Source organism: Lathyrus oleraceus, chromosome 2, assembly GCF_024323335.1.
Source record: "Lathyrus oleraceus cultivar Zhongwan6 chromosome 2, CAAS_Psat_ZW6_1.0, whole genome shotgun sequence".
Taxonomy (NCBI): domain Eukaryota; kingdom Viridiplantae; phylum Streptophyta; class Magnoliopsida; order Fabales; family Fabaceae; genus Lathyrus; species Lathyrus oleraceus.
In genome coordinates this window covers 426,848,957-426,921,045 of record NC_066580.1, presented here as the reverse complement: position 1 = coordinate 426,921,045, position 72,089 = coordinate 426,848,957, and the positions used below count along the sequence as shown (strand labels likewise).

The window sequence follows — 72,089 nt, the reverse complement described above, 5'->3', positions numbered from 1 at the left end:
GTGGTTTCCTAGGTAGATTGGACTACCTGTCATGGTTCACATCTCATCTAACAGCCACGTGGGAACCCATTCAAGAAAAGAAAGATCAAACGGTCAGGTGAAATGATGATTGCCAAGGGGCATTAAAAAATAAAAGGATAAGTTGCAGGAACCTCTGATTCCGATGCCTTCCGTGGAAGGAGCAATTGTTAATCTGGTACTTGACAGCCTTCGAGGGGTCTACGAGGTGAAGTGGGTCAGCATGACGAGTCTTGTCGAAAAGAGCATGCAATTTACCTTAGCAAAAAGTTTACCGACTGTGAAACAATACATTCACTGTTCGAGAAAACTTGATGCACTTTGGCATAGGCTGCTCGCCGACTGAGACAGTATATGCTGATTCATGCCACTTTGTGGATTTCCGAGATGGATCCGATCGAGTATGTGTTTGAGAATCCAGCATTGACCAGACGGGTTGTGAAAGAGCAAAAGAATGTTGACTGATTTGGGATACTCTCAGAAAGCAATCAAGGAGTGTATTGTCTGATTACCTCGCCCAGCAATCCGGGGAGGATTATCAACCGAGGAAGTTTGAATTCCCTGATGAGGACATCTCGAGGTGCTCTAATCGAAAGATTGAGAGTAACCGATCCCGGAGGAGGGGCCTGACCCTGAATCCGAACGGATTCTGATGTCTGATGGGGAGGTTAAGGTGAATAAGCTTTTGTTGCCCGGATAACGTTTGAATGCACCGACGGTGTGATTGGGTAGGAAACTGGTATCCTGGGTATCGAACGTCGGTGCGTACATCTACTGGGGCAACTCCTTTCTCATTGGTATATGGAATGGAGGCGGTGTTACCGGTTGAGGTTCAGATTCCCTCTTTGAGAGTCTTGATGGACGTGAAGTTGCAAGAGGCTGAATGGGTAAGGACCCGGTACGAAGAGCTGAGCCTAATTGAAGAAAAGAGGCTGGCAGCCATCTGTCATGGGCAGTTGTATCAGCAGAGGATGAAGCGGGCTTTTGACAAGAAGGTGCGACCTCGGGTGTATCACGTGGGTGATATGGTGCTGAAGAGGATCCTTCCTCCTCAAAACGATCGTAGGGGCAAATGGACACCGAATTATGAAGGTCCATTCGTGGTCAAGAAGGTTTTCTCTGGCGGAGCCTTGTTGTTAACGACTATGGATGGCGGAGATTTTCCATCCCCTGTGAATGCGGACGCAGTTAAAAAATACTTCGTATAAATTGACCCGCTGGACGAAAAGAATAAAATAGTCCAGGCAAAAAAGGGCATCCCGGCGAACCAAAAACAGAAAGAAAGGTTCGGGCAAAAATTAGGGATAAAAAAGGAAAAAATGTACACCCGGCAAGTCGAAAACCTGAACAGGCGACTTGGGCAAAAAAGGGTATCCCGGTGGACTGAAAACCCGAAAGGGCGGTCCAGGCAAAAGAGGGATTGAAACGAATGACTGCGTCTGGCATGATCGTTTACGCTTTGGTTAAAGCATCATGGATAATACCCGGTTGGGATCAGTCAGAAACGTCTTGTTCAGAAGGCAGAAAGCATGGAGAGTCTGAGGACATATGGGGTGTAACTGAGTTGGAACTCGATGAGATCACGGGTTTCACATTGCCATTAGAATAGATTTTTCCTTTTGTGCAATTACCTCTTTTCAGGAATTGCTTCCTTTGTATTGCTCAATTTGAGCCACACTTTTCCAATCAATAAAATGCATATTCAGTCAAATAATTTTGTTTTTGTTTTTTCATTACCGCTTTGATTGCAAAAACATCCAGATATTTTTGATAAAGAATTTTGCATTTTAAGACATACAGGTTCCTTCCAATGCATGTTTATAAGATTGAAGGCTTGAAATCTTATTTGGAAGGTCAAGTGACCCAAGTGTTGAAATCTTGACACGCCTGGGGCACGGTTTTATCTGACGATCTGTTTTGCAGGAACTGTTAGGTATTTTCACTCACTTGCAGGTTGTGGTGTGGAAGCTTTGTAATAGATCCCCAGAGAGTTCGCTCAGGAACGAAAATGGCGAAAACGTTGCGGCGTACGACGATCCTTGATGATAATCAAGAAGACTCTTCAAAATCGGAAGATTTGAAAGTTTGTAGAAATTCCCCAGAGGAGGACGGTAGAGGACGACGAGAGACGTCCGACGACTTGTGGAATTAATCAAGAAGACTCTTCAAAGTCGGAAAATCGAATTTCTGTGTAAATCCCAGGAGTACGTCTCTCGTCGAGCGCGGAGCGACTTGGAATATAAGATGATGGAGCAGAAAAGGTCCAGACGAGTCTGGGAATTCTCAAAAGTGGAAAGCTGATATGAGTATTGGAGGTAGATACCGTGGTTCGACGAGTCGACGGGTGTTCTGTGCCAATTATTCTCGTTTCCCAGCTAAGTCCCCAAGCAGAATCATAGGACTAGCTCCCCAGCAGATCCAAGGTCTGTAAACTTCTCCAGCCGAGTCAGGATGGTTATCCCGGCAGGTTAAAACGATGTTTCCTCAGTAGCCAGGTCTGAAGGTTGTTACTCCCCGAGTGGAGCGGGTTTTTTTTTTCAATGAAATATATCTCCAGCAGTGTTCATCCTACCTGTGGATTGAACAAGTTCCCGTAGTGGACAGATATCGGCATCCCCAGCTGAGCTGATTCTACCTATGGATTGCATGGGTTGTCCCCAGCGGAATAGTATGCAGTTCCCTAGCATGGTCAGGATGGTTATCCCCAGCAGGTGATAGAGGGATGTTTCCCCAGATGAGTCTGGAGATTGCTATTCCCCTAGCAGAGTCTCTGTGAGTGTTTCCCCAGTGAAGTCAACAGGTATCTGTGGGGGTTTTCCTGAAGCAGAGTCAGGATTAATATCCTCAGCAAGTCAAAGATTGGTGTATCCCCACAGAGTGTTGGTGGTGCTTATCCCCAGCAGTTTCTCGAGTGGATTGGGTGCGAAGGAGGTTCTTCCCAGCAAGGGTTGCCTATTCCCCAGCAGCAGTTATTCCCCAGCCGGGCGGAATCGGAATATTGACGAGTTCCTCAGCAGAGTATCTCGTGCTCCCCAGAAGAGTCCCTTGAGGGGGATACTTTTTATGCATTCATCATGTAGAGTAAGCATAGCATGTTGCATAGAAAAATAATAAAGCGCGTAGCATTTCCATAATTATGGAGCATTACGCAGAAAAAGTCATGCATCATTGTTGCAAGCATAGAGCTAGTCTCAAGCCGTGGTTACCGTTTGAGAGGTGGTTGTGCCAGAAAGCGAAGATGTTACTCTGTGGAGTTTAGCATCATGACGTCAGATCAGCAATGTTCCCCAGTAGTGCGATATTGGAGGAAATGTTTCCGTCGGGCCGAGATGGGAATGAAGATTGGAGAATGTTACGCGATCAGCGCGATTCGAGCCGTGGTTACCGCTTGAGGATTGGTTTTGCCGGACAATGAAGACGATACTCCGAGGAGTTCAGCATTGTGAGTTTGGAACAACAGTATTTCCCAGTCATCAGTAAGTGTCTGGTCGAGCTTTCTTTGGTGTCAGTAAACATCATCATTCGATGTCCAGTAAACGTCGAGTTATTTCCCAGTCATTGTTTAATGTCTGGTCAGTCATTGTTTAATGTTTGGTCGAGTTTTCTTTGGTGTCCTGTAAAACATCATAGTTCGATGTCCTGTCAACATCCTTGTTTGGTGTCCTGTCAACATCATTGTTTGATGTCCTGTCAACATCCTTGTTTGATGTCCTGTCAACATCCTTGTTTGATGTCCTGTCAACATCATTGTTTGATGTCCTGTCAACATCCTTGTTTGATGTCCTGTCAACATCATTGTTTGATGTCCTGTCAACATCATTGTTTGATGTCCTGTCAACATCCTTGTTTGATGTCCTGTCAACATCCTTGTTTGATGTCCTGTCAACATCATTGTTTGATGTCCTGTCAACATCGTTGTTCGATGTCCTGTCAACATCATTGTTCGATGTCCTGTCAACATCATTGTTCGATGTCCAGTAAACGTCGAGTTTTCTCCCAGTCATCAGTCAGTGTCTGGTTGAAAGTGTTACTCTGAGGAGTGTGGTACCATGACGTCAGATCAGCAGTGTTCCCCGGTAGTGCGATATTGGAGGAAATGTTTCCGTCGGACAGAGATGGAAATGATATCAGAAGACGTTACGCGATCAGCGCGATTCCGGGGTTCAAATGGAGAAAAGGAGATGTTGCGACATTTTCTGGAGATCGGGGTTCAATCAGAGAAGAGTATATGCTGAGGCATTTTCTGGGGTTCAAATGGAGATAGAGTTGAAGATTATATCCAGGATGAGGTCCTTGGGATTATCTTCTGTTCATGTGTCACCTTAGACTTTGGCGGATGCCAGTGGAGGTCGTTACGGGTGTCTTCGGAAGAAGAGATGCACATGTTACCTTCCTTTTGTGAAGGTGTACCCTTTGATATGTCGCCCTCAGAGTGGTGTTTGGTGTTATTTCCGGCGTTGCCAGCGGAATTATCACGAGAGATTGGAGAGCGGGGATCAAATGGAGAAAAGAAATGCTGAGGCATGTTCTGGGGTTCAAACGGAGAAAGGGTATGCTGAGGCATTTTCCGGGGTTCAAATGGAGAAAAGGAGATGTTGCGACATTTTCTGGAGAATGGGGTTCATATTGGCGATCGCGAGTTATCGTCAGGCGACTGGGGTTCAAACTGGAGATGGGGTTCATTATTTTGGCAAAGAAGGAGTGCTGAGGCATTTTCCGGGGTTCAAATGCAGAGATCTGAGGATCGTTTGCGCAAAAGAAAGGTGCGGGGTTCAAGAAAACGAATAAAAGAGGAGTGCTGAGGCATTTTCCGGGTTCAAATGCAGAGATCCGAGGATCGTTTGCGCAAAGAAAATTTCGGGGTTCAAGAAAATGGAAAAAATAGAGAAAATTTCGGGGTTCAAGAAAAGAATAAAAAACAAAGGAAGAGATGATAATCCCGCGTGGATGTGTGGTGATCAGACCATGGTTGTCCCTGTGTTACCATTTATTTTGGTATCCAGGTCGACGTTGTTCAGAGTTTGTTTCTTCGCCGATGCTGACAGGCGTTATTAATTATTATCCCATCAGAGTGCAAATTGTTCGTCTGTTTCTTGGTATTCAATCACTCTTCATCCTGATCATCCGAAAGCCGAGGCTATTCGTATCGACAGGTTCACAGTGGATTGAATAGGGGCAGCTGTAACACCTCAAAATTTGCCCTCCTCTCTTGGGATTAGCATTATCATTTTGCATATCATTTTTAGGTCATTAGGAATTGCATATTGCATATCATGTGGTTACATTGTGCAAGCTATCCTCCCAAGTCTTGATCAGAAGATGAGGAAGTCAAAGTGCAAGCCTAGGGTTTATTGACTGGTCATTGATCATCTGAGGATGGGGCAGTTCAAATTAGGGTTTCATGGTTCTCAAAGGATGTTGGTCTTCATCTTGATTGCAATGATACATCATCATCATCATGGTTGGATATCATCAGGAGATTGAAGTTCATTCCTTGAGATTAGGGTTTTGACCACTGGTCAACCCTAATCAGTTGTATTGGGCCAGTCAGGGCATGATTAGGAGATGAGGTTTATGATGGTTGTGGGGTTCATTCTATGATTATATTGTGTTAATGGAGGCTAGGGTGTCACCCTTGAGCTATTTCAGTTGGAGATTGGAGCTTAATTTGATCTATGCATTGCCAGATTCATCTGTCAGATGGAAAAGTCAACTGTGGTCAACTGTACATGATCTGATGGATGTGGAGGTGGAAATGAGTTGGATACACTTCATCCATGTTGGAACAAGTGTTATTTGACATCTCAAAGCTTAAGAATGGAGAAAATCAAGTCAGAACAAAAACTGCCAAAAATAGAAAGTGACTTGTAATTGAAGTTTCCAAAAATGGAAAGTTTTTGACCTCAAAGCCACGTGTCCAAGGAAGCTTCAAATGAAAATTTGTTCAACATGAAAGTTGTAGATCTTGTTCTCACCTTTCCAAAAAGTCCAAGAACTTGAAAATCCAATGTATGGTTGGAAAGTTATGGCTCAGTGAATTTCAGAAATGACCCATAATCAGGAGACCATAACTTCCACATGGTTTGTCCAAATTGCAAGTTCTTTATATGCACAAACTCCATTTGACATGTACTTTCATGGTGCATAATTGGATTTTCCCAAAAGTGGTCAATGCAAAAAGTCAAATTTCAACTGGACAGTTAAAATGGACCAAGGGCAAAATTGTCCAACTTGTGAAATAATTGGAATTTTTGAGTGGGGATTTTTGCTACACCTCACAAATGGTATTTGAAACTTGTTGGAATCATCATTTCATGGCAAAGGCTTATGGTTTGAGAATTGGCTTGAAAAATGAAAGTGCAAAATTGGACAAAGTGGCATTACATGGTGAATTTCAAAAATATGTATCCAATGAGAGTGAAACAAGTTGCAATAGTTCATGACAGGTATTTAGAAGTTGTACAGCTGTCCATGAGGTGGCAATGAGCTGGCTGTGGAAAGTACCATTTTGTCCCTTACTTGAAATTAAGCATTTTCACTAATCAAAGGCATTTGGTTAATGACATGATTAAACTTGGTTTAAGGTCACATATATAAGCCTAATCACTTTCTAATCCTAACAGAATTTGACATTTCCCAAAATTGGATCAAGAACTCATCAAATTCTCTCAATTCTTCAAGAACACCAACACCTTCAATCTCATAAAACTTCATCAAATCTCAACCAATCTTCGAGATTCCTCTTGCATTCAACTCCTATCATCATCATCTCCAACTGTTTGTGGAGTTTGGAGTGGAAAAAGCTTTGCATCGTGACTGTTCCAATAAGCATCATCCATGGTAAATTCGGATTTCATGCTCTAGAGACCATTACAATTGAAACTGGATGCATCACTCACCTTCCTGAGGAGTAGGTTGTACCTGTTTGAAGTCAAAACGCGTGAATTCATTCAATTTCCACACTGCCATTCCAGGTATGTGATTTTTCGAATGTCACGGTTCTTCAAATGTTTAGATGCGTTTTGAAGAGTGATGAACGTAGATTATCATGATGTATTTGTTTTTAGAAACGGATGAACCTAGGGAGAGATATTCGGATTCGAAGCTTAGATTCAAAACCCTAACCTCTTCGATTCGCATGATATAGGAATTGTTAGGTTGCAATAGGTTGATATTCGTATTCCACGTGCTTAGACGGTTAGAACGGCTATCCATTTGTGAATTTCTGTGATGCTTTGATGTTCTTCGATTTTTGAGAGTTCTGGAAAAATGTTGAAGGAAAACGATGATGAATGTTCATTTGATCTTCAAAAACTGTTTGAATTTTCAAATCATGTGTTTCCCGCTCCCGCCATTAAGTATTTACAAAACTGCCACTGAATATTCTATTTAATTTTAAATAATTCATAAAAAATTACCATGACCTTAAATAATTCATAAAAATTGTATAAAATTCAGAAAAATGTGAGAATTTTTGTGTTGACTTTGTTGTTGAGTGTAGAATTTTTTTGACCTATTGGTCAAAGTTGTGCATGGTATATTTTTGGATTGATTTAGGTTTGTTTCACATGTGTTCACATTTGATACATCTTACCATTTGGTTCATGAAATGCTCATAGTGTTAGATAAATTCTTGACAATTTTTGTGATGATTGTTGACTGGCTGATGTTCATTTATATGTAAATTTCATGAGTTTTTGATACCTGATCATTGAGTTATGAATTTTTGAACTTAGGTGTGACAATTTGTGTCACACCTCTTGATGTCAACTGGCTGGATTTAATTGAGTGGTCTATACTTGTTAGAATGAAATGAAATTTTGCATGATGGTTGATTAACATGTTAGGATGCTATGTGATTTTTTTTGGAATTTTACATTGCATTTTCAAATTGATTGTGATTTTTCATTTCTGTTGGTCAAATATGCAAGTCCATGTGGTACATGTTTGTAATTTGGATGTGAAATGCTCATATGGTATTGAATAATCATGAAATTTGATATGCTTGTAATAGACACATTGTGTGACATTCCTGTTTTGGTCTCATCCATTTCTTTTTGTTTTCATTGAGTTATGAATTTTGAAGTGAGTGTATGTATTGATGTTGTGATTTGGAGCATGTTATTGTGTCTGTTTTTGTTGATTTTCATTGACATGGTTCCATTTGCCCAATTAAGCTGAAATTTGGTGTGCCATACCTGGATTAGGCCCTGTTTAGGTGTAATTTATTTGAGAGTTTTTGGAAGTGTTTTGGTGTGGATTTGAATGCAATAGTTCTGTTTGCATGTTTGGTGCTTCACTTGAACCAATGTGGATTGTTTTGTGCATAACATGAGCATGATGAATGATATAAACATGAGACCAATGGTGTTTGCTCTTGTTTGACTTTAATTTGAGATTGGTTGGTGAATACCTTGCTGTTTAGGAATTTTTCTTGCCTTTGGACCCTAGGTTTAGCCTAGTGGTCTTGTTGCTAATGTTTGCTTGATTTTTCAGGATCAAAAGCATAATGCACATGGAGAATGAATCAAGTTAAATGCAATTGATGTTGTTTGATGTTTGTACACTAACATAACATTGTTTTGTAGGTTGTGAAGTTTGGGATTGAGCTTTGAGCTTGCTTTGTTGTGCATTGATCTGTATAGATTAACTGATTGAACTTTTGCTGTTTAGTTTTGTCTGTCTGAGTACTAACTGTGTTTGACTGTTTCCAGGTACTTTTAGTTGCTCAGTTCCTTGTGAACATTTGCTTTGCTTTGCTTAAGCAACTTGCATTGAGGTATAACTTCCTAACTTCATGTAGTCTGGAGACCCGGCTGTTACCGGGCCGGGCAAATAAATGTCTGAAGTCCTCCTTAAGAGGCAATGATTGTGATTGTTTAATTTCGTGCCAAGCAGGTGAAAGTCCTTTAAATAAGGCAATTGGTGGAAGGTAGGGATAAGCAATCTATCCCCCACTATTCAGTTGAGTCTTCTCCTTGCTCCCATTACATGGTTGTAGCATTGAGATCCAAGCCCAAGATCATGTGCAGTGCACATTGTGTCAGAGTCATCGAGTATAGAAGGGTCCCCCCATTCTGGACCCATGCTCATTTGTCAGAAGCTCTCCCTGGTTAGGGATAAGAGCTGTGAGGTCTGATCCTCACTTCACCTATCATCTGCTTCACCTTAGCCTCGTAATGGCAAGGTTAAGAGCAAACACAGCCCGTACAGACGACTTGCTGAGGCAGTCAAACCTATTGTGTGAGCCCCTTGTTTGGCTATAGTGCGTGCTATGTGGATATCTGATTGACATGATTGTTCTCATTTGATATATGATTGTATGCTTGTGTGCTAGCTTCTTCCTGGTTAGGATAGTTTGCTTATGCAAGTAGGATAGAAAACTGAACTTAGGGTAAACGATGCATGACAACATTAGGCTCGAGTCTCAGCTCCCTAGTCGTGTGTCTTTTCCCGGTTTCTGGTTAGCAATTTAGTCCCTTTCAGGGGAACTACATCGCCCTGATCCTCATTCCAGACGAGGTATGTAGGCAGGGGGTCGTGCGAGACCTCTCCGGGCAACCTTTTTCTTTTTTGCGTGTGTTTGTTTGTTATCTGATTGTGTGTTTGGCTCGGATGCCGACGTAAGTCCAGTGATTGGCTGTCGGGCTCCATGTTTGCCCTTTTGAGTGTGTTTTGGTTCGGATGCCGACATAATTCCATCCAGTGGTTGTCGGGCTCCATGTTTGCCACCCTTGCTTGTTTGTATGTTTTGTGTTGTTTGGCGTGCGTAAGCCGAACTACAGTGGCTCTGATTCTTGTAGCAGACAAGATATGTAGGCATAAGGTGCGATACCTTATCGAGCTCCCTTCTCCTAACCCCACCTGTGTTCCCCTGTGTGTGTGTGTGATGTTTAGCAACCTATTCTTTATTCTAGAACATGGATCCCGTCGAGTACGACGGACGTGAGGGGTGCTAATACCTTCCCCTTGTGTAACCGACTCCCTTACCCTTTCTCTCTGGTCGCGAGACCATGTTCTTTCCAGGTTTCTCTGAGCGTTTCCTTTCCCTATTTTGGGATAAATAACGCGCAGTGGCGGCTCTGTGTTGTGTTTTTTATTTGAGCTTCGCCGGTTGATTTTTCGCAGGATGCGACACTACTCACTCCCCCTCAATCACCTCAGTGATTACTACCTTTAATCAATATTAAAGATAATTTTGAAGTCACACTTCAAACAACTCTTGATTGTGCTTAACAGCTTTAATCAAGATACACAGCACTCACGCTTAAAAGCTTAGAGTGACACAACACTTACAACTCAATGAACACCCTATACCAATGCAATCATCTACGTGATAATAGCTTGGCTTACAAGATATGTCTAATACAAGACTCACAAAAATACAGCAGTGAAGTATGATGGACACACTAAATCTTCACGCCTCAAAATCCCCAGTTCTGAATGAAGGAATGACTTCCTTTTATATTGCAGTACTTGGGCCTTGTACTTGTATTCTCCTGAATTTAAGGACACGCGAGTTCCCCTAAATTCCATATCTAGGTTACTAACAAATAGGCTATTTGTTAGGTTCATTAAATGTAGCTTGGTTGTTGATTTCCTGGATTTTCTCTCAGCTGTTGAATCCCTGAAGAATAGCCTGAGAAAAAGCTGAAACAGAAAAACTAAACAACCTACAATCTAGCATATGCTGTCAGGAATGAATGTCACAACATTCAGCTTGACGTCAAGGTCCATATGCTAAGTCTGTTTTTCCTGAAAACAGACTGTACAAATTTGCTGAACTGTACAGGACCAATCTGTCCATTCTACAGTAACAACTTACATTAATAAATGTCAAAGCATCCAATTTGACATTTACACATTTAGCCTTAAGTCAGTTCTGTTATCCTCTTGAAGAACAGACTGATAAACATACTGAAGTGTAGCAGAACACCACTCTGTCTATTGTTCAGTATATGCTATCAATGATGAATGTCATAACATCCAGTTTGACATTCAGACAGTAGGCCTTATGCCAGATCTGGTATTTCCTTGATAACCAGACTGAAAATAAATACTGAGTTCTAACATAGCACCAACTGTTCTATTCCTCAGTATCTGCTGACAGGGATGAATGTCACCATATCCAATATGACATTCAATAAATCCTGTATTAGCTAATCCTGCAGTAAACTACTCAAATGTGTCATGACATCAGTCAAGACATCAGAGTACAGCTAGATATTCTAACCTACAATGCAGTCACACAAACACCTTCACAGCATGTCATGACATCAGTCAAGACATTAGAATCCAGCTAGTGTTTTACCATACAATGCAGCCAATTAAACACCTACAAACTCCCCCTTTGTCAAATTTTTGGCTAAAACACTTTGATCCCACAACAGAGTTCATAGCAGCGGAAATCACACATCTAGCAGGAAATAGACCTAGCTAATACACTCAGAGTGGCAGCACACTCACACACATGGAAGTTAAATAAAAACTTCACACACATCAGCACACAAACAGAAGTTGAATAAAAACTTCTAGTTGCAGCGCACATAAACAAACTCACACTCATAGAAGTGGAACATCTGCTGCAGCACAACCTCTGGATAAGAGGATCTTGAATATCTGTCCTGAATATCTGTTTAGAAAAACAATTTGTTGTCCTGGGGTATCACCTGTTACTCCCCCTTTTTGGCAAAAATGTTGCCAAAGCAACACTCTAAACTACAGACCAACATAACTTAAATAGAATTACACATAAATGACAGAATTACAGACTTGGTTTTACTTCACGGTTTCAACCAAGTTAACACCCACTTGATCTTGCTTCACAACTTTGATCAAGTTGTCACACACTTTTGCTTTACAGTAGGTACCACCATATCATATTCCATGACTTTGTGTCTGACATCCAGAACCACTCCTACATGAACAGTGTCCTTGAACTCCTACAGGTGCATAGGCTGCCTCAAGTTAGGATATCTCCTTAACCTCTTGTTGCCACACTTGTTGCAAGTGGCATAGCTATGATCTTTTGACCAATCAGAGCACACTTCCAATTGTTTAATAGGCAGAGATATTAAACAATACATCCCAAACATCATTGGTTTCTATAAGTTCTCAGAGAGACATATTCCCAGTTTGCCCCTTAAGTTTTCAAACTGAGTAGCATCCAGAGCCTTTGTAAATATGTCAGCCAGTTGGAGTTCAGTGGCTACATGTTCCAGGGTAATCACTTTGTCTTCCACCAGATCTCTGATGAAGTGATTTCTAATGTCAATATGTTTGGTCCTACTGTGTTGGATGGGATTCTTTGAGATATTGATGGCACTGAGATTATCACAGAACAATGTCATGACATTTTGAGAGACATTGTACTCAGTGAGCATCTGTTTCATCCAAACCAGTTGGGAACAACTGCTTCCAGCAGCTATGTATTCAGCCTCTGCAGTGGACAGAGATACACAATTCTGCTTCTTGCTGAACCAAGATATGAGATTGTCTCCCAAGAAGAAACATCCTCCTGATGTGCTTTTTCTGTCATCAGCACTCCCAGCCCAGTCAGCATCACAGTACCCAGATAGGACAGGCTCAGAACCATGTGAGTACAGCATCCCATAGTCACAAGTTCCATTGATGTACTTGAGAATCCTTTGACTTGATTCAAGTGGCTCACTTTGGGCTCTGCTTGGTATCTAGCACACACTCCAACTGCATAGGAAATGTCAGGTCTACTTGCAGTTAGGTATAGAAGACTGCCTATCATGCTTCTATACAAGCATTGATCAACACTAGGCCCTCCATCATCTTTGGTTAACTTTAGATGAGTAGGGGCAGGAGTTCTCTTGTGCCTAGCATTATCTGTAACACCCCGAATAAAATAAGAGAATTATTTAAATTAAGTTAATAATATAGTTATTAATTTAATTAAATAAATTGAATTATTGGATTATTATTATTATTATTATTTGGAATAATAATTAGTGGAAAATATATAAGTTGGAATAAGAGAAAAGGGTTTTCAATTTTTGGTAAAGAGTTTTCACGTGAAACAGAGAAGCGGCTGAAAAGTGAAAAGTGGAGAAAGGGCAAAGAGGAAGAGCTAGAGAGCAAAGGTTGAAGAACGGAAAAGCTTGAAGCTTAGAGATTGCCGGATTATCTCAGGTAAGGGGGGTTTATCGTCGTTTACTGGGTATTATAGATTAACATGTCATGGGTAGTGATAAACCGTTGAAATGACCCTAATTGGGATGTTGAATGCTGAAATATTATGATGAATAAGTTGTATTAAAGCTGTAATTGAGTCCGTAATTGTGTGAGTCGTGTTCCCCCGAACGTATAGCTTTTTACGGAAATTGAATCGGAGGTCCGGAAGTCCTCCAACGGCGGAAAATGCGGAGAACTCTGCATTCTGCCTTGTGTTAGCGCAGGAACTGCTGTTTTGTCTGCGTTAACCGGTTAACCCAGGGCGTTAACCGGTTAACACTGTTATATTTTGTGGAAATGTGATGTTTTGCCTGCGTTAACCGGTTAACCCAGGGCGTTAACCGGTTAACACTGTTGCGTTTTGCCAGAAAATGTGTTTTGTCCTGCGTTAACCGGTTAACCCAGGGCGTTAACCGGTTAACACTGTTGGAAAAGTGAAAAATTGATATTTTAATGTTGTGAACATAATTGGTGATTTGCCTAGGTTGGTATGTGACATAGTAGGGATTGAGTTATGTTATGAAGTAATATTGTAGTCAATTTTGATGAGTAAAATTTGTTGGGTTTGTGTTATAAAGTGTTGATGCAAGTATGACTGAGTTGTTAAGTTGTTCCGTGTACGGAAAGTTGTTAAAAATACTGAGTTGTAGGCTTGATGAGCCAAAGTTGATTATAAGTTGATTATGTTGAAAACCTTGTTGTGTTGCTATTATTATTATGTTGTCGGAATTGTAAAGTCGTGTATGCCATGTACATTCATATGCATTAAGTCGGAGCTTTGCTCACACCACGTTGGCCTGGATTGGCAAATTTTAAGTTGAAAGTTGAAGGCTTATGCCTTGATGCCCAATAAAATGGCAATGATTTTAAGTTGGGAGTTTTACTCCGAATGGTACCACATGCATGACGAGTCGAGTCTCATTAGAGTTGCATTTTGTTGGCTGGTTGTATGGATATTTAATTTAATTGAGGAGTGGAATTGTGTTGATATTAAGTATGACGTTTGAGTTGATGTGCCGTTACTGGATGTATGTTACTATTAGGGTGATGAAATGTGTGAATTTACTTAGCATTACATGATGATTTATAATGCTTATTATATCGATTGAGGAACTCACCCTTACAACTATTTTTCAGGTAACGAACAAATGAGTTGAGTGGAAGCTAATGCTTGGAGTCTAGTGTAGTCTCCTAAGTGGGTCATGCTCTGATAGATGTAACATCGGGAGGGAACATTTTTAATATTGTTGTTGATGATTGTTGAATCAGTTTACATGTAGTATGTTGCATGTTTTGAATGATCGATTTGATCTCTATCCGCTGCGTATTGTGCAAATGTTTTATGTTTTGAGTTAATGAAAGAGCATGACAGTTATTATGGTGTGAAATGTGGTGTGACACCCTTGATTGCATATTTACTCTGATTGATATGTGTTATTTTAATTATATATTTGGGGTATTTTAGAAGGGTGTTACATTAGTGGTATCAGAGCAGGTCGGTCTGTCCGGCCAGTTGTCGTGTCGTTACTGTCTGACAATTGTGTATTGTTACTAATCTAACTTTTAAGTTGTGTTGTATTGATAAGTTGAAATGGCTGGAAGGAATGACTCTGCAATGGCTGCCGCAATGCAAGCGATGGCACAAGCTGTGCAGAACTTGCCAAATGCTGGTGGTGATGCTGGATCACGTAGCTTGGCGACTTTTCAAAGAGAGAATCCGCCGGTGTTTAAAGGGAAGCATGATCCAGATGCAGCCTTAGGATGGTTGAAAGAGATCGAGAGAATCTTCCGTGTTATGGATTGCACTCCAGCTCAGAAGGTTCGGTATGGTACTCACATGCTAGCAGTCGAAGCTGATGAATGGTGGCTAGAGACTCACGAGAGGTTGACCGTGGCAGGTGAAGTCATTACTTGGGATGTATTCCGCAGGGAATTCATGAGAAAGTATTATCCGGAAGATGTCCGTGGTAAGAAGGAAATTGAGTTCCTTGAGCTGAAGCAAGGAAACATGTCTGTCACTGATTATGCTGCGAAATTTGTGGAGCTGTCCAAATTTTATCCTCATTACACTGGTGCTGGTGCTGAATTTTCAAAGTGCATCAAGTTTGAAAATGGACTGCGCTCTGAAATTAAGAAGGTTGTTGGGTATCAGAAGATACGCATTTTTACTGAATTGGTTGATAGTTGCAGGATATTTGAAGAAGACAATAATGCTCATTACAAGATTGTCAGTGACCGCAGGGGCAAGCAACATCAAAATCGTGGCAAGCCGTATGATGCCCCAGTGGGAAAAGGGAAACAAGGAGCTGCTCCGGCTCAGAGGACTAGTAGGGGAGGTGCTCCTGCTGGTATAGTTTGCTTCAAATGTGGTCAGGCTGATCATAAGAGTAATGTATGCACTGCTGAAGTAAAGAGATGTTTTCGTTGTGGTAAGACTGGTCATGCAATAGCTGATTGCAAGCACAAGGAAATGATTTGTTTTAATTGTGGCGAAGAAGGGCATATTGGAAGTCAGTGTCAGAAGCCAAAGAAATCTCAGACGGGGAAGGTGTTCGCATTGACTGGAACTCAAACCTCCAGTGAGGACAGACTTATCCGAGGTACGTGTTATATTAATGGCTTTCCTCTTGTAGCTATTATTGACACAGGTGCGACTCATTCCTTTATATCTTTGGATTGTGCTGTGAAACTTAAGTTAGAGATATCTGAGATGTTTGGTAGTATGGTAATTGATACTCCTGCGAAGGGTTCAGTGACTACTACTTCGGTTTGTTTAAATTGTCCTTTGAGTATTTTTGGTAGAGACTTTGGGATGGACCTAGTGTGTCTTCCACTAGTGCAGATTGATGTTATTCTGGGTATGAACTGGTTGGTGTTTAACCGAGTTTCTATCAACTGTTTTGATAAGACGGTGGTCTTTCCTGAGATTGAGGAGGGAAAGAGTTTGTTTCTATCAGCAAGGCAAGTGAATGAAGAAGTAGCTGATGGGGCAGAGTTGTTTATGCTGTTAGCGACTTTGGAGGCTAAAGATAAACTGGTGATTGGCGATCTAGCCGTGGTGTGTGATTTTCCTGATGTGTTTCCGGAAGAGGTGAATGAATTACCGCCAGAGCGGGAAGTGGAGTTCTCGATTGATTTGGTACCTGGTACTAGGCCGATATCGATGGCTCCGTACCGTATGTCTGCTGTTGAGTTAACTGAATTGAAGAGTCAGTTGGAAGATCTGTTGGATAAGAAATTTATTCGTCCGAGTGTGTCACCGTGGGGTGCACCAGTGCTATTGGTTAAGAAGAAAGAAGGTACTATGAGGTTGTGTGTGGACTACAGGCAACTGAATAAAGTGACGATCAAGAATCGGTATCCTTTGCCGAGGATTGATGATTTGATGGATCAGTTGGTTGGTGCAAGTGTGTTCAGCAAAATAGATTTGAGATCTGGGTATCATCAGATCCGTGTGAAAACCGAGGATATTCAGAAGACTGCTTTCAGAACAAGGTATGGACATTATGAGTATTCTGTAATGCCTTTTGGTGTGACTAATGCGCCTGGAGTATTTATGGAGTATATGAATAGGATTTTCCATCCGTACCTAGACAAGTTTGTTGTGGTGTTTATTGATGATATTTTGGTGTATTCGAAATCTGAAGAAGAGCATGCTGAACATTTGAGAGTGGTTTTGGGAGTTCTACGAGAAAAGAAGTTATTTGCTAAATTGTCCAAGTGTGAATTTTGGTTAGGAGAGGTGAGTTTTCTTGGTCATGTGATTTCAAGAGGTGGCGTTGCTGTTGATCCTTCTAAGATAGAAGCGGTATCTAAGTGGGAAGCTCCGAAGTCTGTTGCTGAGATTCGAAGTTTCCTTGGTTTGGCTGGGTATTATAGGAAGTTCATTGAGGGATTTTCTAAGTTGGCGTTACCATTGACGATGTTGACTAGGAAGGGGCAAGCGTTTGTTTGGGACTCAAAATGCGAAGAAGGTTTCCAAGAGTTAAAGAGAAGGTTAACTACTGCTCCTATTCTGATATTACCGAGTTCGTCGGAATCATTTGAAGTTTACTGTGATGCTTCATTGTTGGGTTTGGGTGGCGTGTTGATGCAGAATAAGCAGGTTATAGCTTATGCTTCAAGACAGCTGAGGGTTCATGAGAGGAACTACCCGACGCACAATTTAGAGTTGGCGGCTGCGGTGTTTGTTCTGAAGTTATGGAGACATTACTTGTACGGGTCAAGATTTGAGGTTTTCAGTGACCATAAAAGTTTAAAGTATTTGTTTGATCAGAAAGAGCTGAATATGAGACAGAGAAGATGGTTAGAGTTTCTGAAGGATTATGACTTTGGTTTGAATTACCATCCGGGTAAAGTAAACGTAGTGGCTGATGCATTGAGTCGGAAATCATTACATATGTCTATGCTAATGGTTAAGGAATTGGATTTAATTGAGCAGTTTAGAGACTTGAGTTTGGTGTGTGAGAGTACTCACAATAGTGTTAAATTGGGAATGTTGAAGTTAACAAGTGGTATTCTGGATGAGATCAGAGAGGGTCAGAAATCCGATGTGCTTTTGGTTGATAAGTTGACTCTAGTGAATCAAGGTCAAAGTGGCGAATTCAGAGTTGATGAGAATGATGTTTTGAAATTTGGTAATCGGGTGTGTATTCCGAATGTTATCGAACTTAAGAAGAGTATTCTTGAAGAAGGACATCGTAGTGGCCTGAGTATTCATCCTGGAGCTACAAAGATGTATCATGATTTGAAAAAGTTATTTTGGTGGCCGGGAATGAAAAGAGAAATTGCGAGTTTTGTTTATTCCTGTTTGACTTGTCAGAAGTCAAAGATTGAGCATCAGAAGCCGTCTGGGCTAATGCAACCGTTGGCTATTCCAGAGTGGAAGTGGGATAGTATCAGTATGGATTTTGTTTCTGGTTTACCGAGGACCATTAAGAATTTTGAAGCTATTTGGGTGATTGTTGACAGATTGACAAAGTCGGCTCATTTCATTCTGATCAGAATGGATTATCCGTTAGAGAGATTAGCCGAGTTGTATATTGAGAAGATTGTAAGTTTGCATGGTATTCCGTCGAGTATTGTTTCGGACAGAGATCCTAGATTTACATCGAAATTCTGGGAAGGTTTGCAGAAGGCTTTGGGAACTAAAATGAGATTGAGCTCTGCATATCACCCGCAGACTGATGGTCAGACTGAGAGGACGATTCAGTCACTAGAGGATCTGTTGAGGGCTTGTGTTTTGGAAAAGGGAGGTGCTTGGGATTGTTATTTACCTTTGATTGAGTTTACCTACAACAATAGTTTTCATTCGAGCATTGGTATGACGCCGTTTGAAGCTTTGTATGGTAGGAGATGTCGGACACCGTTATGTTGGTATGAGTCCGGTGAGAGTGTTGTGGTTGGACCGGAGATTGTTCAACAGACTACAGAAAAGATTAAGATGATTCAGGAGAAGATGAGAATTGCTCAGAGTCGTCAGAAGAGTTATCATGACAAGAGGAGGAAATCACTTGAGTTCCGAGAGGGAGATCACGTGTTTCTTCGTGTTACTCCGATAACTGGGGTTGGTCGAGCTTTGAAGTCAAAGAAGTTGACACCTCGATTTATTGGTCCTTATCAGATTTTGGAGAGGATAGGAGAGGTAGCCTATCGTATCGCTTTACCGCCGTCACTTGCGAATTTGCATGAGGTTTTTCATGTGTCTCAGTTGAGGAGGTACATTCATGATCCGTCGCATGTGATCCAAGTAGATGATGTACAGGTAAGAGATAACCTGACTGTTGAAATATCGCCTATGAGGATTGAGGATCGAGAGTTGAAGCAGTTGCGGGGTAAAGAGATTGCCTTAGTGAAAGTAGCTTGGGGAGGACCAGCAGGTGGCAATGTGACTTGGGAACTGGAGAGTCAGATGAAAGAGTCTTATCCAGAGTTGTTTGCTTGAGGTATGTTTTCGAGGACGAAAACTCTTTTAGTGGGGGAGAGTTGTAACACCCCGAATAAAATAAGAGAATTATTTAAATTAAGTTAATAATATAGTTATTAATTTAATTAAATAAATTGAATTATTGGATTATTATTATTATTATTATTATTTGGAATAATAATTAGTGGAAAATATATAAGTTGGAATAAGAGAAAAGGGTTTTCAATTTTTGGTAAAGAGTTTTCACGTGAAACAGAGAAGCGGCTGAAAAGTGGAAAGTGGAGAAAGGGCAAAGAGGAAGAGCTAGAGAGCAAAGGTTGAAGAACGGAAAAGCTTGAAGCTTAGAGATTGCCGGATTATCTCAGGTAAGGGGGGTTTATCGTCGTTTACTGGGTATTATAGATTAACATGTCATGGGTAGTGATAAACCGTTGAAATGACCCTAATTGGGATGTTGAATGCTGAAATATTGTGATGAATAAGTTGTATTAAAGCTGTAATTGAGTCCGTAATTGTGTGACTCGTGTTCCCCCGAACGTATAGCTTTTTACGGAAATTGAATCGGAGGTCCGGAAGTCCTCCAACGGCGGAAAATACGGAGAACTCTGCATTCTGCCTTGTGTTAGCGCAGGAACTGCTGTTTTGTTTGCGTTAACCGGTTAACCCAGGGCGTTAACCGGTTAACACTGTTATATTTTGTGGAAATGTGCTGTTTTGCCTGCGTTAACCGGTTAACCCAGGGCGTTAACCGGTTAACACTGTTGCGTTTTGCCAGAAAATGTGTTTTGTCCTGCGTTAACCGGTTAACCCAGGGCGTTAACCGGTTAACACTGTTGGAAAAGTGAAAAATTGATATTTTAATGTTGTGAACATAATTGGTGATTTGCCTAGGTTGGTATGTGACATAGTAGGGATTGAGTTATGTTATGAAGTAATATTGTAGTCAATTTTGATGAGTAAAATTTGTTGGGTTTGTGTTATAAAGTGTCGATGCAAGTATGACTGAGTTGTTAAGTTGTTCCGTGTACGGAAAGTTGTTAAAAATACTGAGTTGTAGGCTTGATGAGCCAAAGTTGATTATAAGTTGATTATGTTGAAAACCTTGTTGTGTTGCTATTATTATTATGTTGTCGGAATTGTAAAGTCGTGTATGCCATGTACATTCATATGCATTAAGTCGGAGCTTTGCTCACACCACGTTGGCCTGGATTGGCAAATTTTAAGTTGAAAGTTGAAGGCTTATGCCTTGATGCCCAATAAAATGGCAATCATTTTAAGTTGGGAGTTTTACTCCGAATGGTACCACATGCATGACGAGTCGAGTCTCATTAGAGTTGCATTTTGTTGGCTGGTTGTATGGATATTTAATTTAATTGAGGAGTGGAATTGTGTTGATATTAAGTATGACGTTTGAGTTGATGTGCCGTTACTGGATGTATGTTACTATTAGGGTGATGAAATGTGTGAATTTACTTAGCATTACATGATGATTTATAATGCTTATTATATCGATTGAGGAACTCACCCTTACAACTATTTTTCAGGTAACGAACAAATGAGTTGAGTGGAAGCTAATGCTTGGAGTCTAGTGTAGTCTCCTAAGTGGGTCATGCTCTGATAGATGTAACATCGGGAGGGAACATTTTTAATATTGTTGTTGATGATTGTTGAATCAGTTTACATGTAGTATGTTGCATGTTTTGAATGATCGATTTGATCTCTATCCGCTGCGTATTGTGCAAATGTTTTATGTTTTGAGTTAATGAAAGAGCATGACAGTTATTATGGTGTGAAATGTGGTGTGACACCCTTGATTGCATATTTACTCTGATTGATATGTGTTATTTTAATTATATATTTGGGGTATTTTAGAAGGGTGTTACATTATCCATACCAAACTCCTTAACTATGTTTTTGGCATACTTGCTTTGGGAGAGAAACATAGAGTCCTCCATTTGGTTGACTTGCATTCCAAGATAATAAGTCAGTTCCCCAACCAGACTCATTTCAAACTCAGATTGCATTTGGTGAACAAAATGTTTTACCATTTGCTCTGACATTCCACCAAAGACTATATCATCCACATAGATTTGAGCAATCATGATTTTTCCGTCTTCATCCTTCACAAACAAAGTTTTATCTATCCCACCTTTTCTGTATCCATTTGAGGTCAGAAATTCAGTCAACCTTTCATACCACGCTCTCGGTGCTTGCTTCAACCCATACAAGGCTTTCCTCAACTTGTACACATGCTTAGGTTGGTTAGGATCACAGAACCCTTTAGGTTGTTCCACATAGACTTCTTCATTCAAGTAGCCGTTCAAGAATGCACTCTTCACATCCATTTGGAACAGTTTAAACTTCAGAATGCATGCTACACCTAACAGCAATCTGATGGACTCAAGCCTAGCAACGGGTGCAAACGTCTCATCAAAATCAACCCCTTCAACTTGAGTATATCCTTGAGCTACTAGTCTTGCTTTATTCCTAGTAATTACTCCTTTCTCATCAGACTTGTTTTTGTAGATCCACTTGGTACCAATGATGTTGGTCCCTTCAGGTCTTGGAACTAGCTCCCATACTTCATTCCTTTTAAACTGCTCAAGTTCCTCTTGCATGGCATTGATCCAATATTCGTCAGTCAGGGCTTCTTTCACATTCTTTGGTTCAACCTTGGATACAAAACAGGAATTTGAGCTAATTCCCCTTGACCTGGTAGTCACACCACTATTGGGATCCCCTATGATAAGATCCTTAGGGTGGTCTTTCTGAATTCTGATAGATGGCATTTTGGTGGATGCATCTATTTCACATTCAGGAGGAGGTTCCTGTACTTCTTCAGACTTGACTGGAATGTCTGTTGAAGTGTCAAGGAATGTTCCAACATCCTCTATGACATCGATTCCTTCCTCTTTATCATCCACAATAACATTTATGGATTCCATCAGGACATTGGTCCTGTAGTTGAACACTCTGTACGCTCTGCTGTTAGTTGAGTATCCTAGAAATATACCCTCATCACTTTTGGGATCCAGTTTCCTTCTCTGTTCACGATCTGTGAGAATGTAGCATTTACTTCCAAAGATATGAAAGTACTTCACAGTGGGTTTTCTGCCTTTCCATATTTCATACAGAGTGGAGGAGGTTCCTTTTCTCACGGTGACTCTATTGTGAACATAGCACGCGGTATCCATAGCTTCAGCCCAAAAGTGCATAGGGAGCTTCTTTGCATGAATCATAGCTCTGGCAGATTCTTGAATAGTTCTATTTTTCCTTTCAACTATCCCATTCTGCTGAGGAGTTATAGGAGAGGAGAACTCATGACTTATTCCTTCAGACGAGCAAAACTCATCAAACTTGGAATTTTTGAACTCCGTACCATGATCACTCCTAATTCGGACAACACAACTGTCCTTTTCCCTTTGAAGTCTGATGCACAGGTCTTTGAAGACATCAAATGTATCTGACTTCTCTCTGATAAAGCTTATCCACGTGTATCTGGAATGGTCATCAACCATCACGTATGCATATCTCTTTCCACCCAGACTTTCAACCTGCATAGGTCCCATTAAGTCCATGTGCAACAGTTCCAGAACTTTGGAAGTTGTAGGATGTCTCAGCTTCGGATGTGACATCTTGGTTTGTTTGCCCACCTGGCATTCTCCACAAACTCTTCCTTCATCAATAAGCAGCTTTGGAATTCCTCTGACTGCTTCCTTGGATATGATCTTCTTCATTCCCCGTAAGTGGAGATGTCCAAGGCGTCTATGCCACAACTTCACCTCCTGTTCTTCCTTGGCCGAGGAGCAGATTGTGGAGAAGTTTGAGACTTTAGGTTCCCACAGATAACAGTTATCTTTGGATCTGGATCCTCTCATAACTTCCTGATTGTCACCATTGGTCACAATACATAGCTCCTTAGTAAACTGAACATAGAACCCTTGATCGTACAACTGGCTTATGCTGATGAGGTTTGCAGTTAGTCCTCTTACTAACAGCATATTATTCAGTTCTGGAACTCCAGAGCAGTCCAGCTTACCCACACCTTTTATTTTTCCTTTAGCACCATCACCAAAGGTCACATAGCTGGTAGTGTGAGGTTGAATATCCACCAATAGATTTTCCATACCAGTCATATGTCTTGAACAGCCACTGTCAAAGTACCAGTCTTCTCTGGTAGAAGCCCTTAGAGTTGTGTGAGCTAACCTAGCATACCATTGTCGCTTCTTGGTGGGGACATTGTGCCTATATGTCTTATGCTTAGGTCTTTCATGAGGAGCTTGGTTAGGGTAACCATGAAGCCTGTAGCAGAAGGATTTTATATGGCCAAGCTGTAACACCTTAAAATTTGCCCTCCTCTCTTGGGACTAGCTTAACATATTTGCATTGCATTTGTAGGTCATTAGGCATTGCATAATTGCATATCGTGTGGCTATATTGAGCAAGTCATCCTCCTAGGTCTTGGTCAGAAGATAAGAGGTTGAGATTCAAGCTGAGGGTTTCATTGATTGAATGGACTGGATCATTAGCCATCTGAGGGTGTGTGATTCAAATTAGGGTTTCATGATTTCTCAAGGAGATTGATCTATATCTTGGTGGAAATGGTACATCATCATCATCATGGTCTTGTTATCATCCAAGAGATTCAAGAGATTGATCAGATACTTTGAGATTAGGGTTTTGACCACTGGTCAACCCTAATCAGTTGAATCAGTTGTATTGGGCCAATCAGGGCCTGGCAAGGAGATGGGGTCTATAATGGATATGGGGATCATTTCATGATTATTTTGAGCTTATGGAAGCTAGGGTTTCATCATTGAGCCATTACATCAGGAGTTTGAGGCTCAGCTTGATCAGTGCATGGCCAAATTCATCTATCAATTGGAAAAGTCAATTGTGGTCAACTGTGCCAGAAATGGTGGATTTGGAGGTGGGAGAGGGTTGGATACACTTAATTCATGATGAAACAAGTTTCATTTGACATTTCAAACATCAAGAATGAAGAAAATAAAGTCAGGAGAAAAGTTTCCAAAAATAGAAAGTGACTTGTAATGAAAGTTTCCAAAAATGGAAAGTTTTTCACCACAAAATTACATGTCCAAAAATGCTTCAAATGAAATTTTGTTCAACATGAAGGTTGTAGATATTGCTCTCACCTTTCCAAAAAGTCCAAGAACTTGAATTTCTCATATATGGTTGACAAGTTATGGTCCAATCATTTTCCAAAAATGCCTAAAATCAAAGTGGCATAACTTTCACATGGAATGGCCAATTTGGGTGATCTTTCTTTGAGCAAACCCCATTTCACATGTACTTTCATGATGTGTGGTCAAAATTCATCAAAAATAAGCATGGCAAAAGGTCACTTTTCAAGTGAATTCATTTGTATTTTTGGTGTGGCATAGTGAAATTTCAAAATACAAGGCCTATGCACTCAAGACCAATTCCAACACTTCACAAATGCCAAATGAAATTTGCTCCAACTGTCATTTGCTGTCATATTGGCCTAATGTGGAAAAGGCATTTTGGACATTTCACTTGAAAATGCAATTATACTAATCCAATCCAATTTTGTTAATCGTGATTAAGAAAGTGGATTAAGCTTGGTATATAACACTAATCATAACAGAAAATAATAATGACATTTCATTCTCCAAGATTGCAACAACTTTTCCCTCCAAAACCTCTCAAATTCTCCAAGCTTCTACACACTTTTTCATCATTTCTCCAAGAAATCTTCATCAATCTTGTTCATTCTTCGTGGATCTACACTCCATAAGCCTTGGTGAAGGACTGTTTCATTGAATTCGTGGTTAAACATTGTTGGATTTGGACTGTCATACATATGCTCATCAATGGAGTTTTGAAGATTCTTGCAACTGGAGCATCGTTGAGCTGAGGAATCTTTTCCAAACATCTTCCATAGCCTTGCACTCCATCTGTTTCACACAATTGGACCTTGAAAAGCACAAATCACGATCTGCAATCTCCAAGAGGTAGAGTTTCGATTTCCTCCATTGCATGAACTATTATATGGCTTTTGTAGGTCTTTGATTGTAGATCATCATGCTGTTTATAGTTTTTGATTTGGTTAAGTATTGGATGAGAAATCGTGAATTGAAGTTTGATGTGCATTTCTTTTTTTGATCGATCCGGTTAACATGTTGAGAGTTAGGAGAAACTAGTTACATATTCATGATCTAGGTTGAGAGACGGTTCCAATGATGTATAGTTTGCTCGTTTTGGTGAGAAATTGTTCTTGCCAATTTTCTGGAAATTCTGGAATTGTTCTTGATGAAGAACAAGAGCCAGACGTGTTTGATCCAAAATTTCCATGGCCTGGTTTGAAAACGTGTTTCCCGCTCCTTCCTGGCCAATCACGCTGCGCCACTCCTTTTAATGAAACGACCGTGTTTTGGTCGTGTTCCTAAGAATTACGTTTTTGCCATTTCTGGATTTATTTTGTTTCATTTCATTTCTTTTTCATTTCTTTATTTCATTTTGATGCTTGATCTTCAAAAATTCATAGGAGCTTCATTTTTTATCCAAATTTTGTGAGATTTTTTTCACCATGCTCCTTATGATGTGTAGATTTTAATGGTGATTTTTGTGATTTTTGTGCACGTGTGAAAATTAAAAATGCCTAGGGTTTGATTGAATGTGTTCATTTTGTACATGCCATGCCATATCACTCATGAAATGATGATGCTTCCAAAGAAATTGATGAAATTTTTTGTGCTTATTCTGGACTCTTTGCTGGTGATTTTGATGTATAGTTTGCAATTTTTGAATACCTGGTTGAGGAGATATGGATTTTTGAATAGAGGTGTGACAATTTGTGTCACACCATGCTTGATGAATTTCATGATTTTATTTGATGTACTTGTGGACATTGAATTGGGCCAAATTTTTGCAGGATTGTGCATATGGATGTTGAGAATACATGTGAATTTTTCTGGATTTATTGATGGCATTTCCTATTTGATTGGAATTTTTCCCTCTGTTTGGTCATTTTGTGGTTTTTTGTGACGCATGTTGGCATTTGGCTTGTGAAATTCTGGTTATTGATTGTATGAATGTGAAATTTGGTATGAGCATTCTAGACACATTATAGGTCATTGTGGTTTTGATCCCATTCATTTATCATGTATTGTCACTGTTTTATGATTATTGGAAGTTGATGATTGTTTTGATGCCTTGTGTTGGCTTGTTTGAACTTGTCTGAACTTATTGATTTTCATTGACCAACTTCCTCTTGTCCAAATGAGCTGAAAACTGATATGTTATTCATTGGATATGTTCTGTTTAGGGTTGAATGTTTGTGGAATTTATTGAATTGTTTTGGTATGCTTTTAATGATGATATTTCTGTTTGGTCATTTGAGGTTGCAAATGGCATGTTTGATGCTATTTTGTGCATGAAATGATAATGGTGAATGATATGAGCATGAGACCAATTGCATTTGTTTCTAAATTGTTTGAATGTGATTTTGGATAATTTTCACTTGCTGTTTTGGATTTTTCATCTCCTTTGGACCCTAGGCTTGGCCTAGTGGTCTTGTTTCTCATGTTTGGTTTGGATTTTCAGGTTGAGATGCAAATGGTTTAAGGAGATTGCTTCAAGTTAATTAAGTTGACTTGTGAATTGTTTATGACTAACCTTGACTTTGTGTTGTAGGGTTTGATGCTTGAGTTTGAGCTCATGGCTTGCACTTGTGTGCATTAACTTGTGTTTGACTGTACAGATTAACTGATTGACTTTTGCTGTTTACTTTTGGTTTGTCTGGTATACTGACTGTACTTGATTGATTTCAGGTCCATTAGTTGCTAACAGTTCTTTAAGAACTTGCTTTGCTGTTGCTTGGTTGTATAAACCAATTGAGGTAGACTCTCTTGTCTCCATGTAGTCTGGAAGACCTGGCTTGTTACTTGGCCAGGCAACTGTCTGAAGTCCTCCTTAAGAGGCGATGTTTGTGATTGTTTAACTTTGTCCCCAAGCAGGTAAAGACCTCTATGAGGCAATTGGCGGATAAGAGAGATATGCAATCTATCTCCCGCTATTATGTTGAGTCGTCCCTCTGCTCACACCACTGTGTTGATGCATTGGGACATTAACCCAAGATCTTGTACAGTGTACAATCGAGTCAGAGTCATGAGTGTAGAAGGGTTCCTCCATTCTGAACCCACACTCCTTTGTCTGAAGCTCTCCCTGACCAGGGATAAGAGCTGTGAAGTCTAATCTTCACTCACCTTTCATCTGCTTCACCCTGACTCTCAATGTCAGGGTTAAGAGCGAACACTACCCTGTACAGTTGACTTGCCTCGGCAGTCCACCTTTGTTTGAGCCCCACTTGACTGGATATAGTGTGTGCTATGTGAATGTTTGCTTTATTTTGATTGAGCATGTGTGTTTGCTTTTCCTGGTTAGGATTAGCTTGCTGTTGTGCAAGTAGATAGAAACCATAACATAGGGCAATGATGCATGATAACACCTAGGCTCGAGTCCAGCTCCCTAGTAGTGTGTCTCCCTTTGTATCTGGTTAGAATTTCTTTCCCCTTCAGGGGAACTACGTCGCCCTTATCCTCATACCAGATGAGGTACGTAGGCAGGAGACCGTGCGAGGTCTCTCCGGGCACTTTTTTTTCTTTTTGTGTGTGTTTGCTTGTATCCCTTTTGTGTGTCAGGATATGGATGTAAGCCCAGCGATTGGCTGTCCGTATCCTGAGTGTGTTTGTTTGGTTCGGAAGCTGATGTAAGTCCAGCGATTGGCGTTCGAGTTCCAAGTTTGCCCGTGTTTGTGTGTGTCTTGTTTGGCGTGCGTGAGCCGAACTACGGCAGCTCTGATTCTCGTTCCAAACGAGATACGTAGGCATAGGATGCGATATCCTAGCGAGCCCCCTCCTCTTTTACCCCACCTGTGTGGTCTTCAGTGTGTGCGTGTGATGTTTGTTTAGCAACCTTTTCTTTCTTTTAGAGCGTGGATCCCGTCGAGTAAGACGGACGTGAGGGGTGCTAATACCTTCCCCTTGCATAACCGACTCCCGATCCCATCTCTTTGGTCGCGAGACCATGCTTTTTCCAGGTTTACTCTGAGCGTTTCCTTTCCCTCTTTGGGATAAATAACGCACGGTGGCGGCTCTGTGTTGTTTTTGTTTTAGCCCGCCGGTTGTTTTTCGCGGATGCGACACAAGCCTACCACAGTGGTGACATCTCCATTGCTGGAATTTCCTCTTTTGATGATTACTCATCCTGGTTCCCTGATGTTGAGACATTGGGGGTGACCTTCGCTTGAATTTCTGAACTTTAGCCTTTGAGCGTTTGAGTTCAGCTGAGGATTTTTTCACAAAGCCTAAACCAGTCATGGTTCCAGACTTATGTCCCACCTTTAGGATCTCTTCCAAGGTGTCAATTCCTTTATTCAACATTCTGATGGATTTAGTCATCTGCTCTAACTTAGAAGTCAGCACAGATATCTCACCATTCAGACCCTCTATGACTTTCAGCTGCTTTTTATTATGAGCTTCCAGCTCCTTGATGCGCTTCTTCTACTTTTCACCTTGTACACGGGCTTCTGCACTGGTGACACATAGCTCCTTATATGATGTAGCAAGTTCATCAAGGGTCAGATCATCTGCACTTGAATCATCATCAGTGACACAAACACTAGTTAGTGCAGTGACATGTTTAGCAGATTCTCCTTCAGATTCACTCTCAGAATCTCCCTCAGACCATGTGACAGCTAACCCCTTCTTTTGCATCTTGAGGTAGGTAGGGCATTCAGCTCGTATGTGTCCATAGCCCTCACATCCATGACACTGGATTCCTTTGCCTTGGTTGAACTTTTCTTCAGAAGTTGATTTTTTTCTTATGTCAGACGGGATGTTCTTGACATTTGGTCTACCTCTTTGATCAATCTTCTTCACGAACTTGTTGAACTGTCTCCCAAGCATGGCTATGGCTTCTGATATGCTTTCATCACCTCTAGTATATCCTGATTCTGACTCCTCTTCAGAATTTGATACAAAAGCTACGCTTTTGCTCTTCTTTTCAACATTCTCGCACATCCCCATTTCAAAGGTTTGGAGAGAACCAATGAGCTCATCCACCTTCATGTTGCAGATATCTTGAGCCTCTTCTATTGCAGTGACCTTCATGGCAAATCTCTTAGGTAATTACCTGAGAATCTTTCTTACAAGTTTCTCTTCAGCCATTTTCTCCCCCAAGCCACCAGAGGTGTTTGCAATCTCAAGGATATTCATGTGGAAGTCATGAATAGTCTCATCCTCTTTCATCCTCAGATTTTCAAACTTGGTGGTCAACATCTGAAGTTTGGACATCTTCACTTTGGAGGTGCCTTCATGAGTTACCTTGAGGGTATCCCACACATCCTTGGCCAGCTCACAGTGGTGCACTAGTCTGAAGATGTTCTTACTTATTCCATTGAACAATGCATTCAAGGCCTTAGAATTTCCAAGGGCTAATGCCTCTTGCTCCTTGTCCCATTCTTCTTCAGGGATCTGCACACTGACTCCATCCTCACATGTCTTCGTTGGATGTTCCCATCCTTTGTTGACAACTCTCCAAACTTTGCTGTCTAGAGACCTTAAGAAGGCTATCATACGAGTGTCGCAACCCGAAAAATACGGTCTGCGAAAAAAAAACCGGCGAGAAAGAAATGACAGAAGAGTCGCCACCGTGCGTTATTTATCCCAAAGGAGGGAAAGGAAACGCTCGAAGTAAACCTGGAGAAAGGAAAGGAACACACGCAAAAAAGAAAAGGGTGTAAAAAATGGGCTCGATATTAAATCGAGAAAAATATGATTTTTATAGTTTTAAAATGGTTTTGCATGCATGATGAACTTAATAGACAACAAATCTATGATAATGAAACTATGAAAAATAATAAAGCATAAACATGACAAAAAAAATGTTAAAAGAAATAAAATACTAAAAGGAAATAAAATGCTAAAAGAAAAATACTAAAAAAATGCTACACATGAGTATTGAACCCACCCCACTCAAGACTATGATACCACCCTTCTCCACCAGACCACTTATGATCATCTACTACTGTGATACTAGGTTAAATATATGAACCGGGCTAAAAAATAAAAAGATTTAAAATAAAAAACAAAATAAACATTTTTTATGGTTTTTGTATCTCTGTTAAAAAAACAAATTAAATTAAATAAAAGAAAAATAAAAAAACAAAGGCCTCACGAAATCCCTCTCTTTCGCGTCCTCTCCTCTCTAAATCACTACCAGCAAGCTCTCTCCCAACCTTCAGTGAAAATCGCTCCCTCACCGCTCTCTCAATCTCCAATCTCTCTCAATCGCTCACCTAATCTCGCGCTCAACCCTCTCTCTCGCGTCCTCAACCTTATTCCAAAATGCATAAAACCCACAGCTTAAAGGAATCTGAAGTTTACCTCCGGTAGCGATTTGGTAGTAACGATGAACGATGAAGCCAAAACTTCACTCTTTCGCCTCTCCGATCCAGGTATGTTTCGATTTGGGATTTAGTTTTTTTGTATTTGAAAATCTCTTTGCCGTTTTTCCTCTCCGCCTCCTCAATTTTTTTTCTCTCTCTGATTTCTCTCCTTCTCCTTTTATGCTCACAGGTTAGGGTTTCAATTGGTACTCAGAAGCTCAAAGAAGCAAAAAATTCAGAAGTGCTTTTTTGGTGCTCAGAATTGGAGTGCCTATTTTGATGATTGGACTTGAAAAAGGTAATCTGAACCACACTTTTTCTTCTTCATTTCTGTCTTAACTCTGTTTTGGGTAATTTCTGAAATTTGAATTTTACTGTTGGCTAATTAACTTGTGTTTTTTTTGTTTTACCGCAGTGAAAAAAATGGAGCATTCTTGGACATAGGAAATTCATCTCTCAGTGATGTTGAGTCTGTGTATGTTCACTGCAGGTTACCATGTTCCCATGAGCATTTTGGTCTATAACCATGGAGTTGGTTTGTTGTATTTTGGTAACAGGTGAATTGGTTCATAGATGCATTGGTTCTATTATACCTTGGTCTTATGGTTTGAAAATATGCAGGGCTTTCAATAAGACCAAGTTACTTGTTCATTTGGCTTGGAGCAGCAGGGCTTAAATGCAAGACATGTTTGATGTAAATGAGGTTTTGTACCAGCTGGATGAATCAAAATCAAAGGCGAGGTAGTCATGATCAAGGTTGACTTATCCATCAGTTCATGCTTTTTGATGATGAAATATTATAATGCATCCTTGCCCTGTGTCTGCTTGAGGTTCAAGGCAATGCTAACTGATTTTACATGTTGTTGCTGCTGATGCAGGTTGAGGATGAGCATGAGGCTCGACACACGCCTGCTGGTACTGATTCTGGTCCAGGGTATTTGCTGCAAGTTATTTCACGTTTTGACTTAGCTCATTTGCTTTAAGCACTTAAAGGTCATAAGCTTTGAACCACACCTCAATTTATTTTCCTGCAGCCAAAGCGTGAGAACACCGATGGTTTGAATGAACTGAACAGGGGACCTAGGGCCAAAGGTGGCAAGAACCAAAAGGATTTTGCACCGACTGTTCTTGCTGTGAAAGGGCAGAATTTGCCTACTGTTGCTGATGAAGAGAAATAGAAGACTTCTAATATTCCAGACCGTGAGCAATACAACAAGGCTGATTTTCCAGAAGAATACACAAGAGGTCCAGCAGAAACCTGGTGGCTGCCCTATATGCCTTTTGTTCTCAGTTAATACAAGTTGGCAGTTTGTTGGGCTTGCAGAGATGATTGGTCCTGTTGATTTTAACAGAAGTTTGGACTACTGGCAGCAAGACAAATGGAATGGTTGTTTTCCTTTGAAGTGGCACATTGTTAAGGATGTTCCCAACAATGTGTTGAGGCACATTATTTTGCTGAACAATGAAAACAAACCTGTTACAAACAGTAGGGATACACAGGAAGTATTGTTGGAGCCTTGTCTGAAATTGATCAAGCTTTTTTTTTAAGGAATACCCTAGCAAGACATGCATTCTGGATGATTTTGGTTTCTATGAGGGCCGTCAGAAGACTCTGAGTTGCTTAAGGAGTCTACCACCCTAGCTGTGAAGGACATTGAAAACCACACACTTTCTGAGAATGGAGCTGTCGCTAAAACTGGAGATGCCCCAAAGGGTGCTAAGCCAGTTGTATTGGAGAGTAAAATTGTACCCAATGGGGTTGCTAATGGTTGCTAAGATCTCTCTACTGTTTCCAAAGATGGCGGTGATCGAGTTTAATGGAATATATTCATCCTTTGCAATACTAAACTCAGCAACTTGGTTACGCCTGATTGGATCCGTCTCGCCTTCTCTTGCTGTGTGAAGATGAATGGGTGATTAGTGAGATCTGTACATCAGAAACTTCAAATTCTTGTAGTCCTACAATACAAACTTGCTGCCGTCCATCCTCTCTCATTAATAGTTTCTTCCTGTCACCAAGAAGATCATACAATTCTCCACCATATATCTCAGAGTAGCTAAGCCAAAATTTAAATTTTTGATTTCGGTAAACTGGTCGATGCAACTGTCTAACAAGGTCGTTCGCAGCTCTGAGTAGTAATGGTTGGTGCACCAGATAAGCCTTTGGAGCTTCCTGTCTTTCCTTTACTTCAAGGCAGAAAGTTGGTTGCTGGAAGTGCGATTGGAGGGTTGAAAGAGACTCAAGAGATGATTGATTTTTCTGCTAAACACAAAATAAAACCTGAAATCGAAGTCATTGATATGGATTATGTTAACACTGCAATTGAGCGGCTCCTGAAAGCAGACGTCAAGTATCGATTTGTGATTGAGATTGGAAACTCTTTGAAACCAACTTCTTAAATTTCGCAGTTTGAATAGTCATTTGTTTTTTTACTTCTTGTATGCAATAAGTGTTTTTGATAGTAGACATAGAATGTTTGTTGTTAGCTGCGATGCCGTTTCGGCATGTTGCAACTGGTTTTTTTCAATTGCAGCTTGTTTACATTTGTATGTCACTTTGCGGTTACGTTTTGGTTGTTTAGCTGGCTCGTGTTTGCTACTGTCTAAGTCCCTTGCAATAGACGCCACACATAACATGTCCTATTATTATTTGCTACTACTACCAAGCTGCCATCCCACATCACTGTCAGATAGCGTACAAACGTATCCACCTCTGGCACCTATATTTCAATTCACAGCTGCATGAATTTGCTGTCAAACCTCACACATGAATATTGCCATCTTGATCACCAGACATTAGTTCAGTCTGATTTGGGTGCAACACAACACTGCTAACTGCTGCACGACTTTCATATTCCCTTTGACAACCTGGTGCCCTCAAATCCTAGATCTTAATTGGGCCGTCCTCTAAACTAGAATACATACAGTTCCCATCACATTGAAAACCCAACCGCCATTACATTATTGGCATGTGAATCATAGCTCATTACCGACTGAGGGCTATTTGAGCTAACATCAAACAACTGTATGTGAGGATTACCAGCTGCAGCTAAGAAGTGTTTATCCGGGGTTATCTCTAACCAGTTTACTCGTGTATCAGGATATAGAATGGTGCGATAACATCGACCACTCTTGGCTTCCCAAAATCGAATGGTGTGGTCATAGCTGGCAGCGGTGAGTATCGCTGATGGTTGACTCATACTATAATACAAATCTTCTTCTTTTTCTTCTACTGTCAATATACATTCATCTATCAACAGAAAAGATTTAGGACCAAAATCGGGGTATGACAGCTGCCCCTATTTAAGCGTCTTCAACTAGAGAATATGAAGCAAGACGTTCTTCATATGATCATAGTGGGAGATGGTTAAATACTAAGAAGACCCGGATTTTGATCCTGAATCCCTATGAAATAATTAACCATGCCTGTCAGAAACGGCAAAGAAGCAATCCCAAAAGAAGAATCCATCTGGTATGGTGAAAATCGGCCTGAGTACCGAAACAGCAAGTTGACTTGGATACCAAAATAAATGGTAACACAGGAATACCCATGGCTTGAACGCCGCACATTAGTCTGAACACTAAGTATCGGAATATGAGAGTATCAATGTTGGTCTGATCACCGGAAATCTGGTCTGAACACCACTTTGATCTGGATATCGGAAACTGGCTTGAATGCCACTTCGGTCTAGATACCGGGAACTGGCCTGGACGCCACTTCGGTCTGGATACCGGGAAAACTGGCCTGAATGCCACTTCGGTCTGGATACCGGGAACTGGCCTGGACGCCACTTCGGTCTGGATACCGGGAAAACTGGCCTGAATGCCACTTCGGTCTGGATACCGGGAACTGGCCTGAATGCCACAAGTTCTTCGTCCTGACTGTTGAGAACTTCTTCGATCTGGATACCGGGAAAACTGGCCTGAATGCCACTTCGGTCTGGATACCGGGAAAACTGGCCTGAATGCCACTTTGGTCTGAATACCGGAAAACTGGTCTGAATACCATAAGTTCTTCGTCCTGATTGTTGAGAACTTCTTCGATCTGGAAATCGGGAACTGGTCTGAACACCACAAGTTCTTCGTCCTGACTGTTGAGAACTTCTTCGATCTGGAAATCGGAAACTGGCCTGAATGCCACTTCGGTCTGGATACCGGGAAAACTGGCCTGAATGCCACTTCGGTCTGGATACCGGGAACTCCTTCATGTCTATCATCATCGGCGAAGATAACAAAACAGTGATACGTGAGTCGGCACGCATGCCAAAGACCTATGCTGGGGATAACAATCGAAAGATTGACCAAAGAGTGCATGAGATATATTATCTATAGCCGTCAAAACATAGATAATACACTCGCATGGAAGATTATCCATAACGGGTTGCAGGTTGTTAAATGAATAATCGACCGAAAAGAAAGGCATCAGGGTACCAGGACTAGGCATGCAAAAGATGACCAATCAAAAGAGGATAAAGTTGCTTACTCGGAGCAAGTATCCAAAAAGAAGGGGAAGACCCAATGGGGACAATACTGCTTGATCAAGGCAAGTATCCAAAGGGAACAAGACTATCAATACCACAAAGAGGGGATTACATCTACCGGTTAGTAGGCAGAAAACCACGGAAAAGTAACCAGTCATCGATAGGATGAGCACACAGGGTTAACTCCACCAAGGGGATGAAAGTGGGATTTTACAGCTACCAGTTAATAGGTAGAAAACCACAAAGATAGGACTTACAACTACCGGTTTGTAGGTAGAAGCCAACAAACAGTATGAACCACAAAGGTTACCTCTGCTAGGGGGTGAAAGTGGGATTTTACAACTACCAGCTTGTAGGTAGAAAACCACAAAGATAGGACTTACAACTACCGGTTCGTTGGTAGAAGCCAAAAATTCCGCTGAGGATGAGATGAATGAGTGCCGGTTAGTGAGCGACTATTCATTTATGCCCCAGGGAAGCACGGGAGACAGCCAACAGGAAGCCAATTTAGGATCGATCCAAAAGGCAGACTGAAACAAGACTCATCCTAATGAGGAAAGAACTCAATAGGGAAAACCCATCCCGTTAGGGAGGGAACGGAAACAACCGTCATCCACGAGGATGTATCTCAGTGGGGAAATGGCAGGAAAGGATATACACTTTCTGCTTAAGGGGTTGGCTCTACATGGAGAGATCAGACACACCCACATCCGCTAGGGAAACAGACCCAAGCTGGCAAGACGCTGCCAACTTCGAGGAGTAACCCTGCTGGGGACACCCACTCAACTAAGGAGTCACTTGTTGGGAAAACACCAACTTCTCAACCATGCTGATGAACCCAATTCTGAAGCCGATCCAATGGCGCGATGCTAAACTCTCTCCAACAACTCAATCTCGGCTGGTCACCACGGTCTAGGGCTAATGGACATGTTTGCAATGTTGATGCATGAGTTTTTTTGTTTTACACAATGCCCCATGATCATGGAAATGCTATGCACTAATGATGCAATATGCTATGCTTATCTAAATGATGAATGCATAAACATACGTCTCCTCCAGAGACAACACCGGGGAACTCCAGGAACTGTGATGAGGATCTTATAATCACGTCAACTTCCACCCTGCTGGGGAAAGACAAACCTTACTGAGGATGCATTCCATCGAACCCGAACTGCTTGGAGATTGCCCTACTAGGGGAGGCAACCCATTCTTATCTCTACTGGGGATGGTTTTCTCCAAACCCGATCCGCTTGGGGATCTCACTGAGGGAAAACCATCAACACAAACCCTACTGGGAAGGTAGTAACCTTCAGGCTCGCTGAGGAGACACTGATCTCAAATCTGTTAGGGAGGTAACCCTCTCACACCTACTGGGGAAATATAGCTTATTGGACACGGAACACCTGTCGAGTCGCCGAATTGCGGCATTCATCGTCCACCCACAGTGTCGGCTCTCCCTCTTTTACGAACTCCCAGACGCTTCTGGACCTTTCTGCTCCATCATCTTGTATTCCCAATCTCGTCCGTACTCCACGGAGATCGAACTCCTGGTATTCATACAAACTTTCCAATCATCAGACTTTGAAGAGTCTTCTTGATTAACTTTCCAGGACCGTCGTCGTAATCCTCCACTGTCTTTTCACCGTTCAACTATCCCTTGCCCCTGATCAGGTTCTGCCGGGATTTTTTTTTGTCAACAAGGGTTCACAGTACCACCGGTAAGTGAATGAAGATATCTAACAGTACCTCAATCAGCAATCGTCAGATAAAAGCGTGCCCCAGGTATGCCTCAGGCGTTCCGATATTTCAACGCCTAAGTCACTCAAAATTCCGAATAGGATTTCCAGATTTCAACCTCATAAGCATGCATCGGAAGGGACCTCTATGTTTCAAAATGCAAATATTCTTATCAAAATAAACGGATGTTTTCGTAATCAAAACGGTAATGACACAAAAACAAAATTATTTGACTGAACACGCATTTATTGACTGAAAAAGAAAAGTGGCTCGAAACCGAGCAACACACAGGAAGCAAACCCTTGAAAGAGGTGATTGCACACAACAGAAAAAACTCTATCCTAGTGGCAATGTGAAACCATGATCTTATCGGGTTCCAACTCAGTTACACCTCATATGTCCTCAAGACTTTCCGCACTTTCTGTCTTCTGAACAAAACGCTTCCGATCGGTCTTTGTCGGAGATTCTCCAAGTCCTCATGAGCACAAACGATCATGTCAGACGCAGTTGTTCGTTTCATTCCCTCTTTTGCCTGGACCGCCCTTTCGGGTTTTCAGTCCACCGGGATACCCTTTTTTGCCCAAGTCGCCCTTGTGGGGTTTTCAACTTGCCGGGTGTACAGTTTTTTTCTTTTTATTATCCCTAACTTTTGCCCGAACCTTTCTCCTTTTTCTTGGTTCGCCGGGATGCCCTTTTTTTGCCTGGACTCTTTTATTCTTTTTGTCCAGCGGGTCTCTTTTTTTTCACGAAGTATCTTCTAACTGCGTCCACATTCACAGGGGGTGGAAAATCCTCATCATCCGTGGTCGTCAGCAACAAGGCTCTGTCAGAGGAGACCTTTTTTGACCACGAACGGACATTCATAATCGTTTATCCACTTGCCCCACGATCGTCTTGAGGAGGAAGGATCCTTTTCAACACCACATCTCTTCCATGCTACCCACGAGGTCGCACTTCTCGGTCAACAACACGCTTCATTTACTGGGTACAACTGCTCCATGACGAGTAACTGTCAGCCTCTTTTCTCAACTAGGCTCAATGTGTTATACCGAGTCCTCATCCACTCGCCCTTTTCTAACTTATCATCCATCCGGACTCTTCACAATGAAATCTAACCTCCAGCAGGCAATATCACTTCCATCCCATACCGCATGAGGAAGGCGTTGCCCCAGTAGACGCACGTACCAAAGCACGACACTCAGGATACCAACTTCGTACTCAGCCACTATCATTGGTGCGTTCACATGTTATCGGGGAAACACTAGCTCACTCTCTTTAAACTCTCCCCATCAGACATCAAAACCCGTTCGGATTCGGGGTCAGGCCCCTCCTCCGGGATCGGTCACTCTCAATCTTTCGATTCGAGTACCTCGAGATGCCCTCGTCAGGGACTTCAGACTTCCTTGGTTGACAATCATCAGTGGGCTGTTGGGCGAGATAACCATACAATATCCTCCTCTTGGTTGCTTTCTAGGAGGTATACTGAATATCGTATTCAGTCGACATCACTTGCCCTCTCGCAACCCGTCCGTTCGATGCTAGCTCCTCAAGCACATACTTGATCAGATCCATTTTGGACATCCACAAGGTGGTATGAACCAGCATACACTGTCTCAATCGGCGAGCAGCCTATGCCAAAGTACATCAAGTTTTCTCGAGCAGTGAGTGTATTGTTTCACAGTCGATAAACTTTTTGCTTAGGTAAATTGCATGCTCTTTTCGACAAGACTAGTCATACTGACTCAATACGCACCTCATAGACCCTTTAAGGGCTGTCAGGTACCAGATTAGCAGTCGTTTCTTCCCCGGAAGGTATCAGAATCAGAGGTTCCTACTACTCTCTTTTTTTTTTTTTTTTTTTTTTTTTTTTGCAGGATCAACCTTGATTCCTCTTTCGTTCGCAACATGCCTCGGCAGTTTGCTGGGCAGCACTCCATAAGTGCGCTAATTCGAACTCAACAGTATGAGTTATCTCTACCTGTCAAACGACTTGATCCACCGGATGCCCCTCCTCTGCTTGGGACTTTGCCATCATGTCATCAACATGGCATTTGCTCTCACGATGAATCATATCACGAAACAAAGTCACCCTAGACTTCTGATACTTGGCACCGGCCTTCTCGATACTGAGCGACATCACCTTATAACCAGAAGGTGCCCCTTGTGTGATGGACATGGTTTACGTCATATCATCTGGCAACAGTTCAATCTGGTCTCGGCCAAGAAGCCATCCATGAAGATAAACTGAGCATTATAATCAATCTAATACCTCGTTGTGACGTACCGGGAATTCATCTTTCAGATTAGCTCAGCTCACATCTCGACAGTCCACACACATTCTCATCTTTCAGCACCGGTTTCCGCTTCCCTGGAGGACAGTCTTCTCTCCATGGTAACTCGTGCCTCCACAACATTGGTATCTTACCTTGGTGTATCTAGATACAACCGGGCGCACATATACCATCCTGTTCTTGACTTGCCTCTGAAGCGGCCTCAATATTCGCTTTCTGACCTCGGCGGTGCTTGGAGCGACAATTCTGAGCACTCCTCATGCGGTTGAATCACCTTCTCCTCTGGTTTCAACGACCCGGCTAATTCCAACAAATCACAATCTTCTTCGCCTTCTCCTTCGGCATGATAGATCGAATTGTCGAAGTCATACAAAGGTGTAACCAAATTGTTATCGATGAGATCAGGAGGGTAATCACTTTTGAGGTTGGAACGAGACAAGTTCAAAAGAAAAGCGAAAAACATTGCCATTTTTATTTTTTTTTAAAACTGCAAAAAAATGAAAAACAGGGAACACCGTTTTTAATCACAAAAACATCCATTTATTACTGATGCAAAACGTTGCAAAATGAAACACATGAGATGGCCCTTACAATGGACCAGTACGTTTCGGGCAGAACGTATGGCTTTCATGCAAACAGAATTAAAACAAAAATACTACACTTCCGGATGAGCGACAGTGATGCTTTTGGAGGCCCTCCAATCGCCTGGCACGCACGACTTTATCCACAGCTCGAGCTCGCGGTCACAGTCAACCTCTTCACTCACTGAACAAGCATGATCAGAATCCAACATTCCTGCACTGACAAAGACGTACGGTGGACGACGTCCTCTGTTTGGTCTAGACGACTCTTGATCTGGATAACCAATCCCGAACATGTCTGCCTTTACCACTATGTCGATGATCCTGCCCCAACCTCGGGCCTCTTGGTTCTTCACCACCTCTAGAGCTTGTTTATAGGAAGAAATGGACAACTTCTTCTCTTTCTCGACAACAAGAGCGCTCTCCACCTGGACGGTTTCGATTGCTTGACTGGGTATTTCAAGTTTTCCAATGTCCATTTCTACTTCTTTCATCTTCTGGGTCGTGTCTCCCATCAATACACACCCCTCTGTGGCAACGGCCGCACAACCATTATCAATAACAGGGGAAACTCCATCCTGCACTAGAGGTTCTGGGACCACAGACATGGGAACCTTTAACTGATCTTCCTCAGTCATCTCCATTCCTTTCTTGACCTTTTTCGCCATCTTCATCTTTACAGGACCCTGCCCGGGTACAGGGTTGACATCCCCCTCCATGATCTGTGCCAAACTGATGATCTTGGAGTCCACCAAGTCTTGGACAACATGCCTGAAAGCCCTACAACCCTCAACACTGTGCCCGGGTGCCTCAGAATGGAACTCGCACCTGGCATTCTCATCATAGTTTGGAAGCCTCCGCTGCTGTTCTACAGGAATCAAAATCCTCGGCCGAACTAATCCCAGATCTCTCAATCTCCTGAACAAAAGGGTATAAGTCACAGGTGGTTCCTCAAACTGACGATCCTCCTTCTTCTTCCTCACCTGGCTCTTAGCTCTCGGTGCCTTCTGTTGAAGTGGTGGTTGTTGCGGGGGTACAGATGAGTTACCAACAAGAGTGGTTACAACAACAGCATAAGGATGATAACGATCCTTACTGCGTTCTTTCTTTGCTGGCACACCACTTGACTCAACCTCCTTTTTGAGCGGACCACTGTCAGAGAGTTTCTTTGCTACCGGGCCAGAGGGATTTGTTACATCGGATGATGAAGCCTTTCCCTGAACTTTCTCCTTGATTATCCAGCTCTCAATCCTTTCCAATCTCTCAGACATGGCTTTCTGCCCCAAGGCAAGCCCTTGCACAATACTGAACAATCCCCTCATCATCTCTTTCAGTTCAAGGATGTCGGCGTTGGGAAGATCCATCAGCTTGGATTTGTTGAGTCTGACTGTATGTCTGAATGGAAGAGCTATGCGTACCGGTTGACACCTACAAAACAGCAAATGGGTTAGTATGACTCACGCATGCAATGTCTATCCGTACCAGGAATATTCCTTTGATTTTGGTTTCACAGAGACAGATAATTTTTCATCAATAACATTCTGACATCTGGATATCTCTCAACCAGAATCTTAATCAAAAAGTGGACCCTGAGTACGGATAGACACGAGTTGAATGCAGATGAATGCGATGCAAATGCATGAATGCAAGTCACTGCGCCACCAAGTCATCTGAAGACCCATTCTCTGAACTAGTCACAGTCATCGGGACTAAGTCACCATAAATCCGACTTAGGGAGTTCCGAAATAAACGGAACTGGAGGTTACATCACTATCATCACAGGAACATCCACTGAACGGATGACAGTCAGATCCTCTGAACAGGTACTTTCAAATTCAACCCGGGGATCCGAAATAAACGGAACCCATTGATAAACCACGGACAGAACTCCGGCGTCCCAGAAATAAATGTCCATAAATTTGGCTGAACCAAAGTCACCATCACAGCACTACTGGCAGAAACCGTATCTGTAGAGATCAAACCCTCCCCTCACTGGTAGGTTCTAAGAACAGAAGTTTGTCAGCTTCAGCCCTTCAGTCGAGAATAATACGTTTACCACTGAAGGTTTGGCATTATTACGGGATAAAAGACCTCTGCTGACTCCCCTCAACAGGATATCCTAAAGCAAGTTCCCAGTCTCGGGGTCCTCGGATTGAGCAGCGAGAATGCGCCCACCAGAGCTAACATAATCACGTCTCGGAGGAGAGGCCTCGACTGAGTTCTCGGGAAATGGTCACCAGAGTCGACGATTTCTAGAGGAATATTTGTCGTTATGGAACACCCATAGGACATAATATATCCAAAAGAAACCTCGTCTGGAATGTGGGTCTCATGAACGACTTAACGTAGCAACATACCACGCAAGCCTCATGACTATCCACTCTAACACCTATGTGTACACTCAAGCCTGGGTAGTGGGCTTATCTCTCATAGAATAGTCCCAACCCAACAAACAAACAACCCACAGATACAACAATCATATGTACATGAATGCAATAAGGTAAAGCAGGTAAATGCTGAAAATAAATAACTGTACAAAAGAATAAACACCCAACAAACAAGAAACCTACAAAAGCTAGGAGGGACTCGCTTAGGGAAACTCATCCCCAGCAGAGTCGCCAGCTGTCGCAACCCGAAAAATACGGTCTGCGAAAAAAAAACCGGCGAGAAAGAAATGACAGAAGAGTCGCCACCGTGCGTTATTTATCCCAAAGGAGGGAAAGGAAACGCTCGAAGTAAACCTGGAGAAAGGAAAGGAACACACGCAAAAAAGAAAAGGGTGTAAAAAATGGGCTCGATATTAAATCGAGAAAAATATGATTTTTATAGTTTTAAAATGGTTTTGCATGCATGATGAACTTAATAGACAACAAATCTATGATAATGAAACTATGAAAAATAATAAAGCATAAACATGACAAAAAAAATGTTAAAAGAAATAAAATACTAAAAGGAAATAAAATGCTAAAAGAAAAATACTAAAAAAATGCTACACATGAGTATTGAACCCACCCCACTCAAGACTATGATACCACCCTTCTCCACCAGACCACTTATGATCATCTACTACTGTGATACTAGGTTAAATATATGAACCGGGCTAAAAAATAAAAAGATTTAAAATAAAAAACAAAATAAACATTTTTTATGGTTTTTGTATCTCTGTTAAAAAAACAAATTAAATTAAATAAAAGAAAAATAAAAAAACAAAGGCCTCACGAAATCCCTCTCTTTCGCGTCCTCTCCTCTCTAAATCACTACCAGCAAGCTCTCTCCCAACCTTCAGTGAAAATCGCTCCCTCACCGCTCTCTCAATCTCCAATCTCTCTCAATCGCTCACCTAATCTCGCGCTCAACCCTCTCTCTCGCGTCCTCAACCTTATTCCAAAATGCATAAAACCCACAGCTTAAAGGAATCTGAAGTTTACCTCCGGTAGCGATTTGGTAGTAACGATGAACGATGAAGCCAAAACTTCACTCTTTCGCCTCTCCGATCCAGGTATGTTTCGATTTGGGATTTAGTTTTTTTGTATTTGAAAATCTCTTTGCCGTTTTTCCTCTCCGCCTCCTCAATTTTTTTTCTCTCTCTGATTTCTCTCCTTCTCCTTTTATGCCCACAGGTTAGGGTTTCAATTGGTACTCAGAAGCTCAAAGAAGCAAAAAATTCAGAAGTGCTTTTTTGGTGCTCAGAATTGGAGTGCCTATTTTGATGATTGGACTTGAAAAAGGTAATCTGAACCACACTTTTTCTTCTTCATTTCTGTCTTAACTCTGTTTTGGGTAATTTCTGAAATTTGAATTTTACTGTTGGCTAATTAACTTGTGTTTTTTTTTGTTTTACCGCAGTGAAAAAAATGGAGCATTCTTGGACATAGGAAATTCATCTCTCAGTGATGTTGAGTCTGTGTATGTTCACTGCAGGTTACCATGTTCCCATGAGCATTTTGGTCTATAACCATGGAGTTGGTTTGTTGTATTTTGGTAACAGGTGAATTGGTTCATAGATGCATTGGTTCTATTATACCTTGGTCTTATGGTTTGAAAATATGCAGGGCTTTCAATAAGACCAAGTTACTTGTTCATTTGGCTTGGAGCAGCAGGGCTTAAATGCAAGACATGTTTGATGTAAATGAGGTTTTGTACCAGCTGGATGAATCAAAATCAAAGGCGAGGTAGTCATGATCAAGGTTGACTTATCCATCAGTTCATGCTTTTTGATGATGAAATATTATAATGCATCCTTGCCCTGTGTCTGCTTGAGGTTCAAGGCAATGCTAACTGATTTTACATGTTGTTGCTGCTGATGCAGGTTGAGGATGAGCATGAGGCTCGACACACGCCTGCTGGTACTGATTCTGGTCCAGGGTATTTGCTGCAAGTTATTTCACGTTTTGACTTAGCTCATTTGCTTTAAGCACTTAAAGGTCATAAGCTTTGAACCACACCTCAATTTATTTTCCTGCAGCCAAAGCGTGAGAACACCGATGGTTTGAATGAACTGAACAGGGGACCTAGGGCCAAAGGTGGCAAGAACCAAAAGGATTTTGCACCGACTGTTCTTGCTGTGAAAGGGCAGAATTTGCCTACTGTTGCTGATGAAGAGAAATAGAAGACTTCTAATATTCCAGACCGTGAGCAATACAACAAGGCTGATTTTCCAGAAGAATACACAAGAGGTCCAGCAGAAACCTGGTGGCTGCCCTATATGCCTTTTGTTCTCAGTTAATACAAGTTGGCAGTTTGTTGGGCTTGCAGAGATGATTGGTCCTGTTGATTTTAACAGAAGTTTGGACTACTGGCAGCAAGACAAATGGAATGGTTGTTTTCCTTTGAAGTGGCACATTGTTAAGGATGTTCCCAACAATGTGTTGAGGCACATTATTTTGCTGAACAATGAAAACAAACCTGTTACAAACAGTAGGGATACACAGGAAGTATTGTTGGAGCCTTGTCTGAAATTGATCAAGCTTTTTTTTAAGGAATACCCTAGCAAGACGTGCATTCTGGATGATTTTGGTTTCTATGAGGGCCGTCAGAAGACTCTGAGTTGCTTAAGGAGTCTACCACCCTAGCTGTGAAGGACATTGAAAACCACACACTTTCTGAGAATGGAGCTGTCGCTAAAACTGGAGATGCCCCAAAGGGTGCTAAGCCAGTTGTATTGGAGAGTAAAATTGTACCCAATGGGGTTGCTAATGGTTGCTAAGATCTCTCTACTGTTTCCAAAGATGGCGGTGATCGAGTTTAATGGAATATATTCATCCTTTGCAATACTAAACTCAGCAACTTGGTTACGCCTGATTGGATCCGTCTCGCCTTCTCTTGCTGTGTGAAGATGAATGGGTGATTAGTGAGATCTGTACATCAGAAACTTCAAATTCTTGTAGTCCTACAATACAAACTTGCTGCCGTCCATCCTCTCTCATTAAGAGTTTCTTCCTGTCACCAAGAAGATCATACAATTCTCCACCATATATCTCAGAGTAGCTAAGCCAAAATTTAAATTTTTGATTTCGGTAAACTGGTCGATGCAACTGTCTAACAAGGTCGTTCGCAGCTCTGAGTAGTAATGGTTGGTGCACCAGATAAGCCTTTGGAGCTTCCTGTCTTTCCTTTACTTCAAGGCAGAAAGTTGGTTGCTGGAAGTGCGATTGGAGGGTTGAAAGAGACTCAAGAGATGATTGATTTTTCTGCTAAACACAAAATAAAACCTGAAATCGAAGTCATTGATATGGATTATGTTAACACTGCAATTGAGCGGCTCCTGAAAGCAGACGTCAAGTATCGATTTGTGATTGAGATTGGAAACTCTTTGAAACCAACTTCTTAAATTTCGCAGTTTGAATAGTCATTTGTTTTTTTACTTCTTGTATGCAATAAGTGTTTTTGATAGTAGACATAGAATGTTTGTTGTTAGCTGCGATGCCGTTTCGGCATGTTGCAACTGGTTTTTTTCAATTGCAGCTTGTTTACATTTGTATGTCACTTTGCGGTTACGTTTTGGTTGTTTAGCTGGCTCGTGTTTGCTACTGTCTAAGTCCCTTGCAATAGACGCCACACATAACATGTCCTATTATTATTTGCTACTACTACCAAGCTGCCATCCCACATCACTGTCAGATAGCGTACAAACGTATCCACCTCTGGCACCTATATTTCAATTCACAGCTGCATGAATTTGCTGTCAAACCTCACACATGAATATTGCCATCTTGATCACCAGACATTAGTTCAGTCTGATTTGGGTGCAACACAACACTGCTAACTGCTGCACGACTTTCATATTCCCTTTGACAACCTGGTGCCCTCAAATCCTAGATCTTAATTGGGCCGTCCTCTAAACTAGAATACATACAGTTCCCATCACATTGAAAACCCAACCGCCATTACATTATTGGCATGTGAATCATAGCTCATTACCGACTGAGGGCTATTTGAGCTAACATCAAACAACCGTATGTGAGGATTACCAGCTGCAGCTAAGAAGTGTTTATCCGGGGTTATCTCTAACCGGTTTACTCGTGTATCAGGATATAGAATGGTGTGATAACATCGACCACTCTTGGCTTCCCAAAATCGAATGGTGTGGTCATAGCTGGCAGCGGTGAGTATCGCTGATGGTTGACTCATACTATAATACAAATCTTCTTCTTTTTCTTCTACTGTCAATATACATTCATCTATCAACAGAAAAGATTTAGGACCAATATCGGGGTATGACAACGAGGCTTCCAGTCATCATAGTTAGAACCATCCAGCATGGGTGGTCTATTTGAGTGTCCTACATCCTTGTCCATGGTACTAAAAAGTAACTTCCCTGGATCTCACCCAGAACTTAACAGGCAGGGTGCCTGCTCTGATGCCAATTGAAATTCTAGTTAGCAGACTTTCGATGTCACACGGGTTGTTATGACATCCAATTCTGCGCAGACAAGGATTATGCAGAAAACAGTAAGTGCAGTAAATAACACGAGTAATTGTTTACCCAGTTCGGTCCAACATGACCTACGTCTGGGGGCTACCAAGCCAGGGAGGAAATCCACTATTAGTAGTATTAATTCAAAGTTAAACTCCCCCGTTTACAACTCTTCACTTAATCCCTACCCAATGCAATTTCAATCTTACACTAAGATCAGAGTTCCTACTCACTCCCTCTCAATCACCTCAGTGATTACTACCTTTAATCAATATTAAAGACAATTTTGAAGTCACACTTCAAACAACTCTTGATTGTGCTTAACAGCTTTTGTCATACAGTGAACTGACTTTGGGGTGTTTTGCTTTTAATCGCAATGTCGCGGATAGCAAGAGTCGCCACCGACTTTTCTTTTATCCAATAAGGAAAGGTGGAAAAGAACAGGAAAGACCTTAATAGATTTTGGGTTCGGGAGGTACATTATACAAAGGGAAGGTATTAGCACCCTTTGTATCCATGGTTATCCATGGGCTCTTAATTGCTGGATCACTTATATTTTGTCTGAAAAAGTGTTCGTGAATTGCTTAAAAAAGGTTTTGAAAAGAGAGTTTAACTTTGTAATGATTCTCGTATGAATGTATACAAAGTATTTATCTCATTTGATTTTGAAAATGATTTAGAAAAATATAACTTGGTAATGATTCTAGTATGAATGTATACCAAGTGGTGATTTTCTAGGATTTGCAAAGTGTGAGGGATGGAAAATGTGTTAGGTTATGATCCAGCAATTGAGAGTTATACCTTCCTAGGGTCTTTATGGGCATTTCCAGTCCTTATGAGGGTAAAACTGTCCTTACTATTGAGAAGTAAGTAATTTTAGCCTTTGGATGTAAAAGGGTCATCGTAGGGTCGTCGATTGGTCATTGAAGGCAACAGTTGTAAGGATACCTTAGCATTCGAAGGGACGATCATCATTTAACCGTAGGCTACACCGAAGGGTCATCGAGGGACGAAAATCATATATTCGAGGCAACATCCGAGGGACTATGATTTATTTTATGATGATTTAATCGAAGGGTCTTTGCTAAGTGTATCCCTACATTCGCGGGACATGACCGTTATACCGTAGGGCAACGAAGAGAGGTCCAAGATCACATATTCAAAGGTCGTATTTTACAATCAATTAGGTAATTAGGAGGAACCCCCACATTAAAATTAATACATTAAGATCAATTAAGCAATTTAGCGGGGATCTTTGCCATAAAATTAATACATTAAAATCAATTGAGTAATTCAGGGTGAATCTCCACAAGGGTATCCCACAAATAAAGTGGAAGACCTAAACAACAATCTTTTCCTGGGGTGTGTGAACCTTTGCAACATTCAGCAAACGGGTTAGAATACCAAATCAGGGTGCAATCGAGGATTACACCGCAAAACGAACACAGCAGTATGCATGTCAGGCAAACAACGCAGAATTAACATAGAATAGATCAGATAAGCATAGGACATAACAACCAAAATATTAGCGACTGTCACGTTCGCCTCTGCCTCGCCTAGCGAAGGCCTAGCGAATATTCGCTACATGCTCGCTTAGCGATGTGCTAGCGAGCGGCTGCGGGTTTTGAATTTCAGAACAGTATAATCTCAGCATGCTGCAAGCCTTATGGTATTCAATTACAGAAATAATATGGTCAAACATTCAGGATAGGCAGGCATACTTAAACTCACATGCAAAATCTAACTACATATCCAAAAATTCGATTATGATGCATTATGTATTTAGAGATTACAACTTGGAAGCATAAAACAATAGTGATGCGCAAACCTGTTGCAGCTGAATTGTAACACTGAACTGGCAGATCGCTTTTGGTATCGGGTGGAGTTGGACGGCGGTAACTTCGGTGCGGATGAGCGGCCGTCAGGGTTTCTTTACTTCGACCTCTCTGGACTAGTCTTTAGGGTTTCTATGCCAGGGTTTCCGTCTGTCGTCGTCTGTTTTTCGTCCTTCCCTTTTCTGACTGAAGCTTGGCTATTTATAATGCTCTTGTTGTGACCTAATGGGCTCAGAATGAAGCCCAAAAATTCTGATGTTCGCAAGCTTCGCTAGGCGAGCGTGTAGCGAAGGTTCGCTAGGCGAGCGTGTAGCGAAGGTTCGCTAGGCGAAGGAATTGCTCGCCTAGCGAGCAGGCCAGTTTGGGCCATTTTCTGGACTGGGCCTGTTGTGAGCTGGACTTTTGTTCCTTTAAGGTCAGTGTCTTGCAGAACAAGTTGGAGTGCTTCGAGAAATGTTTTGCAAGATTAATGGGCAAATTTTGGGGTATGACAGCTGCCCCTGTTCAATATTCTTGAACCGAGAGAGTTAGGATGGCATGTATGCCATTCGTGGTCTGGAGGTGGAAGATTATTGAACACTAGAATGCCCCAAAAATTTACACTTGTCAATTAGTCTTGATGGAGATGGGCTTAAAGATGCCATCCAGGAAGTTTGATGATGAGAGCTTTAGATTTTGTCGTACGTTAGACCAATTTGCAGACATGGGTGCCACACCGGGTCATACGCTAGACCGTATAATGAGTCATCCATTATGCTGTCGACTTCGCTGGGGAGTCAGAGTGTGTCATACACTGCTGAGGATAAGGGATCAGAATGGATCATACGCTAGACCGTATTTGAATAGCAGAGTGAGTTGTTCCTTAGGCGGGTGACTCCGCCGGGGATGCAAGATCAGAATGGATCGTACGCTAGATCGTATCTGAGTTGCAGAATGGGCCGTCCATTAGGCAGTATCTGAGAGGGGTAGTCGTATGCTAGGCTACACGTCAGAATGTACCGTACGCTAGGTAGTCTCTGAGAAATGAAAGGTCCAACTGGGTCGTAAGTTAGACCGTATTGGGGTAGTTGAAGGTCAGAATGGATCGTCCGTTAGATCGTATCTGAGTGGAAGGAGTCATATGTTGAGCTGAATCAGAATGAACCGTACGTTAGACTGTATCTGACCGTATTTGTAGATGTTGTATTTGCAATAAATGGTCAGGATGGGCTTAAAGATACCATCCTTAGGAGGATAATTAACCTGAAAAATAAAGTTAGCTTCATGCCATGTCATGATGCATGAGATGTTTCATGCTTTTGACAATAAATACGAACAATGTATGCATGCGTATGCTGTGAAATGAATTATGCATCTGAAAAGTTCTTCCCGAGGACTCCACTGGGGAAATAAATCTCAGTCTTCTGGTTGGAGATACTGGTATCGGTGATCCTTTCTTAGATGGGGATACTTGATTCTTGTCTGATGGTGGGAATATCTACTGGGGATGGAAGAGATGATCCGTCTGTCTGGTGATGCCGACCTCTTCTGGGAAATAGCTGGTTTTTGTTGGGGAATAGAATTAGCAATCGGACTTGTTGGAAAGCATGGTTAGACCTTTTTCTCGATCCTGAAGTCTTTTAGTAATTGATATTGCTATTTTATGTATGTATTTTTGGTAAACATTGATCATATTCAAATGCATATATTAATTCAAATTAAATCAATGGACGTTTACGCAAACAAAACAGACAAAGTAAAAACAAAATCATCTTTTAGGAAATAAAATTGTATTGATTTTGAAAGAGGGCCTATAAACAGGCAATTCGTGTACAAAGAGACAAAAATCCTAGTAAGAGGAAATTGTCGAGAAAACAAAGAAAAAGCTATGAAGGAAAAGCCCTGTTGATTTTAATTCTGCCACTGTCATTATGTCTTCAAGTATCTCATCCCTTGCTGTCGGATGGAAGTGATTAGCTTGTTCAGTCCTTTGAACTGGGTTGAAGCTGACTGAGAACGGGACATAGTCTTACGCTTTAATCCCTAATTTTTGCCTGGACCGCCTTTTCAGGTTTTCAGTCCACCAGGATACCCTTTTTTGCCCAAGCCGCCTTTTCAGGTTTTCGACTTGCCGGGTGTACATTTTTATATGTTTATCCCTAATTTTTGCCCGAACCCTTTTTGGCTCGCCGGGATGCCCTTACTTTTGCCTAGACACGTCGACCTAGCGGGTCTTTTATGCGTAGTATTTTTTAACTATGTCCGCGTTCACCGGATGCGGGAAATCTTCACCATCCATCGTAGCAAGTATCATGGCTCCATCGGAGAATACCTTCTTAACTACAAATGGCCCTTCGTATGTGGGAGTCCATTTGCCCCTGGGATCACCTTGTGGTAGAATGATACGCTTGATAACTAAGTCGCCGATTTGGTACACTCGTCTCTTGACCTTTTTGTTGTGCCTGGGTCATGCGCTTCTGATATATCTGCCCATGACAAACAGCCGCGAGTCTTTTTTCATCAATCAAATTTATCTGATCGAGTCGAGTCTGAATCCATTCATCCTCATCTAAGCTTGTCTCTTTCATGATTCTTAGAGAGGGAATCTGAACTTCCACCGGTAAGACGGCTTCCATTCCGTAGACTAAAGAGAAAGGAGTTGCCCCTGTCGAAGTGCGTACTGAAGTGCGATAACCATGAAGAGCAAACGGTAACATCTCATGTCAGTCTTTGTACGTTACTGTCATCTTTTGTATGATCTTCTTGATATTCTTATTAGCAGCTTCCACGGCACCGTTCATCTTTGGCCGGTACGGAGAAGAGTTATGGTGTTTTATTTTGAACTGCGTGCAGAGTTCAACAATCATCTTGTTGTTCAAATTAGTGCCATTATCAGTGATAACTCTTTCAGGGATGCCATATCGACAAATAAGATTATTCTTGATGAACCGCGCCACCACATTCTTGGTGACAGAAGCAAATGAGGCTGCCTCTACCCACTTCGTAAAATAATCAATAGCAACAAGAATGAAACAATGTCCATTAGAAGCAGTAGGTTTAATCTCTCCAATCATATCAATGCCCCACATTGCAAAGGGCCAAGGGGCCGTCAACACGTTTAATGGAGCAGGAGGTACATGTATTTTATCCGCATAGATCTGGCACTCGTGACAAGTTCTGGCATGATGGTGGCAATCAGCTTCCATGGTAGACCAATAATACCCTGATCTCAGAATCTTCTTGGCCATTGTATGTCCACTAGAGTGAGTCCCAAAAATACCGTCATGCATGTCTTCCATAATCTTTTCTGCTTCCTTTTTATCCACACAGCGAAGCAAAGTCGAGTCATGATTACGTTTGTATAATACTCCATTACTCAAAAAGAATTTAGCGGAGAACCTCCTCAGGAATTTTCTGTCATTGATGGACGCCCCTTCAGGGTATTCCCGAGCTTCTAAATACCTTTTTACTTCGTGGAACCACGGTTTCTCTTCTACTTCATCAGCGTTAAGTTCATAACAATATGCTGGTTCATCTAGTCGTTCAATGGTGATCCTGGGAGCTTCATTGTCCCATCTGACTCTGAACATAGATGACATGGTGGCCAAGGCGTCTGCCAACTGATTCTCCTCTCGTGGAATATGTTCGAATGTAATCTCTTCAAAGTATGGGATTAATGTCAACACCCGCTCTCGATAAGGGATGAGATTCGGATGTTTAGTGTCCCATTCTACTTTGATCTGACTGATTACTAAGGCTGAGTCTCCGTATACGCTTAAAAACTTGATTCTCAGGTCTATAGCAGCTCTGAGTCCCAAAATACATGCTTCATACTCGGCCATATTATTGGTACAATCGAAACATAGTCTAGCAGTGAAAGGCGTGTGACAACCCTTGGGGGAAACAATTACAACACCAACACCATTGCACAACGCATTAGAAGATCCATCGAAAACCATAGTCCATCGGGATCCTAGTTCGGGTCCTTCATCCGGTCCAGGTTCTTCATAATCAGTAACAAGCATGACATCCTCATCTGGGAACTCAAAATTCATAGATTGGTAATCATCCACCGCCTGATGAGCCAAATGATCGACCAACACGCTTCCTTTGATTGCTTTCTGGGTAGTATACTGGATATCATACTCTGTTAAAATCATCTGCCATCTCGCTATTCTTCCGGAGAGGGCAGGTTTCTCAAATATGTATTTGATGGGATCCATCTTAGAAATCAACAAAGTGGTATGGTTCAACATATACTATCTTAGTCGGCGAGCAGCCCAGGCCAAAGCACAACAAGTTCTCTCGAGCAGCGAGTACCTTGTTTCACAGTCGGTAAACTTTTTGCTCAGGTAGTATATGGCATGCTCTTTTCGACCAGACTCGTCATGTTACCCCAACACACACCCCATTGAATTTTCTAACACGGTCAAATATATGATTAGAGGTCTTCCTTCAACTGGTGGTATCAGGATCGGAGGTTCCTGGAGATACTTCTTGATTTTGTCAAAAGCTTCTTGACATTCGTCATTCCATATCATCTCTTGATTCTTCCTCAGTAGTTTGAAGATGGGTTTGCAGGTAGCGGTCAAATGGGAGATAAACCGGGCAATGTAATTCAAACGTCCCAAGAAACCTCAGACTTCTTTATCTGTACGGGGCACTGGCATTTCTTGAATAGCTCTCACCTTGGCCGGGTCAACCTCAATTCCTTTACCACTGACAATAAATCCCAAGAGTTTACCGGATCTTACTCCAAAGGTGCATTTGTTCGGGTTCAATCTCAGCTTGTATTTCTTCAACCTCTCAAACAATTTGTACAAATGATCGAGATGTTCTTCTTCAGTATTAGATCGGGTTATCATGTCATCCACATATACTTCTATTTCATGATGAATCATGTCATGGAACAAAACCACCATAGCACGCCGGTACGTTGCTCCAGCGTTCTTTAAACCGAATGGCATTACTTTGTAACAGAAAGTGCCCCAATGCGTCACAAACGTAGTTTTCTCCATGTCTTCAGGTGCCATCTTAATCTGGTTGTAACCCGAGAATCCATCCATGAAGGAGAATACTTCGTGTTGAGTGGTATTGTCTACCAGAACATCAATGTGCGGGAGTGGAAAGTCATCTTTGGGACTCGCTTTATTCAGATCTCTGTAATCGACGCACATTCGTACCTTACCATCCTTCTTCGGTACCGGTACCACATTAGCAACCCATTGAGGATAAGAAGTAACAGCCAGAAAACCTGCATCAAATTGTTTCATAACCTCGGCTTTGATTTTCTCAGACATTTCAGGGCGCATGCGACGAACCTTTTGCTTAACAGGACGACACTCTTCCTTCGTTGGCAAACGATGCATTACTATATCAGTATCCAATCCTGGCATGTCTTCATAAGACCAAGCAAAAACCTCTATATAGTCATGTAACATCTGAATCAATCTTTCTTTGATACTGTTTTCCAAGCCTGCTCCTATTTTGACTTCTTTCTTGTCCACTTCAGTACCCAGGTTTACAATTTCGATTGACTCTTCATGCGGCTGTATAGTCTTCTCTTCTTGCAGTACCAGTCTGGCAAGTTCTCCAGGTACTTCACAATCTTCCTCACTTCCATCCTCAGCTTGGTAGATCGGATTTTCAAAGGCATAATGAACAGTAGTAGAACTATTATCAACAGGATCCAGAGTGGGTGTGGATCTGCAATTTGTTACGTGAGTGTGTGTAAGAAAACATAGCTTTCTCGGAAGATGACAGGAAAGATAAAGAGCACAATATTTGAATGCAAAAAGTCCATTGATTTATTGAATATGAATATGCTTATGAAAATGACAAAACCCTTAACAAATTAGCTATTGTGCCCCGGGCATAGACACAATGCTTTAAGAAGTTCAACTATAAAAATTAAAAATTGCAACACTAAAACAGACAATAGCAATTACTCCTGACTAAAGGAAATCGGGATAGTGTCTTCAGCCTTCCAATTATTGAGTCCGTCACCAATTGTTGGGAAAATCCAGCTATCCAGATCGCAATCGCTATCAGCATCTTCTACAGCATTAATTTGATCTTTGACCATCCTTTCAGAGTTAAATCCCAGACCAGACTTGTCAGACTTGTATGGTACGTTGATCAGTTGACCCCAACCAGTACGACCACCATTTTCAACCACGGCTTGAGCGTCCTTCAGAGAAATCATGGCAGGAGGAGCACGGATAACCTTGGGCACACAGGAAGTCGGCTTAAGGACAGGACTGGCCGGAGGAATTACTTCAAATGACTGAGAAGGAGTCTCCAAGAATTCGCCATCCATCTCAACGTATCTGAAGGCCTGCACACTACTGACAATGTACTCTTCTTCTCCACACACGGTGACAATCTTACCCTCTATTGGATATCTCAGCTTTTGATGGAGAGATGAAGCTACAGCACTTGCCCCATGAATCCAAGGGCGTCCCAGCAAGCAGGAATAGGCAGGACGGATGTTCATCTCGTGAAAGGTAGTGTTGAAGATTTGAGGTCCTATCTTGATAGGGAGAACCACTTCACCGTGAACGACGCTTTTTGCACCGTCGTACGCACGCACCACAGTATCACTAGGTTTCAATTTGATGCTCTGACAGTCAAGCTTATCAAGTACAGCTTTCGGTAGCACATTCAAAGAAGAGCCATTATCGATCAACACATGAGCCAAGGTGATCCCCTTACACTCAATGGAGATGTGCAGAGCTTTGTTATGATTCTTTCCTGCTGGTGTCAGATCAGCATCGGAAAAGCCTAGGCCATTGTCAACAGTCAGGTTAGCAACATAGTTTTCGAACTGATCGACAGATGTCTCCTGAGGTACATGAGCGGTCTTCAAGAATTTGATCAATGCATTGGCATGAGATTCAGAAGATAACAGCAAGGATAACATCGAAATTTTAGACGGGGTATGCCCCAACTATTCTACCACATCAAAATCACTCTTACGGATGATTTTCAGCATTTCCTCTATTTCCTGCTTGGCAACATTTTCAGCAGTAACTTCGACCGGTGTCTTTGACTGAGGAGGGTTGACTGGTTCCTCGCCTCGAGTTTCAGGGGCGGGAGGTGAGATTTCTGGAGAGAAGATCCTTCCACTTCGAGTAACTTTACTAGTCCCAACAATGTCATTAGGATTAGCAGAATTACCAACTTGCTTTATGCCATGGATGTAAACATCACCTCCATAATTCCACGGAATGGCTTTGCTGGAGGAATACGATACTGGGCCAGGTGCAGTAATGATTAGGGGAGCTACCTTGGGCTCAGCAGTAATCTTCACAGGCGCTCTAGTAGCGGTAATCTTCACTGGAACTTTGGACCTAGCAATCACAGATATTTCTTCAGTAGGGTTTTCCACCTTAGGAACCTTTTCAAAGAGGATTGTGCGATCATCCATCAGCCGTTGAATACCATTCCTCAACTTCAAGCACTCGTTGGGTCGGAGTATACAGCGATCGCAATTTTCAGCACAACCTGGAAATAAACCAGCTTGCAATAAATTCTTCTTGATGATCAGGAGAGGAGATGTTAAATCAGCTACATTAGAAATGTGAGAATTGTCATCCGTAGCATTAACAGCCTTGTCATGATTAGGCATAGGTGCAGTGATGACGTTAGGAGTCTCCGGAGGCTCAAATTCAATTTCCCCAGCTTCGATCATATCCTGAACCCTATTCTTCAATGACCAGCAATCGTTTGTATCATGTCCGGGGCTATCAGAGTGATATGCACACCTGGCATTGGGATTATAACGGGAAGAGGCAGTGTTGGGTTTCGTAGGAGGATCTCTGAGGGTGATCAGATTTGCCTTTAGCATTCCCTGCAGTGCCTGTGCCAAGGTCATATTGATCCTGGTAAACTGCCTTCTTGGCTTGTCTTGTTTGGGCTGGAAGCTTTGAGATGGCGGTGCTGCAATCGTAACCGCTCCAATGGTATGGTCACGATTTTTCTTGTTATGACCCTTTTGACCGTACACAGCATTTGATTCATTCCTCCCCTGATAGAACCTTTTGGTGCTTGCAGGGGTAGCCGCCTGTATCTTTCCACTTCGGATGCCGATTTCAACACGCTCACCTGTCAATATAAGTTCAGTGAAACCTGATGAAGAACTTCCCAGTAGATGGCTGTAGAATGGGCCAGTCAGTGTGCCCATGAACATGTCCACTAATTCTCGGTCAGTCATAGGGGGTTTGACTCTGCCAGCCAAATCTCTCCATTTCTGAGCATATTCTTTGAAGCTTTCTTTGGATCCCATAGTCATATTCTGCAACTGTAGCCGAGTAGGCGCTAGTTCAGAGTTATACTGGTACTGTTTATAGAAAGTTGTTGCTAAATCAGTCCAGGTGCGGATGTCAGAGCTCTCGAGCTGATAATACCATTCCAATTGTGTGCCAGACAGACTCTCTTGGAAGAAATGGATCCATAGCTTCCTATCAGTGGTATGCGGCTGAATCTTTCTCACATAAGCTCTCAGATGCATCTGAGGACAGGACGCACCATTGTACTTAGTGAAAGTGGGGATCTTGAATTTGCGAGGAATGGTCACATCGGAGACCAGACCCAAACTTTCGAAATCCAGACCGGGCGCCTTCTGACCCTCCATGGCTAGCATACGTTCTTCCAGCAACTTGTACTTATCATCTCTTGGAGAGTACTGTTCGCCTTCATAATCTTCATCGTCATCCTCAGGGTTGGAGAAATCAACATTCTCCTCCTCTGAATCATTCTCCGTCTCCTCTTCTGGACCATTCGGAATTCCAAACTTGACTCCCGCGGCCTGTCTTTTAAGCCTTCTTCCCGTGTTGATGTAACTCACGGCTTTCTTGTCTTTCTTCTTTTCGAGCAAGAGAGCCTTCAGTTCTTCCTGCCCTTTAGATAAGCTCAGCATCATCTCCTGGAATTGAGCATTCTGAGCCTGGAGATCTTTGACAGTTTGTTCGAGAGCCATTTTTCTGTTTAGAAGGCAGACCGTGAGAACATTGATCTTTTAGGATACCTGTTATGCAATGTTATGTTATGCTATGCAATGTATGAAATGTTTTCAAGGACTTTTGGAATTTAACTTTGCGTAAACTACCAAAAAGAGAGGAACTTTTATTACTAATTTCTTAATCATTGCTCATTACAAGAAATAATAATAAAAATACAATGAAAGCTCAAGTCTCCCAGGGACGGCTTCTTTTCGGGCGAAGATATGCATTGAGTCTTCGTTCCTCATTAAGCTGGCTGGTGAGCTCGAGTACCTTCTTCCTTTCTGCACTGAACTGGGCTTCAAAAGTATCCTTTTCCTCTCTCAACTGGATCCAGGATCTCTTCAATTCTTCAACATCGGTAGGCATATCTGGATAAGGAATGATCTGAGGAGTACCTCCTTCAACTTCTGGTTCAACGATCAATGGTCCGACCGCAAGATATGGCATGACGAGTTCACGAGCTCTGGCGCGTACCCATCTGAGATAAGGCTCCATAGGAATAGAGTTTTTCTGTCCTAAAGTGCTTCTTTTCACCATGCCCCAGGCTCGTACAAACCTTTGACGGAGACCTTGAGACTCATTGTCATAGTCAAACACAGTGCCCTGGATAATTATTTCATGTGGACTATCTCTTCGAGCATAACCAAACTGGCGTAGGGCTAAAGCTAGGTTTTAAGTAATACCTCCTCTTATCCCCAGGAGTGGTACATTAGAGAATTCTCCACAACGGTCAATGAGGGTAACATTTCCTTCGAGATGAGGACACCAACGGATGTCTGAATGGGAGAGTGACATTATCCTTTGAGACCATTTCAGATTTTGCTCATTCTTCAAGACTGATTGAGGAAGGTGTGAAATAAACCACCTAGACAATAGAGGTATGCAGCACATGAGAGTCCCTTGCCTTTTCATAGTACGAGTGTGAAGGGAATGCAGAATGTCTCCGAGCAAGGTAGGCACAGGGTTATGAGTGAGAAATATCTTAATAGCATTCGTATCTACGAATTGGTCTGGGTTAGGAAATAGCACCAAACCATAGATTAGCAATGCTAGAACATCTTCGAAAGCATGGACATTCATATCCTTTAAGAATTCTCGGGCCTTATTTATCAGAAACTTGGCAAGTAAACCCTTAACTCCACTTCTTGTTACACAATTGGTTTCAATATCGGACTTTGTCATGTGTAAAGCCGCGGCAACTTCTTCAGACTTCGGAATCTTTTCTAAACCACTGAAAGGTGTTTGATCAAGGATAGGTATCCCGAGCATCCTGGAGAATTCTTCTAATGTGGGTACCAACTGATAATCTGGGAATGTGAAGCAATGATGTTTAGGATCGAAGAACTGGAATAGGACCCTCATCATATCCTCTTTGAAACCAGTGGTAACCAAATTGAGGAGAGAACCATGTTTCTGGATAAACTGAGCCCGATCAGGAAGTTCTGACACTAAATCCTTGAGTTGAGGAGAGATTTCCACAAGATTAATCCGGATAGTCTTCCTAGGAGCCATAGCCTTACAAAACAGAGCAAAGTTAAATCCCTAAGTCCTTGAAATGATGTTATGATGTTATGATGTTATGATGTTATGATGTTAAGTAAGTAACACGCACAAGCAAGTCACACAACAATCATTCCTAAGTTTTGAGGCTTGCATGAGTTCCATAGGTAAGTACCCTCCCCACTGAAGTTTGGTTGGTTCAACCTGTCCTAGAATAGTAACCGGGTTCTAGAAGGATCTCAAATCATCGACCTTTCTTTAAGTCCACTTCAGTGCAACACCAAGTGGTTGACCAAAGCTTCCCTAAAGTCCAATCTCAAAGAGTGTAGTATCGAGTATCAACCAACCCCAGTCGGAACCGAAGTCAGTTATCTCACTACTTTCTAATGGCTAGGATGAGTCAATTAGGGTTCTAAAGGTCTGGTTAATGCTTTGATGACACCACGCGAATGCCAAATTTTTCCTCAAGTAAACATGAGGAACATCAGGACATCCAAAGTGTCACATTAACCGTAGCCATCATTTTAACCATTCCGGTATACGCCGGATAGTCGCGATGATCTATTGCTACTCACCTAAGGTACACTAGATCCGGGTGTAGGATCTTTCACTCAAGCATAAAATACCCAAGCAATCCCTTAAAAGTAAATCAGACAATTTAAATAAGTGATCTTGTTTTTAAGGTAACCTCTCTTTAATAGGCTCCCCAGCAGAGTCGCCAGTTCTGTCATACAGTGAACTGACTTTGGGGTGTTTTGCTTTTAATCGCAATGTCGCGGATAGCAAGAGTCGCCACCGACTTTTCTTTTATCCAATAAGGAAAGGTGGAAAAGAACAGGAAAGACCTTAATAGATTTTGGGTTCGGGAGGTACATTATACAAAGGGAAGGTATTAGCACCCTTTGTATCCATGGTTATCCATGGGCTCTTAATTGCTGGATCACTTATATTTTGTCTGAAAAAGTGTTCGTGAATTGCTTAAAAAAGGTTTTGAAAAGAGAGTTTAACTTTGTAATGATTCTCGTATGAATGTATACAAAGTATTTATCTCATTTGATTTTGAAAACGATTTAGAAAAATATAACTTGGTAATGATTCTAGTATGAATGTATACCAAGTGGTGATTTTCTAGGATTTGCAAAGTGTGAGGGATGGAAAATGTGTTAGGTTATGATCCAGCAATTGAGAGTTATACCTTCCTAGGGTCTTTATGGGCATTTCCAGTCCTTATGAGGGTAAAACTGTCCTTACTATTGAGAAGTAAGTAATTTTAGCCTTTGGATGTAAAAGGGTCATCGTAGGGTCGTCGATTGGTCATTGAAGGCAACAGTTGTAAGGATACCTTAGCATTCGAAGGGACGATCATCATTTAACCGTAGGCTACACCGAAGGGTCATCGAGGGACGAAAATCATATATTCGAGGCAACATCCGAGGGACTATGATTTATTTTATGATGATTTAATCGAAGGGTCTTTGCTAAGTGTATCCCTACATTCGCGGGACATGACCGTTATACCGTAGGGCAACGAAGAGAGGTCCAAGATCACATATTCAAAGGCCGTATTTTACAATCAATTAGGTAATTAGGAGGAACCCCCACATTAAAATTAATACATTAAGATCAATTAAGCAATTTAGGGGGGATCTTTGCCATAAAATTAATACATTAAAATCAATTGAGTAATTCAGGGTGAATCTCCACAAGGGTATCCCACAAATAAAATGGAAGACCTAAACAGCAATCTTTTCCTGGGGTGTGTGAGCCTTTGCAACATTCAGCAAACGGGTTAGAATACCAAATCAGGGTGCAATCGAGGATTACACCGCAAAACGAACACAGCAGTATGCATGTCAGGCAAACAACGCAGAATTAACATAGAATAGATCAGATAAGCATAGGACATAACAACCAAAATATTAGCGACTGTCACGTTCGCCTCTGCCTCGCCTAGCGAAGGCCTAGCGAATATTCGCTACATGCTCGCTTAGCGATGTGCTAGCGAGCGGCTGCAGGTTTTGAATTTCAGAACAGTATAATCTCAGCATGCTGCAAGCCTTATAGTATTCAATTACAGAAATAATATGGTCAAACATTCAGGATAGGCAGGCATACTTAAACTCACATGCAAAATCTAACTACATATCCAAAAATTCGATTATGATGCATTATGTATTTAGAGATTACAACTTGGAAGCATAAAACAATAGTGATGCGCAAACCTGTTGCAGCTGAATTGTAACACTGAACTGGCAGATCGCTTTTGGTATCGGGTTGAGTTGGACGGCGGTAACTTCGGTGCGGATGAGCGGCCGTCAGGGTTTCTTTACTTCGACCTCTCTGGACTAGTCTTTAGGGTTTCTATGCTAGGGTTTCCGTCCGTCGTCGTCTGTTTTTCGTCCTCCCCTTTTCTGACTGAAGCTTGGCTATTTATAATGCTCTTGTTGTGACCTAATGGGCTCAGAATGAAGCTCAAAAATTCTGATGTTCGCAAGCTTCGCTAGGCGAGCGTGTAGCGAAGGTTCGCTAGGCGAGCGTGTAGCGAAGGTTCGCTAGGCGAAGGAATTGCTCGCCTAGCGAGCAGGCCAGTTTGGGCCATTTTCTGGACTGGGCCTGTTGTGAGCTGGGCTTTTGTTCCTTTAAGGTCAGTGTCTTGCATAACAAGTTGGAGTGCTTCGAGAAATGTTTTGCAAGATTAATGGGCAAATTTTGGGGTATGACAGCTTTAATCAAGATACACAGCACTCACGCTTAAAAGCTTAGAGTGACACAACACTTACAACTCAATGAACACCCTATACCAATGCAATCATCTACGTGATAATACAAGACTCACAAAAATACAACAGTGAAGTATGATGGACACACTAAATCTTCACGCCTCAAAATCCCCAGTTCTGAATGAAGGAATGACTTCCTTTTATATTGCAGTACTTGGGCCTTGTACTTGTATTCTCCTGAATTTAAGGACACGCGAGTTCCCCTAAATTCCATATCTAGGTTACTAACAAATAGGCTATTTGTTAGGTTCATTAAATGTAGCTTGGTTGTTGATTTCCTGGATTTTCTCTCAGCTGTTGAATCCCTGAAGAATAGCCTGAGAAAAAGCTAAAACAGAAAAACTAAACAACCTACAATCTAGCATATGCTGTCAGGAATGAATGTCACAACATTCAGCTTGACGTCAAGGTCCATATGCTAAGTCTGTTTTTCCTGAAAACAGACTGTACAAATTTGCTGAACTGTACAGGACCAATCTGTCCATTCTACAGTAACAACTTACATTAATAAATGTCAAAGCATCCAATTTGACATTTACACATTTAGCCTTAAGTCAGTTCTGTTATCCTCTTGAAGAACAGACTGATAAACATACTGAAGTGTAGCAGAACACCACTCTGTCTATTGTTCAGTATATGCTGTCAATGATGAATGTCATAACATCCAGTTTGACATTCAGACAGTAGGCCTTATGCCAGATCTGGTATTTCCTTGATAACCAGACTGAAAATAAATACTGAGTTCTAACAGAACACCAACTGTTCTATTCCTCAGTATCTGCTGACAGGGATGAATGTCACCACATCCAATATGACATTCAATAAATCATGTATTAGCTAATCCTGCAGTAAACTACTCAAATGTGTCATGACATCAGTCAAGACATCAGAGTACAGCTAGATATTCTAACCTACAATGCAGTCACACAAACACCTTCACAGCATGTCATGACATCAGTCAAGACATTAGAATCCAGCTAGTGTTTTACCATACAATGCAGCCAATTAAACACCTACAAAAACAATAACACATAATTATATAAACATAATAATTTGCTAACTGATCATACAAGTCAGTACAAACATTGTCACAATAGACACATAATCATAATTCAAATAATTAAACAAGTACTACCATGAGGTAGCTCTGCACATTAGCTTTCTAATCCTATGAACAACATCTCATTTGGACTTACATACAGAAAGTTACGACCAAAATCATCGGACAATACAACAAAATCAAAAACAATTTTTTCATAATTTGGCCTAAGACAATCGATTGTCATAGGGTGACAATAGATTGTCACCAAATATGATTCACTACTGACTTTTGCAAAAATCATTTTTCTAGGAAAAACAATTGATTAATCCCTCCTTCAATCGATTGTCCTCATTATTTTTTTCAAAATTTTCACTAGTGCAATCGATTATCATATGGTGACAATTGATTGTCACTGCACATTTTTCCAAGAAAAAAAACTAGTTTTCATTATACATTCATCATCCCTCTCATTCCGAAACCTTCATACATGACTCCAACTAATTTTTCCCAAAATCAGTTAATCCAAACAAGAATTTAACAGTGAATCATGTTATCACAATCATCAACATATAGAACACTTATTTCATCATAATCCATAATAATTTCATCACAATTCATAGCAATTTCATCAGCAAATTCGACAACAAATTTCATCAATTCATGAATAAAACTCGATCTTTCATACCTTCATCAATGGCCGAACCTCATACATACATACTCATGTTAATTCAAACATAGATTCGAACATAGCAACATATATAAACACAAGACCAACCAACAAATTTCCATAATTTCATCATACAACAATTCATTAAAAGAAACCTAGGAACCCTAATGAAAGTAAGGACCTCTCTTCTCTACCCTATCATGCAATACACACATATTGACTGCCTTTTCTCCCTCCTTACCTTAGATTTCCTGCAATGATGATAAATTAAACAACTCCTATGGATTCTTCTTCCCAATCCTAGTTCTCCTTCCCAAAAGCCTTGTTCTTCTTGCCTCTCTTTTTTTTACGTACTTTCAGATTCTCTAAAACCTATCTTCTCTCCTAACTTTTAGAATATATAGTAACCTCATTACTTTTCCCTAATTATTATCATTGCCCAAATTAACTCTAACTTCTTTCCTCTTACCACAAACTTTCATCATTTATCACAAATGACCCAAAACTCCTATTTCACAAATTTTCTCATTTTATTAATAATAATAATTAAAATTCCAATTATTCTAATTATTTTCTAATTTATTCTACCTTCTCACCATACTCTACTATTACTACCACACCCAACAACATATAATCATATAATTTATTTTAAATCACACCAACATAAAATAATTAAATAAAATGAATCCCAATAATTCAATTAAATAATTTAATCGAATTTGGGGTGTTACACTCACCGTACAATGTGAAACATATATCATTCACCAGGATGCAGCCAAGAGAAAGTATGTACGACTTTGTCAAGAGCATGTGCATCAGTATGAATGAAAGTAGTAGGTGTTTCATCATGAGTCGGAGATGCACGACTCTGAGAAGATGATCCCTTAACAACACACATAATTCTCTAACTGTGGGTCGTGAGTGTCTAGCTTTCTCTTTGCACACTGAAGCATGTTGGGCCACTCGACCATGTATGTATCTATGTTATTGGTCAGCCATTTTTTCTATAACCAAACAAGAAAAAACATATCATAATCAAAGAAGCGGAAATACTGTATTATCAAACATAATTAAAAAACAAAAATGACAAACAGATAAATTCGGATTTCGTTATCCATATAAAGGGTCAATTATTCAAAATCCAGACTTAACACACCAGATGGGAACTCATTCATGCACGTACCCTAACCCCCAAATATCTCAAATTCATACCAAATCTTATTAGGACCAAATAAAGCGTACATTTCTATTGGATGTATCCTAATGTAGCATAATTATAGCCTATTAAGCAAATGCATGCATCACAAATAAAAAAATTAAGGATATGAGAAAGTTACCAACCATGAAAGATGAAAGCGTTTAGCTTGAATGGAAAGGAGTAGAAGTTGATAAAGATGCTAGGATTGAACAAACATGAGTAGAACTTAAAGAGAAAGATTAAAACAATGTTGAAACATGAATAGACACTAGTGAGAGCTCTGTTCTACACTGGTTTGTTTGGTTTCAAATGTAAGGGGAGAAAGAGGGGAAAATGGGGCGTAATTACTTATATGAATGCGTCTAGATTTCAATATCCGTAAGTTAAATCTGGATTTTGAAATTCAGACATATTTTTAACTTTGATTTGACGGTGGTTCTAAGGTTGGATTTGTTCTGGTGCATCTGGATTTCCACATATATACACTTTTATACTTGTATTTGGCATATATTTTGTGTGCATCCGAATTCCAAAATCCAACTTTTAAGAATATTTTCGAAATTTTCCCATGAACAATTTCCTAAATATATGATCTCTTATCAAATATAAGGAAAAATGTCTATAACTAATATATATATATATATATATATATATATATATATATATATATATATATATATATATATATATATATATATATATATATATATATATATATATATATATATGTTATAATTTAATAAATTATGAACATTTATAAAATATGATAGTTTTTCACCTTCATTCATTCACTAACCAAAAAGTTAAAAATTATGAAATTAACTTTAATATCGGTTTAATTTTTTTTATCAACACAACTTTAATCTCCTAGAAGCTATAAGTGTTCAAAGAGATGAGCTTAATTTCACATGTGTTTGGACTTTAGAGAAATGCGTGCTTTGAATTTGAATATCGTGTGAAAGTGTGAATAAATTGTATGTTCAATCTGATTATATATTTTAATTATATTTTTAAGAATATTTTGGCAATTTCATTTCTCATATTTATGGTGTGGATCACACCTCTGAAAATTAAAAATATCCTCATGTGATTTTGGAGATGCATATATGAATGCACCAAATCTCATTTTTGTCAAAATTTTGTCCGGAGATGCATATGCGGAGATTTTTGGAGTGAATTTGCATATGCATCTCCAAAAAGACTCCTGAAGTCATTTAAACAACGCTTTCATTAAGATGATTTATCATTTAACCATTCAGTAATATTTTCAGAGATGGATCTCCGAAAATCTCAAGCAGGAAATTGAAATATGACCACCTTGCATGATCATCTCTCTCTCTCCCACTCTATAACCCAAAACCCTTAAAAAATCATTTTCAATCAACTTTTCAACTCCAAATCATCATTCTTGTATTCTATCACATCAAAGGGAGCAAAAGAAGCTACAATTTAAGGTAAAGTTCATTTGTAAACGATGTAATCTTGATACGATTTAATACATAAGTAATATATATTCAGAATCACCACTACCCCAAAAATGAAATCGCCTCATTCCTCACCATACCGAGCATACAATACCCTATACCAAAGACTTCTAGTCTCATTTAGAATCCTTCAACATCATTTATCAAGTAAGGCTAAGTTAAACTCCTTCAATCTCCTAACCCCCAGACCTCCATTTTCTTTTTCCAAACAAATAATATCTAATTTAATATAGAAAAAATTTCTCACTTCCTCACTCTCTCCCTAGAAAAATGCATTAAAAATAGACTCAAGAGAACTCATGATACCTGAGGGCATATTGAAGAAGGAAATAACATAGACCGGAATGGAAGACATGACAGACTTAATAAGAATCATATGACCCCCCATAGAGAGAAAGCGACTCTTCCACCCTGACAATCTTCTTTTGATACGATCAATCAGAGGATATAAAAAATTAAGCTTCCTAGAATCTCCATCAATTGGCAGTCCTAAATACAAAAAAGTTAGGCAGCCGTGCTTATAATTCATAACCATTGTTGCCTCATGCAACCAAGATTCAGAGACGTTGACCATAAACAACATGCTTTTATGAAAGTTAAATTTTAATCCCAATATAACTTCAAAAAGAATCAACGCCCCACTCAAAGCTCAGATATTTGCCTAACTTTTAACACCCACCAATAGTATATCATCAACAATTTGTAAATGAGAAATATTAACAACATTTTACGCCCCAACCCTGTAACACCCGAGTTTTTTAATTGTTATTTTATGTGTTTATTCGTGATTTAATTTAATTTTAATTTAATTATTATGTGTGATGATTGAATTAATATGGGTGTTAGGGGTGTGTGACCTTGGAGTGGGAGTGTGGAGAGTGATTAGATATTGGTAAAGGAGGGCTAGAATTATTAGAGTCTATTTTAATAATTAAATAATAGAATTTTAATTGAATTATTTAATTAAGACGATAAAAATAGAAGGTTTGAGGTCAAAGTGTGAATTAGGAAGAATAAAGGGGAGGAAGGATAGAGGATGTTAGTAAGTGAGATGTGAGTTTGTATTTTCAATTAGATTAGCCCTAATGATATAAATTACGAACATAACCTAAGCTTAGGAGTTTTTTATCACTACATGGAAGCTGAATTGGAAAAGAGGCTAGAGGCAAAGGGAGAACTTGGAGCTTTGGGGTTAGAGGAGGGCATTCAAACCAGTTCAAATTCAAATTGCTTGCTAGGAATTTAGGTAATGGGAGGAGAATGGATTCAACAATGAGTATATACTTAAGGGGTAGAGTTGAGGAGTCCTTAACCTCCAATAGGTTTGTATGATTATGCATGTTTGGTTGTGTTTGTATGTAAATTTGAAATTTGATAATCAATTGGTGTTATAGTCTATTTCTCATGATGGAATTCATGTACATGTGTGTATGAGATTTTTTATTTTAATGTCTTAATATGTTTTCACCATTGTTAGGTTGTTAGGTTTTGGATTCATGATAAAAGTGGGGAATGATGACTATGCTTGGTAATTGATAAATATAGGTTGTGTGATGTTAATATATTAATTCTCTGTTATTTTTTGATTGATTTGAGTACCTAGAATGGAAAATTGGAGTTCCAATGTGAACTCCATAACAGAAAACACAATTTTGCATTATGCGGGCCGATGGTGGACGCCATGGTCATGGCAGGTAACCCGTCATGAGCCTTAAATAGGCGTAAATACAGTTTTGGTCATAACTTGAGTTTCAGAACTTGGATTGAAGTGCGGTTTGAAGCGTTGGAAAGCTAACACACAAAGCTACATCATGGTAGTTCCTTGTGAGATTAATTGTCATGTTTGAATAATGTGTGAGTATATGTCATGTTGAATGGTTATAAGTTGTGATAAGTATATGTTGTTGTATGAGTATGATGATTGATGGTTTATGCATAATCTTGAGATGTGGAATTGTTATGTTAATCGTGTTAAATGGGTGAATTAACATGTAGTAATTGATGTATGGTCTACTTGGTTAATATTTGGACAAAATAAGGATGTTAGAGTCAATAATCAGAGTTATGGATTGAACTCCATTGAAAAAGACGAATTCTGCTATCTGCAGGTCGATGGAGGGCGCCATCATCTTGGAGACCAGGTCTCCATGGGTTTTGGTGCGTGGAATTGAGTTCTGATTCTGGTTTTTTTAGGGGTATGATGAATCAAGGTGTTGTATAATACTGTTTGGTTCTATGATTAATTATTAGAAGTGCTTCATTAATTTTAACATGATTTTAATCGAAACTATGAAGTATGTGATGGATATTGGATATGTCCACAATCAATGATCATATTGTGTTACTTGCTGTGAATTATGATGATGATATATTATTGTATGAGCATGCTTTATGTTGTTGAAGGATGAGTATGTTACTGTGGGATGATAGTTCGGGAGGGGAACTATTATCGTTGAGTCAATGCATGTTTTGTTTATTGTCGGGAGGTGAATTTAAACATTATGTAGTTATGGCATTGACGTGTTGTGACATGCATTCATATGTTGTTATTATTGAGAAAATATGCAAGTTGCAATCTGAGCAAGGTGGATTTGTGACTTGTCCCGAATCCGAGCAGGGTGGATTTGGGGTTTGAGCAGGGTGAACCAATTGATGATGATTTGGTGCCACATGCATATGAGTCTAGTTGAGGTTGTGAGTCTCATTGCATAATTTTACATGATGAGTATGTGATTATTTTGTATGCTGATTGGATATGAGAATGATGTTGTGTGATTTTCGTTGAATGTGTAGATGTTTGAATTCTACCTTGTAGTTCATACCATTAGTTTATTGATGTGAATTCTCACCCTCTTTGCTTTGATGTTGTCCATCATGGGCATCTTGCAGATACTCAAGAGTATAGTTGCTGCTATGAGTGGGAAATAGCTCTTGGAGTTATTTTCGGTAGTTTTTGTTTTATTAATAGTCGTCATGCTCTGATTCTGTAACACTGGGGGCGAACGATGTTTTCGTTTATTATGTTTGATGTTGATGTGCTTATGTGGTTGAAGTTTATTAACTATTATGTCGCAGTGTTTTAAGTTGGATATTAAATTATCTTTTTGAAACCATTTTGTGAAGGCTAAGTCCTTATATGATGCAAATTGAAGTTAATATGTTTTATTATCGTGTTTAATATGATTCCGCTGTAATTATACCCTAAGTGAAGGTAAGCATGTGATGGCATGTGTTATGTGTTGTTTAATTTTTGCTGCGTATTTTCAAAATGTATATGCTTTGTTGAAGAGTTATTGTTGGTGACATCTTAAATTATCGAGTAATCCTTTATTTATATGTTTTGGGGCTTAGAGTGTTACATAGTGGGATCAGAGCACGTCGGTCTGCTCGGCCAAATTTTGTAATTGATCATAGAAATTGCTCACAGGGGAGTGGGATCATGTCTGGTCCGAGCAATCCAATCCATGGATACATATCAGATGATTGTTTGTTAGATATGAGGTAAACATTGTTAAATTTTCTTGCTTGAAATGTGTTAACATATAAATTGATTCGTTAATGTATTTTGTATTCGTTGATGTCTTTTGTATTCGTTGATATGCTGCAATGAAACACAGATAGATTAAGTTGTATTTGTTTGCAGACATTCACCTAACTAATGACATATAACTTACTGCAATAATTTCAGAATTTGAACGTTTGTTTTATATTCATAATTTTGTCATATAGATGTAGATCTGGTATATTGATTCTTAATATTACTATTATCGATTTTTCAGTGGCGAAACAACTATAGTGATATTACTATTATAGATTTTCCTTTTTCGTGTTCAATTTTGTTTTGTTTTTTATTTTATTTAAAAAAAATTGATGTTATATTCGTGATGTATTTTGTGGTTATCGAGGGTGGAGGAATGTTACAGGATAGTGGTTTATATGTTGTTTAAAGCAAATGACCTTAAGTGTTCCTTATGTTTATGCATCGTATTCCAATGAAGATAGACAATACGCACCTTGGTAAATGAAAATGTTTTTTGATAGGTGGAAAGGGTGACATTTGGTTCACCATTTTATATTAAGGGTAATGCTAACTTGTGCCCCAATGACACATGTTAAGAAACCCACCAATAGAAAATTTGTTTTGGAAAAATAAATAAAATTATTAATGATAAGTTTCTAATAAATTCAATACACATTTTCCAAGAATTTATTTTTATATTCATCTCTTAACTTGTGTCTTTGGGGCACAAGTTAGCGTTACCCTTATATTAAAGATGCAATTGTATTAATTGAGTAGTAATAGTGATTAACAATGATAAATTATAATTAAAGGTATACCATTATATTAATTTTAATTTTAATAATAAAATAAATTTGGTGGATATTTCTTTAATAAACAGAATAAATTTGTGAAAATAATATTATGATGTCTTAAAAAAAATGATTATTAATTTCTAAAAAAAGAAAATCTACTTTTAATTACCCGGTGACTGATATAATCTGAGGAAACAGCGAGCCGTCGTTTCAGCCACCGGAAAACCGAGAAACAAATCATTTCGACGAAATGGCGAAAAAGCGAGATCATCAACGACCAGCCCCAAGTCCCGATCGCCGAGAAAACCAAATTAAGTCATCTTCACGACGGGAGAAAAGAACTGAGGCACACTCGCCTTCCGGTGCCATCAAAGTCGCCGCCTTCTTCATCGTGTCGTCGGTGATTGCCATCGCCGTTTACTGGTTGAGGCAATCTTCTCTCTTGCAACATAACAGATCGTATGTATATCAACGAGGCCTTGTTACTACCGATACCAATTTCCAAGACATACTCACCGTAAGCATCGCCATACTCTGAATCTGATTCTATCATAAACTGTTTGAATTTTTTGCTTCAAAAGCAATGTTTACAGTATAATTGAGAATTCGAGTTTTGATTGTTGTAATCCTGTTACTGATGTTATAAATTTACAATGGTTTTAGGAGAATACGAATGTATCAGAAAATACATCTATTCGACATTATACTTACCCTGTGCTTGGCTACATTACTCCCTGGTATGCATTTTTTATTGTTATTGTACCTTCGGTTTAGTATTTTTCTTGGATGAAGCTTGAACTTGGTAATTGACATGCAATAGTTTCTGCAAAACAAGGAATCAATTTTTGTTCATATAGTGTGATCTTTTATTATTATTTTAAAATTCAGAACTTATGAGTGTTTAAGCGTTTGATTTTATAGGAAGTCATGTCTTAACTTAGTTTATCATGTTATGATAATATGAAGGAAAGAACACTAATTTGTTGTACATGATAACTATAATGACAATTGACTTCATGTCATCTGCATTCTACACTGTGATCTGTATCCTTACTCCTGAGTTTTTCATTTTGTATTACTTTATGTTAGTACTTCTTAGTGAAAATTCAATTCTATTATATATTATTCTTTTTGCATTACATGTCAATACTCCTGTTATAGCTTTGTATCTACAATTCATATACACCTTCGGAAATTTTAATCGTGGCAGGAATTCTCTAGGTTATGAAATGGCGAAAAGGTTCAACTCTAAGTTTACACATTTATCACCTGTCTGGTATGATTTAAAGAGGTATGCACTTCAGTCCTTAGTGACCTATATTATTGAAGAAACAGAGGGATGTGGGAGCTGAAATTTATCACATTCCTAGCTCGCTTCGTTTCACTTCATAAAAGCTTTCAAATGTATTTTGCAAGCATCCAAAATTCATATATTTAGATTCTAGCTTTCTGAAGTTTTACTTGTTATTTAGCCTTCTTTTTTGTGACATGTCATGGCCTGGGATGCTTATTCTGAAATTCTAGTATACACTCATCGATAAAACATGGGTGTTGTTATCTAGCTAGTTGTTATTATATGGCTTTATCACCTTGCTTCATCAGTTGCTATTGCCAGCCAACAGTCTAGCTTAGTTCTAGAGGGGAGACATAATGCTGACAGAGGATGGATCTCGGAGCTTAAAAAGGCAGGAGAAGCTTTGGTAC

General features: G+C 40.5%; 1 protein-coding gene and 2 pseudogenes across 1 annotated transcript in view; 1 reads left to right on the top strand and 2 right to left on the bottom strand.

The window, feature by feature from the left end:
• Positions 1–33,307: 33,307 nt before the first annotated feature.
• On the bottom strand, positions 33,308–37,934 carry LOC127123535 (target of rapamycin complex subunit LST8-1-like; annotated as a pseudogene).
• Positions 37,935–45,698: 7,764 nt separating this feature from the next.
• Positions 45,699–46,295, bottom strand: LOC127121501 (target of rapamycin complex subunit LST8-1-like; annotated as a pseudogene).
• Positions 46,296–70,515: 24,220 nt separating this feature from the next.
• The window catches only part of LOC127119920 (uncharacterized), a 4,304-nt gene continuing 2,730 nt past the window's right edge, over positions 70,516–72,089 (top strand). Inside the window, exons 1-4 of the mRNA XM_051050285.1 lie at positions 70,516–70,902; positions 71,049–71,122; positions 71,596–71,676; positions 72,001–72,085. Coding sequence (XP_050906242.1) covers positions 70,636–70,902; positions 71,049–71,122; positions 71,596–71,676; positions 72,001–72,085 — 507 coding nt within the window. The 5' untranslated portion in view covers positions 70,516–70,635. The remainder of the gene's footprint in view (positions 70,903–71,048; positions 71,123–71,595; positions 71,677–72,000; positions 72,086–72,089) is intronic.